This window comes from Triticum urartu, chromosome 4A (genome assembly GCF_056163025.1).
Source record: "Triticum urartu cultivar PI428250 chromosome 4A, HENAU_Tu73, whole genome shotgun sequence".
Taxonomy (NCBI): Eukaryota; Viridiplantae; Streptophyta; class Magnoliopsida; order Poales; family Poaceae; genus Triticum; species Triticum urartu.
This window is the reverse complement of record NC_141876.1, coordinates 480,028,933-480,101,021: the sequence shown is the minus strand read 5'-3', so window position 1 is coordinate 480,101,021 and position 72,089 is coordinate 480,028,933. Positions and strand designations below refer to the sequence as shown.

The 72,089-nt window shown below is 44.8% G+C and overlaps 1 pseudogene; it reads right to left on the bottom strand.

Annotated features, from left to right (window-relative positions):
* Nucleotides 1-29,166: 29,166 nt before the first annotated feature.
* LOC147976228 (uncharacterized) lies at nt 29,167-58,753 on the bottom strand (annotated as a pseudogene).
* Nucleotides 58,754-72,089: the final 13,336 nt, after the last annotated feature.

Below are 72,089 nucleotides of genomic sequence, written 5' to 3'. Positions count from 1 at the left end.
TTGCTTACTAGCTAGCTAGCGTGTCTAGTCCTCTCTATACGTATGTATAGTACGTAGCGTCGACCAAGCACGGACATAATTGAGGACACTTCTCTCTATTAATTATAGCTAGCTAACACAATATATGAAACACCTAAATTAACCCCCCAAAACACCCAACCCTCCCCCCCTTTCAAAAAAACAAAAACTCCAGCCACAGAAATGCTGACGCGTGGATGCCTATTGGTCCCGGTTGGTGCCACCAACCGGGACCAAAGGGTCTCCTGCCTGGGCTTCGCGCACAGGCCACGTGGAGGCCCATCTGTCCCGGTTCTGGATTGAACCGGAACTAAAGGGACAGGGCATTAGTACCGACCCTTTAGTCCCGGTTCAGAAACCGGGACAACAAGCCCTTTTTCTACCAGTGGGATGAACACGAGGCTTGAAGAGACCTGAACCCATGGCTACATGCAAACAAATTAAATGAATGTATGATCTTGAATATGAGGACTTACGAAGAAGTAACAATAATATATTCTTTGGAAGTTACAACAATCAGTAAGGTGCAGTGCTATATTTATAATAGAAAAGGAATGCAGATCAACCTGTTCTCAGTACGTTCAGATATTCAGGCCCTGTTTAATTCGCAAAGTTTTTCCATCGCTACAGTGACTTCGAATGTTTGGACACTAGCTAATTAGGAGTATTAAATGTGGATTACTGACAAAACCCATTCCATAACCCCCGGGTGCTTTTGCGAGACCTTTCTAACGAGCCTAATTAAGCCTAGATTAGACAATGTGGTGCTATAGTAAACAGTCTCTAATGACGAATTCATTAGGCTTGATAGAAAGGTCTCGCGATTTGCAGTCCATCCGTGTAATTTGTTTTATAATTAGATCATGTTTAGTCCTCCTAAATAGCATCCGAAAAGTGCTACAGTGTACTTTGCAAACAAAGTTTGCAATCTGAACACAGCCTCAAAGATAGGTGCATGATTGATTTGCTGCTTACTCCCTTCATTTCAAAATATAGTGCGCCTGCGTTTCCTGAGGTTCAACTTTGACCATAAATTTAACCAACGAGACCAACTGCGGCGGGAGAAAAAAATTATATAATTGAAAACTTTTTTCAAATACGAATTCACTGATATAATTTTTGCTCCCGCCGCAATCGGTCTTGATAGTTAAATTTACGGTCAAAGTTGAAGCACGAAGATAGAGGAAGCACTACATTATGGAATGGAGGGAGTACTATATAGGCGTTTAAATAAAAAAAGATATGATGTGTAGGTGTAGCTGCTCAATTTTATGGGAGCTGATACAGTGATACCGTTGTACTTCTTGCCTCCCTAAATGATGATTGTCGTTGGTTTCTGTGCCACAAGTTTGACCGACATTTGTATCTCCGAATAAATTTATTAAAAAACTAGATTCAAATATCTATCTAATGATGTTAATTTTGTACTATAAATATTAATATATTTTTATATATATTTAGTCAAAGTTGTTTATCAGGAAGCGAAAACGACAATTATTTAGGGACGGAGGGAGTAGTTCCCATTGTTGATACGGATGATTTGACCGGGCAAACTCGTTCTACATTCCTGACTTGTACATGTAAATTTGTTTATTATGCAGCGAAAATTGTTTATTATGCATGTAAAACCAATTTGTCGAGCTTAATTAAGAACATTAAACAACTTGCATACTAAGCATTTTTGCCTGCATAAAAAGACATCTAGTAACAAGCATTTTACAACTAATACAGTGCATACTAAATAAATTTGGGTGCATAATAAATATTTTGACCAAGTAAAAAAAAGGTCGATGGGAATACAACGCAACTAATACAGCGCAACTAATACAGTCCAACTAATACAGCGCAAACCACCCTGTACCCACTTGGGGACCCCTATATTATATGCATCCGCATTTATCTACCTCTTTGATGAGTTGAATGAAATCCTTTTAAAGGCTTAGTTGACTTAGGAAAAAATGGCACAATTAAAGAATAGATTAGAAAGGAGGCAACACATGCAACCTTTAGTATCTGCACATGTATAGGATCTTTGTGAAGCACTAGAGGAGCATCTTTAGTGCTCTATCAAACAGTTTGGTTAAAAATGACTCCATCTTGAAGCACTAGAGGAGCCGGAGCCGTTTTACATTGAGAAGCCAAAGCATAAAAAAGTGGCTCCTCTGAATCCTCCCATTTTAGAAGGAGCCAGAGCTCTACCAAATGGGGCCTATGACTACCTCATGAAGACCTCGACGTATATCTATAAATTAATAGGAGGAATGATGCAGGAAGCGCACATATAATGCAACACGCACATATATGACTACCTCCTCGAGACTTCGACGTATACCTATAAATTAATAGGAGGAAGGAGGCAGGAAGCACACATATAATGCAACATGCACGTGTATGACTACCTCCTCAAGACTTCGACATATACCTATAAATTAATAGGAGCATGCAAAACACACGGCGGCTGATTCATTCAGCACCAATCATTGATTAGGCTAGAACATTCAACAACCGCGCCCTCTCACAACTTTAATAATGTAAACAAATATGCATTTCAAAAGGGATAGGGCCAAACAGTTATGTGACTGTACAGTCTAAAATTAATGGTAGTGCTGGCTGCAGCAGCAAGCCGGCAGCCAGCACAATATCCATTGTCCAATAGTTGTCTCAACATGCACCGAGTGATGCTGAACCTCATGATGAGGATGACACCATAGATACACAAGATTTATACACATTTGATGAATTTCTAGCTGAGCAAGAATTATTAGAAGAACTACAACATGGAACGGTTGCAGAATTGAAGGCTGACTTTGAAGTGCTTGAACAAGGGAGGAGACACAACTGTGGACCAAGGAGATATTTGGCCAGGCCTCGTGAAGAAGCCAATCAACGTCTTATGGATGATTATTTCACGCCTAATCCTGTCTACAATTCCTACAATCTTTCGTAGAAGGTTTAGGATGAGAAGGTCTTTGTTTCTGCGCATCGTTGATGCCCTCAATGAGTGGTCTCCATTTTTTTACATTAAGATTGGATGCTACTAATCGTCCTGGGTTATCGCCAATCCAAAAGTGCACTACTGTCGTAAGGCAGTTAGCAAATGGGAGCCCTGCAGACTAGATAGATTAGTATATTAAGATTGGTGAAAGTACTGCAGTAGAGTTTGAAGTTATTCGTGGAGGGAGTGGTTGCAGTATTTTAGGCGAAGTATTTGAGGCGACCTACAGTACAAGATGTTGAACGCTTAATGGAGATCAGTGAGCGTCATGGGTACGGTTCCCTGGCATGTTAGGGAGTATTGATTGTATGCATTGGCACTGAGAACAATATCCCTATGCATGGAAGGGGATGTATACCCACGACGATCACCGTGTACCTACAGTCATTCTAGGGAAGTTGCTTCGCACCATCGTTGGATATGGCACATTTTTTTTTGGTGTTGTTGGATCCAACAACAATATCAACGTGTTCAACCAATCACATTTGTTTGTTGAGCAACTGAGAGGAGAAGCTCCTAAGGTCAACTAATCTATCAATGGAAGACAATATATAGGGTACACAATATCAAAGTGCCTTGTGCCTGCCTGGCAGTACCAGTCCGCCTAACAAAAATGAGTGGCATGAACTACCGGAAACCGGCTCTTTGTCGTGTGCATGGGGCTTTGTCGTGTGTTTTCTATCGGGCACACGACAAAGAGCCACTTTGCCGTGTGCCACGACGAAAACACATGGAAAAAATATGGCACATGGTAAAGTAATATTTTTTTTCTATTCTCACCTCGAAACTTTTTCTACTCTCCACATACAACATGTGGTACTCCATGTTAAAGTTTGGTACATTTTTGTTTTTGTGTCCCATATTTACATAATTAATTGCATTTCAAGTAGTCAACTTTGAACTACAAGTGATTCAAATAATAGAATAAAATGAGTGGAAAAATGATATCCATGTTAAAATTTGGTACATTTTAGTTTTTGTTTCCCATATTTACCTAGTTTGAGGCTTTACCCGTGAAATGAAAAGAAATTTCCAACATCTTATCTGAATGAATTTAATTTTTTCATGAGATGTGCCAATATCTCATGATATCATACGTAGAGGCTGTGGTAAAAAAAATAGTGGGTTTCGAACATTTTGTCATGTACGATGCTTACAAACGGTTAGGTTTGGAGTGAAAGTGATGGCCGAATTTGGGTTTGACTTCGAATTTTTTTTATGTGCAATACACAACATAAATTGTTTCATGTGAAATTTTAGCAATTTTTGGGAACCATGTGATTATTTTAATGAAGAGAAGAAGAAAAGGAAGAAATTTTAAAAAAACTCTGCTGTGGGCTGTTTCTTAGGCACACGGCAAACCCAAGCCGGCCGGCCTATTATGCCTGGACGGCCCATTCACTACTAGTAAAAGGGCTATAGATGTAATTGACACTAATGGCGCACCAGACATGTGGTGCGCCATTACTATATACTAATAGCGCACCATCTGTTGGTGCGCCATTAGTGTGGAAGACACTAATGACGCACCAGGCACACGGTGCGCCACTAGTAACAAAATGTTTTTTTTCAAACATACTAATGGCGCATCCGGGCAGAGTGCGCCATTAGTAGTTAGAACTACTAATGGCGCACCAGCCATAGAGTGCGCCACTACTGTATTTTTTTTTGCAAAACTACTAATGGCGCGCCGTGGCATAGTGCGCCATTACTAGTTTAAACTAGTAATGACGCACTGTGCCATGGTGCGCCATTAGTATAAAAATTATTATTTTTTACTTTTTTGCAAAACTACTAATGACGCATGTCTGTGTGGTGCGCCATTAGTATGTTGGGTTACTAATGGCGCATGTCTCTATGGTGCGCCATTAGTAACCTGGGACCAGTTAGATATTTTTGGACAGCCACACCTACACACTCACTTTCCCCACTTCATTCCCCCCACCTCCTTCTCTAAGCTTGTCGGCTGCCTCCTCCTCCTCACCTCATTTGCACCATAGATTCATCAAAATTAAGTGTTGAAATTACCTTTTTTGATAGGTAAGTAAGGGGAAAGCTATCTTCATGCTGTAGATCTACTTTTTTTCTCCCTAGCTCGATCCAACAACGTGCACATGCACTTTTTGTGGCCTAGCTAGATCTATGTATGTTTGTGGTGTTGCATATGTTTGTGGTGTTGCATATATGTTTGTGTTTGCAGGTACCGGTATTTGAAATGCGATAGTTGCCAATTTTTTGCCGGAATGTCGATTCATTTCCGTTTCGGCGATAATTTTGGGACTATGCATTCTTTTTGGTCCTATTTTTAGGGAAAGTCATGTCAAATTTTTTCTTGGTTCTAAAATATCGTTTTGCTCTACCTCGCAGGCGACCATGGTCCGCACGATGACCGAAGGCATCGTGAATAGGTTTTTGAGCTCCGCAAAGGCCGAGATGCTTCAAAAGAACGAGACGGAGATAAGATGTCCGTGTCGAAGATGCAAGCTGAAGAGCCTTATTGCGGACCCGGATTCCGGGCAGGTGCGGGACCACCTGCTCTTGCGTGGTTTCATGGATGGCTATCGATGGCAAGGTGATGAAGATGACTATGAAGTTGTCCATGGGGGCCGGGCAAGAAATGAGGAAGGGCAGCAAGACAACCACCGCGGCTCGGGCGGGCGAGAAGACGAAGAATCTCCAGGACATGATCACGACGGTGATGCTGTACGCAGTCATCATGTAGAAGATGCCGGACATGATGATGAGGAAGATGCCGGAGCAGACGAAGGGCATGATCATGAAGATCTAGATGCCAGAGGAGCAGACGACGATGGACCATCGATGGGCTGGGTGCAGGACCCTCATATTCAAGAGCTGCTTCTCAAGCAGACGGATAACGCAAGAGCTGCCGCCCGAGAGAAAGCCAAGCTGGATCAACTGGAGATAGACGCGGTTACTCCATTGTATGAAGGATGCAGACCCGAGGATACCCACCTGAAAGTAACGCTCATGGCTTTGGAGATGAAGGTAAAACACAAAATGACCGACGCATGCTTCGACGAGAACATGTCATTCTGGCACGAACGTCTTCCCAAGGGGAACAAGTGCCCGACCAGTTTCGAGGAGGCGAAGAAAGTCGTGTGTCCTCTGGATTTACCGCACGTGAAATACCATGTGTGCATGAACAATTGCATCATTTATCGGGGCGAGCACGCGGAGTCTACCATATGTCCGGTGTGCGGCGTCACTCGATACAAGAAGAGGAAGAAAGCTCCTCGAAAAGTGGTGTGGTACTTTCCGATCACTCCTCGTCTGCAGCGGTATTTCGCGGACCCTGAGGTAGCAAAGCTCCTGCGTTGGCACATGGATAGGGAGGAGAAGAAGCGAGAAGATGATGCAAATGATCTGGAGATAAATAAAAAAGACAAGATGCTGAGTCACCCTAAGGATGGGAGCCAGTGGCAAGCGTTGAATTTCGAACACCCAGAATTTGGGAAGGATCCAAGGAACATCGTGCTGGGCGCGAGCACCGATGGAGTCAATCCGTTTGGCAGCCAGAGAAGCACACATAGCACCTGGCCTGTGTTTGTGTGGATGTACAACCTTCCCCCCTGGTTGTGCATGAAGAGGAAGTACATTCACATGAGTATGCTAATTGAAGGGCCGAAACAACCAGGGAACGACATCAATCTGTATCTGGGGCTGCTGAAAGAGGAGCTAGACACGCTGTGGAAAACGCCAGCCAATACGTGGGACGCCGCAGAGAAAGAATATTTCGCTATGAGAGCCGCACTGCTCATGACGGTGCACGACTATCTCGGTTACAGATATCTCGCGGGGCAGGTGGTCCACGGATTTTCTGGATGCGTCAGGTGCATGGATGACACAACATATCGCCAGCTAGATAGAGATCCTGGGTCTTCGAAAACCGTGTTCATGGGACATCAAAGGTGGCTTCGCGACGATGACCCGTGGAGAAAACGCAAGGATCTATTCGATGGTGAAACCGAACTCCGAAGACGCCCGCATATGAGGAGCGGCGAGGAAATAGACGGGCTGTTGAAAAATTGGAAAGATTGCCCACTGCCGGGAAAGAAGCAAAAGGCGCCATAGCCGGGAAAGAAGCGAAAGGCTCGAGAGCCGCTGCTGAAGGTATGGAAAACGAGGTCTGTTTTCTGGGACTTGCCGTACTGGAAGATCCACCGTGTGCCTCACAGCCTTGATGCCATGCATATCACGAAGAACGTGTGCGAGAGTCTGCTTGGTACCCTGCTCAACATGCCAGAGAGGACCAAAGATGGGCCGAAAGCAAGGGCAGACTTGAAATCAATGGGCATCAGGCAGGAGCTTCACGCTAATGATGATGATGATGATGATGATGATGAGGCGAAGCAGGACACAGAAAGTCGTCGCAAAGGCAAAAAGGCCAAGAAGACCGGAAATGACTACCCTCCCGCGTGCTTCACTCTAAGTCAGGAGGAGATCGAGCAGTTTTTCACCTGCCTCGTAGGAGTAAAACTTCCTTACGGTTACGCGGGGAAGATAAGCAGATACCTAGACCCAGCGAAGCAGAAGTTCAGCGGGATGAAGTCTCACGACTGTCACATGCTGATGACGCAGATACTTCCAGTTGCAATCCGTGGGATCATGGACGCGCACATCCGTGAAACGCTATTTGGCCTATGCAACTTTTTCGACGTCATCTCTCGGAAGTCGGTTGGCGTGAGGCAACTCAGAAGGCTACAGGAAGAGATCGTGGTGATTATTATGCGAGCTTGAGATGTACTTCCCGCCCGCATTCTTCGACGTTATGGTGCATCTGCTGGTCCATATCGTGGAGGATATCATCCAACTCGGGCCGACGTTCCTGCACAACATGATGCCGTTCGAAAGGATGAATGGTGTCATCAAAGGATACGTTCGCAACATGTCACGTTCAGAGGGAAGTATAGCCAGGAGCTTTCTGACCGAAGAGTGCATCTCCTACTGCACGAATTATCTAGGCATCGAGAACCCCGTTGGTCTGCCCGTCAACAGGCACCTCGGCAGGCTCGCTGGATGGGGTCACCGTGAGGGTCGCCGCGAAATGCATGTCGACTTCGAGGGTCGACTCGCCGACTTTGAAAGAGCAAACCTAGTCAGGCTACAACACATAGACGTGGTCGATCCTTGGGTGGTAGAGCACAAAACCTTTATTGAGAAGACGTACAATGACCGAGGCCAACAGAGGACGGACGGAGATATAATCAAAGAGCACAACTCATGTTTCACGCGTTGGTTCAAGTAGAAGCTTCTTTCGTACCCTTTACATGAGGATTCTTCTGCGGAAGAACAACTCATATTCGCCTTGTCACAGGGCGCCGAGCACAACCTGATGACCTATGAGGTGTACGATATCAATGGCTACACATTCTACACTGACAAGGACATGAAGAGCAATGTTTATCAGAACTCCGGGGTAACGATGGATTCCTACACCGGTAACGACAAGGACAGATACTACTGAAGGATCGACGAGATCTGGGAGCTGAGCTACGCTGGAGAGAAGGTCCCGATGTTCCGTGTCAGATGGGACAAGAGCGTCCTAAAAGAAGACCGGTATTTCACCACCATGGTTATACCCGAAGCCAAATCCAAGACCGCGGGCGCAAACGTCACCGCGAAAAATGAGCCATGGGTACTGGCTTCCCAAGTGGACCAATGCTTCTTCATTACCGACCCGTCAAAGCCCAGTCGTGTTGTCGTGAGGAGAGGCAAAAGGAAGATCATCGGAATGGATGGAGTAGCCAATGAGCAAGACTTCGACAAGTACGGCAACCTGAAGATCGAATATGACGACGACGATGAAGTAGCAGCATACACCACAAGAAGAAGCAGGACCACCCTACCTAAAGGACGTTCGTTCCACAGAAGAACTCCATTTGCGAAAAAGAAGGGCAAGAAGATTATGAACAGATAGCTAGCTAAGATCGACTGTATTTAAATCGTAGTCTTCATTTCTCGGTTGTATTTCATGGGCACTTTTTGATATCATGAATATTTTTAAATTTCATGGGCACTTTTTGAATTCATGAATATTTTTTTTTCAAATTTGATGATATTTTTTCATATTCAATATGATAAAATATTGAATATTCATGAGGACACTCGATCTCGATCTCGATCCCCCTCCATCTCGATCTCGATTCCCCCTCCATCTCGATTCCCCCACCGCACCCTCCCCCGCTCCACCACCGCCGACGAGCACCCCCCGCACCCTCCCCCGCCCCACCACCGCCGACGAGCACCCCCCGCACCCTCCCCCGCTCCCCGGTGAGCTCCGCCTCCTCTCCCCTCTTCATTTTTAAAAAATAATAATAAAAAAGTGTAGACTACAATTGTTGTTAAACAACAATTATTACTCTTTTTATAAAAAATTTTACTGTTTCATATCATATTCATTTTCTAAAAAATTATTGCATGCAACAAAAAAATTTACTTATGGCGCACCTCTAGCTGGTGCGCCATTGCTATATATGAAAAAAGATTACTAATGGCGCACCTCTGCCTGGTGCGCCATTGCTATGTAAAAAAAAGATTACTAATGGCGCACCTCTGCCTGGTGCGCCATTGCTATGTAAAAAAAAGATTACTAATGGCGCACCGACCACGGGTGCGCCATTAGTAAGATTCCCCCTAGCTAATTCCCTCCCTCTCACCAGATCCCCTTCGCCCCTCTCCCTCGCCCCCTAGCTAATTCCCCCTGCTGCCCCGACCCACGCCGCCGCCGCCCCCGCGCCTCCATCTCCGTCGCCGCCCCCACGCCGCCGCCGCCCCCGCGTCTTCCTCTTCGACTACGAGGACCTGGACGAGCTCGGACGCCCTCGAGCCATCCCTTCGACGCCCGCCGATTTCCTCCGACTCGGCCACCATCGCCACCGCTCAACGCCGAATTCGCGTCGCCTCGACTAGATCCGGCTACCCCGAGTCGCCCTCGACCTCCCAGTGAGCACCCGAGCCGCTTCCCCCTCTTCCCGCTCTTGATTTCCTTCTGAGATGTGTTCTAGGGTTAGGGGTTGGAGAATTTTGGACAAGAAAAGGGGTTGGAGAATTAAGTAGCTAGGGTTGGGGAATTAAGTAGCTAAGGAGATTATGTTTAGAGCATCAATGATGGGTGTTGATATACCTCTGGATAATTTTGATTTTATTCATGTTCTCAAGGAATTGGAATTATCCAGGGAACAAATTAGTAAGAAAACTGAACACTGTTTAGATATTCATGACTCGAATGGAAATGTCGCCTCCCTGTGTCTAAGTTGGCATGATACTGTAGTGGAAGAGGAGGAGAAATTTACTATAGTTTCTAGAAGAAAGAAAAAGTCTCCTGCTAAGAGAAATGTCACTATTTCTTCTCTTACCTCCTCTTCTATACCTTGTACTAGAGGCCAACAAAAGAATATCAGTTCTACTTTGCCCCCTAGTAGATCTGGATACTATTTCTGTTAGGAGATGGTGTTATATTAAGATGCATATATTGTTATGTTACGCAAATTGTATCATCTTGCCACTTAAGTCAGCCTTCCCTTTAAGCAGAAAATTCAGTTAGGAGCTACTGTCAAAAAATTCAGTTAGGTACAGTTAGGAGCTACCGTCAAAAACTTGAGCTACTATCAAAAAAATCAGTTAGGTACAGTCAGCATCATGTAAGAAAATGGCCATAATGTGCCCTGATAATGATGTATTTTGTCATAAAAATATATAGTGGACTGCCATGATAATGACATGCTGCTAGTAGTGACTTCCACCATGAGTTTCATTAACAACAAGTCAGTTTTGTTTATAGTTGAAAGTAATGTGTGGTTTGAAATTTTGATCTGATTATGGCATCTAGAAATATGTCAGTTTTGTTTTGTAACTAGAAGACCAAAGTGTATTCTGTCCAAACTGTAGTTTTCAGTATTCTGTCCAAACTGAAAATTGTTAAAAAAACCATGTGTTTTTTGGTCAAAATCTGCATGTAAAACTGAAATAATCAGTCATAAAGAATATCCTCAAGACCATGTGTTTCTTGGATTTCTTGATTGTATTTTGTGCTTGCAGGAGTAAATTTCTTAAGCCTTTTTACTGAAAATCAAACAGAAATGTTTTCTTAACTCAGAAGCCTGTTACTGCACCTGTACTGCACATTACAAAGTCTCCTAGTACTTAACCCACCCAAGCTATGAGGCAAAAATTTCAGTTAACTGTTATGGACAATTGTCAATTTTCTGTAATGATGATGGAACATTATAAAGCATTGTACTCCAGTGTATATGAAGGATACAAAAAATTTAGCAACTTCTCTGATTTTATAAAGTTGTTCTTATATGGGTGAAACTTCACTTGTTTTTAGGCTAGTGCAGGGTGTTGCTTTATTCTGTCATCATTTGTAACTAAGTCACAAATAAATTGTTCCTTCTTCTGTATTTGAAGTAATGACTATTCATAAGCTGAGGCATGGATTAAGCTATTTCTTTGTTGTACCATTATATCTGGATGATTTTTTGTTTGGTGACCTATTATATCTGGAATGGAAGCTCACATAAGTTGAGCTGATTTTTTTCCATATGAAAGCAGAGGGCCATATGGTCTGTGGCTGGGTTTTGTCTCCGACCATTGTGTCGTGATGAATTTGCAGGTACCCCGAGAGGCCCTTGAGTTTGCCGGAATGTTGATTAACTTCCATTTCGGCAAATTCGGGTACTCCATATGTCCTATTTTCAGCAAAGGTCATGATGAAATTTTCCGTGAATTTTAGCATGACTTTGCTAAAAATAGGACATATGGGGTACTTGCGACTAATGCATGGGCCGGGGTATCTTAGTACTTAGTTAAGTAGGATCAACTGCCCTGCCATTCTTGCTGCATTAAACCATAGGTGGCAATAGAGCCAAGTGATTAGGCCCAACTTAGAATTCTCCTTAGCATCGATAAACCCTAGATGATAAACCCAACATAGGTGGCAATAGAGCCAAGTGATTAGTGCCAAGTGATTAGGCCCAACCTAGGGTGCCTCGGCATCGATAAACCCTAAATGATGAAAACTTAACTTGGCTTCTATAGGGTGCCTCGGTGTCGACGAGAACCTAAATGATGTACGCTTAGGCTTTTAGGGTGCCTCTGTAGGGGAACGTAGCAATAATTCAAAATTTTCCTACGTGTCACCAAGATCAATCTATGAAGTCATCTAGCAACGAGGGAGGAGTGGATCTACATACCCTTGTAGATCGCGCGCGGAAGCGTTCAAGAGAACGGGGTTGATGGAGTCGTACTCGTCGTGATTCAAATCACCGATGATCCTAGCGCCGAACAGACGGCACCTCCGCGTTCAACACACGTACGGAACGGAGACGTCTCCCACGCCTTGATCCAGCAAGGAGGAGGGAGAGGTTGATGGAGATCCAGCAGCACGACGGCATGGTGGAAGTAGCGGGATTCCAACAGGGCTTCGCTAAGCGCTGCGGGAGGAGGGAGATGTGTGACGGGAGGGAGAGGGAGGCGCCAGGCCTTAGGTATGGTTGCTCCTCCTTTTCCCCACTATATATAGGGCCAAGGGAGAGGGGGGAGGCGCAGCCCTTGCCCCTTCCTCCAAGGAAGGGTGCGGCCAAGGGGGGGGAGGAGTCCATCCTCCCCAAGGCACCTCGGAGGTGCCTTCCCCCTTTAGGACTCTCCCCTTTTTTCTCTCTCTTGGCGCATGGGCCTCTTGGGGCTGGTGCCCTTGGCCCATATAGGCCAAGGCACACCCCCTACAGCCCATGTGGCCCCCCCGGGGCAGGTGGCCCCACCCGGTGGACCCCCGGGACCCTTCCGGTGGTCCCGGTACAATACCGGTGACCCCGAAACTTGTCCCGATGGCCGAAATAGCAGTTCCTATATATAATTCTTTACCTCCGGACCATTCCGGAACTCCTCGTGACGTCCGGGATCTCATCCGGGACTCTGAACAACTTTCGGGTTACCGCATACTAATATCTCTATAACCCTAGCGTCACCGAACCTTAAGTGTGTAGACCCTACGGGTTCGGGAGACATGCAGACATGACCGAGACGTTCTCCGGTCAATAACCAACAGCGGGATATGGATACCCATGATGGCTCCCACATGTTCCACGATGATCTCATCGGATGAACCACGATGTCAAGGACTTAATCAATCCCGTATACAATTCCCTTTGTCTATCGGTATGTTACTTGCCCGAGATTCGATCGTCGGTATCCAATACCTAGTTCAATCTCGTTATCGGCAAGTCTCTTTACTCGTTCCGTAACACATCATCCCGTGATCAACTCTTTGGTCACATTGCGCATATGATGATGTCCTACCGAGTGGGCCCAGAGATACCTCTCCGTTTACACGGAGTGACAAATCCCAGTCTTGATTCGTGCCAACCCAACAGACACTTTCGGAGATACCTGTAATGCACCTTTATAGTCACCCAGTTACGTTGTGACATTTGATACACCCAAAGCATTCCTACGGTATCCGGGAGTTGCACAATCTCATGGTCTAAGGAAATGATACTTGACATTAGAAAAGCTATAACATATGAACTACACGATCTAGTGCTATGCTTAGGATTAGGTCTTGTCCATCACATGATTCTCCTAATGACGTGATCCCGTTATCAACGACATCCAATGTCCATGGTTAGGAAACCGTAACCATCTATTGATCAACGAGCTAGTCAACTAGAGGCTTACTAGGGACATGGTGTTGTCTATGTATCCACACATGTATCTGAGTTTCCTATCAATACAATTATAGCATGGATAATAAACGATTATCATGAACAAGGAAATATAATAATAACTAATTTATTATTGCCTCTAGGGCATATTTCCAACAGTCTCCCACTTGCACTAGAGTCAATAATCTAGTTCACATCGCCATGTGATTAACACTCACAGGTCACATCGCCATGTGACAAACATCCAAAGAGTTTACTAGTGTCACTAAACTAGTTCACATCATCATGTGATCAAGACTCAATGAGTTCTGGGTTTGATCATGTTGCTTGTGAGAGAGGTTTTAGTCAACGGGTCTGAACCTTTCAGATCTGTGTGTGCTTTACAAATCTCTATCTCATCTCCTAGATGTAGCTACCACGTTCTATTTGGAGCTATTCCAAATAACTGTTCTACTTGGAGCTATTCTAAATTGTTGCTCCATTATACGTATCCGACATCTCTACTCAGAGCTATCCGGATAGGTGTTAAGCTTGCATCGACGTAACTCTTTACGTCGAACTCTTTATCACCTCCATAATCGAGAAAATTCCTTAGTCCACTACTTACTAAGGATAACTTTGACCGTTGTCCTGTGATCCATTCTTGGATCACACTTGTACCCCTTGACTGACTCATGGCAAGGCACACTTCAGGTGCGGTACACAGCATAGCATACTGTAGAGCCTATGTCTTAAGCATAGGGGACGACCTTCGTCCTTTCTCTCTATTCTGCCGTGGTCGAGCTTTAAGTCTTAACTTCATACCTTACAACTCAGGCAAGAACTCCTTCTTTGACTGATTCATGTTTAACACCTTCAAGATCATGTCAAGGTATGTGCTCATTTGAAAGTACTTTTAAGCGTTTTGATCTATCCTTATAGATCTTGATGCTCAATGTTCAAGTAGCTTAATCCAGGCTTTCCATCGAAAAACACTTTCCAAATAACCCTATATGCTTTCCAGAAATTCTACATCATTTCTAATCCATAATATGTCAACAACATATACTCATCAGAAATTCTATAGTGGTCCACTCACTTCTTTGGAAATACAAGTTTCTCATAAACTTTGTATAAACCCAAAATCTTTGATCATCTCATCAAAGTGTACATTCCAATTCCGAGATGCTCACTCCAGTCCTTAGAAGGATTGCTGGAGCTTTGCATACTTATTAGCATCTTTCAGGATTGACAAAACCTTCCGGTTTGTATCTCATACAACCTTTCCTCAAAAACCATCGAGGAAACAATGTTTTGACATCCTATCTGCAAGATTTCATAAATAATGCAGTAATCGCTAATATAATTCTAACAGACTCTTAGCATCGCTACGAGTGAGAAAGTCTCACCGTAGTCAACTCCTTGAACTTGTCAGAAAACATCTTAACGACAAGTCGAGCTTTCTTAATGGTGACACTTACCATCATTGTCTGTCTTCCTTTTAAAATCCATCTACACTCAACAGCCTTACGACCATCAAGTAGTTCTTCCAAAGTCTACACTTTGTTTTCATACATGGATCCTCTCTTGGATTATATGGCCTCAAGCCATTTATCGGAATCCAGGCCCACCATCGCTTCTCCATAGCTCGTAGGTTCATTGTTGTCTAGCAACATGACTTCCAAGACAGGATTACGTACCACTCTGAAGTAGTACGCATCCTTGTCATCCTACGAGGTTTGGTAGTGACTTGATTGAAGTTTCATGATCACTATCATAAGCTTCCACTTCAATTGGTGTAGGTGCCACAGGAACAACTTCCTGTGCCCTGCCACACACTAGTTGAAGAGACGTTTCAATAACCTCATCAAGTCTCCACCATCCTCCCACTCAATTCTTTCGAGAGAAACTTTTCCTCGAGAAAGGACCCGATTCTAGAAACAATCCCTTATTGCTTTAGGATCTGAGACAGGAGGTATACCCAACTGTTTTGGTTGTCCTATGAAGATGCATTTATCCGCTTTAGGTTCGAGCTTATCAGCCTGAAACTTTTTCACATAAGCGTCGCAGTCCCAAACTTTTAAGAAATGACAGCTTAGGTTTCTCTAAACCATAGTTCATACGGTGTCATCTCATCGGAATTACGTGGTGCCCTATTTAAAGTGAATGTGGTTGTCTCTAATGCCTAACCCATAAACCATCGTGGTAATTCGATAAGAAACATCATGGTATGCATCATATCCAATAGGGTGCAGTTATGATGTTCGGACACACCATCACACTATGGTGTTCCAGGCTGTATTAGTTGTGAAACGATTTCCACAATGTCTTAATTTTGTGCCAAACTCGTAATTCAGATATTCATCTCTATGATCATATCATAGATCTTTTATCCTCTTGTCACGACGATCTTTCAACTTCACACTGAACTTACTTGAACCTTTCAATAATTCAGACTCGTGATTCATCAAGTAAATATACTCAACATCTACTCAAATCATCTGTGAAGTAAGAACATAACGATATCCACTACATGCCTCAGCACTCATCGGATTGCACACATCAAAATGTATTACTTCCAACAAGTTGCTTTCTAGTTCCATTTTACTGGAAATGAGGCTTTCAGTCATCTTGCCCATGTGGCATGATTTGCATGTCTCAAGTGATTCAAAAATCAAGTGAGTTCAAACGGTCCATTTGCATGGATTTTCTTCATGCATATACACCAATAGACATGGTTCGCATGTCTCAAACTTTTCAAAATTGAGTGAGCCCAAAGATCCATCAACATGGAGCTTCTTCATGCGTTTTATACCGATATGACTTAAGTGGCAGTGCCACAAGTAGGTGGTACTATCATTACTATCTTTTGGCATGAACATGTGTATCACTACGATCGAGATTCAATAAACCATTCATTTTAGGTGTAAGACCATTGAAGGTATTATTCAAATAAACAGAGTAACCATTATTCTCCTTAAATGAATAACCGTACCGCGATAGACATAATCCAATCATGACTATGCTCAACGCAAACACCAATCTCGATGGTAGAGGGAGCGTGCGATGCTTGATCAGATCAACATTGAGAACACTTCCAACACATATCGTCAGCTCACCTTTAGCTAGTCTCCGTTTATTCCGTAGCTTTTATTTCGAGTTACTAACACTTAGCAACCGAACCGATATCTAATACCCTGGTGCTACTAGGAGTACTAGTAAAGTACACATTAACATAATGTATATCCAATATACTTCTATCGACCTTGCCAGCCTTCTAATCTACCAAGTATCTAGGGTAATTCTGCTCCAGTGGCTGTTCCCTTTATTACAGAAGCACTCAGTCTCGGGTTTGGGTTCAACCTTGGGTTTCTTCACTAGATCAGCAGCTGAATTGCCGTTTCATGAAGTATCCCTTTCTTGCCCTTGCCCTTCTTGAAACTAGTGGTTTCATCAACCATCAACAATTGATGCTCCTGCTTGATTTCTACTTTCGTGGTGTCAAACATCGCGAATATCTCAAGGATCATCATATATGTCCCTGATATATTATAGTTCATCACGAAGCTCTAGCAGCTTGGTGGTAATGACTTCGGAGAAACATCACTATCTCATCTGGAAGATCCACTCCCACTTGATTCAAGTGATTGTTGTACTCAGACAATCTGAGCACAAGCTCGACAATTGAGCTTTTCTCCCTAGTTTGTAGGCTAAGAAAATCGTCGGAGGTCTTATACCTCTTGACGTGGGCACGAGCCTGAAATTCCAATTTCAGCCCTCAAAACATCTCATATGTTTCGCGACATTTCAAAAACATCTTTGGTGCCTCAACTCTATACCGTTTAACTGAACTATCATGTAGTTATCAAAACGTGTATGTCAAATGTTCGCAACATCCACAGACAACGTTCGAGGTTCAGCACACTGAGCGGTGCATTAAGGACATAAGCCTTCTAAGAAGCAATGAGGACAATCCTCAGTCTACGGACCTAGTCCGCATAATTGCTACTATCAACTTTCAACTAATTTTTCTCTAGGAACATATCTAAACAGTAGAACTAAAGCGTGAGATACGACATAATTTGCGAATTCCTTTTGACTATGTTCAGGATAATTAAGTTCATCTTATGAACTCCCACTCAGATAGACATCCCTCCGGTCATCTAAGTGATTACATGATCCGAGTCAACTAGGCCGTGTTCGATCATCACGTGAGACGAACTATTCAACGTCGGTGAACATCTTTATGTTGATCGTATCTTCTATACGACTCATGCTCGACCTTTCGGTCTTCTGTGTTCCGAGGCCATGTCTGTACATGCTAGGCTCGTCAAGTTAACCCTAAGTGTTTTTGCATGTGTAAAACTGTCTTACACCCGTTGTATGTGAACGTAAGGATCTATCACACCCGATCATCACGGCGTGCTTCGAAACGACGAACTATAGCAACGGTGCACAGTTAGGGGAGAACACTTCTTGAAATTGTTGTAAGGGATCATCTTATTTACTACTGTCGTTCTAAGCAAATAAGATGTATAAACATGATAAACATCACATGCAATCAAATAGTGACATGATATGGCCAATATCCAATAGCTCCTTTGATCTCCATCTTGGGGCTCCATGATCATCTTGTCACCGGCACGACACCATGATCTCCATCATCATGATCTCCATCATCGTGTCTTCTTGAAGTTGTCTCGTCATTGACATGCAAGTCGTGATTCCCTTGACAAGAACATGATCAATCTCATACATCACATATATCATTCATCACATCCTTTTGGCCATATCACATCACATAGCATACCCTGCAAAAACAAGTTAGACGTCCTCTAATTGTTGTTTGCATGTTTTACGTGGCTGCTATGGGTTTCTAGCAAGAACGTTTCTTACCTACGCAAAACCACAACGTGATATGCCAATTGCTATTTACCCTTCATAAGGACCCTTTTCATCGAATCCGATCCGACTAAAGTAAGAGAGACAGACACCCGCTAGCCACCTTATGCATCTAGTGCATGTCAGTCGGTGGAACCAGTCTCACGTAAGAGTACGTGTAAGGTCGGTCCGGGCCGCTTCATCCCACGATGCCGCCGAATCAAGATAAGACTAGTAACGGCAAGCATATTGAACAAAATCAACGCCCACAACTACTTTGTGTTCTACTCATGCATAGAATCTACGCAATAGACCTAGCTCATGATGCCACTGTAGGGGAACGTAGCAATAATTCAAAATTTTCCTACGTGTCACCAAGATCAATCTATGAAGTCATCTAGCAACGAGGGAGGAGTGGATCTACATACCCTTGTAGATCGCGCGCGGAAGCGTTCAAGAGAACGGGGTTGATGGAGTCGTACTCGTCGTGATTCAAATCACCGATGATCCTAGCGCCGAACGGACGGCACCTCCGCGTTCAACACACGTACGGAACGGAGACGTCTCCCACGCCTTGATCCAGCAAGGAGGAGGGAGAGGTTGATGGAGATCCAGCAGCATGACGGCATGGTGGAAGTAGCGGGATTCCAACAGGGCTTCGCTAAGCGCTGCGGGAGGAGGGAGATGTGTGACGGGAGGGAGAGGGAGGCGCCAGGCCTTAGGTATGGTTGCTCCTCCTTTTCCCCACTATATATAGGGCCAAGGGAGAGGGGGGAGGCGCAGCCCTTGCCCCGTCCTCCAAGGAAGGGTGCGGCCAAGGGGGGGAGGAGTCCATCCTCCCCAAGGCACCTCGGAGGTGCCTTCCCCCTTTAGGACTCTCCCCTTTTTTCTCTCTCTTGGCGCATGGGCCTCTTGGGGCTGGTTCCCTTGGCCCATATAGGCCAAGGCACACCCCCTACAGCCCATGTGGCCCCCCGGGGCAGGTGGCCCCACCCGGTGGACCCCCGGGACCCTTCCGGTGGTCCCGGTACAATACCGGTGACCCCGAAACTTGTCCCGATGGCCGAAATAGCACTTCCTATATATAATTCTTTACCTCCGGACCATTCCGGAACTCCTCGTGACGTCCGGGATCTCATCCAGGACTCCGAACAACTTTCGGGTTACCGCATACTAATATCTCTATGACCCTAGTGTCACCGAACCTTAAGTGTGTAGACCCTACGGGTTCGGGAGACATGCAGACATGACCGAGACGTTCTCCGGTCAATAACCAACAGCGGGATCTGGATACCCATGATGGCTCCCACATGTTCCACGATGATCTCATCGGATGAACCACGATGTCAAGGACTTAATCAATCCCGTATACAATTCCCTTTGTCTATCGGTATGTTACTTGCCCGAGATTCGATCGTCGGTATCCAATACCTAGTTCAATCTCGTTACCGGCAAGTCTCTTTACTCGTTCCGTAACACATCATCCTGTGATCAACTCTTTGGTCACATTGCGCATATGATGATGTCCTACCGAGTGGGCCCAGAGATACCTCTCCGTTTACACGGAGTGACAAATCCCAGTCTCGATTCGTGCCAACCCAACAGACACTTTCTGAGATACCTGTAATGCACCTTTATAGTCACCCAGTTACATTGTGACGTTTGATACACCCAAAGCATTCCTACGGTATCCGGGAGTTGCACAATCTCATGGTCTAAGGAAATGATACTTGACATTAGAAAAGCTATAGCATATGAACTACACGATCTAGTGCTATGCTTAGGATTAGGTCTTGTCCATCACATCATTCTCCTAATGACATGATCCCATTATCAACGACATCCAATGTCCATGGTTAGGAAACCGTAACCATCTATTGATCAACGAGCTAGTCAACTAGAGGCTTACTAGGGACATGGTGTTGTCTATGTATCCACACATGTATCTGAGTTTCCTATCAATACAATTATAGCATGGATAATAAACGATTATCATGAACAAGGAAATATAATAATAACTAATTTATTATTGCCTCTAGGGCATATTTCCAACAGCCTCGGCATCGACAAACCCTAAATGATAAAAGCTTAGCTTTTAGGATGCCTCGGTGTCGACAAACCCTAAATGATGAGACCATGATCTTGTTCCTTGACAATAACCAACTTTTTGACCAATTTTTTTTTCCTATTTAGAGCGAAACATGGCCCACAACGATGAGGCCGGCGGTTCGGGCGGCAAGCAATTCTGGGAGCTGTCCCAGGAGTTGGAGGAAGAACCTCACCGCTATGAGGACGCCTCGTAAGACACTGATCTTGACTACACAACCCCTAGTGGCGTCGGGGATGACACCACTAATGATGGCGCCGCGGATGCCACCATTGATGATGGCGGCGCACGCACAGATGGCAGCCAACGAAGAGGCAACGGAAGGACCGGCACCCGAACGTGCTCGGCACCGTCAGGGAGGAATTTACTGAAGTGAACTCTGACGGGCATCCGACGACGCCCAAACACATAGTCAAGGGGTACTCGATTCAGCTCAGGTGCATTCTCCGGAGCACCGCCTCAATCAACACCGAGAACCTAAGGCATAAGGACGAGGGAATTTGCGCAGCCTCCTCTTCACGAAGCTGCATGAACGATACAAGTTCCCTGCTGAGTTCGCAAACACACGCCTCTCGGGTAATATAGTGAATGGTGCCACCCTCATGACGATGAGCACGGCCCTGTCTACTTGGAAAAGCACGGTGAAGGCAATGATTGACAAAGGTGATAGTTATGAGAAGATCAAGGCGAAATATCCTTTGATTAGCGAAGATGACTACAAGGAGTTCAAGATCAAGTGCAATAGCCCCGCAACCTCCGAATCAAGTCAGTGGGGGAAAGAAATGCGGCAGTTGAACATAGGGGTCCACCAACTCGGTCCCGACGGTTACAGAGTGCTGGAGCCTGTATGGGACAAGGAGGATGCGGAGCGTGCCGAGCAAGGCCTACCGCACCGCTTCGAGAAATACAGTGACAAGCAGACCAGGAACTTTCTCAGGGCCCGGTACAAGGAGGACCCGGTAACAAAGGAGCTTACCACGGATCCGGAGACCAAGGAGCTTGAGCTTGTTCTTGTAAGGAATACACCCCCGCGTAATTAGCTCCATATGGTTGCATTCTAATTAATCCCCAATATTTCTAAATGGTTCACATTCCTTCCGCAGGACAAAGAAAGCAGTAGCGCGGGGTCGTCTGAGAGCTCCCCTTTCGACACCCCTTTGAATAGGGCGTTGAACGTAATGAAAAATAGGAATAAGCTTAATAAGCCGACGTCAGCTGGTCGTGTGGCCGGCAAAGGCTTGTCCACAAAATGGTCGTCATACTATGCCACTGGTGGGCGAAAGGAGAAAAAGACCAGCTCGGAAAGCCAGTCGTGCGAGGTTGAAGCACTCAAGGCGCACGTGGCGCAGATTCCGGAGATGGTCCAAGAGCAAGTGCAACAACAACTGGGATCGACGCTCACCGGCATTATGCCTACCTTGATTCATGGGATAACGACGTGGATTGCGGGTGGCCAACAGGGGCCGCCCCCGATTCCCAGCTTCACGGCCAGCAACTCGCACAACGCGCAGGCGGCGCCATTGGTGTCTCCGGCGGCGGCTGTATTGGTGTCTCCGGCGGCGGCGCCATTGGTGTCTCCGGCGGCAGCAGTATTGGTGTCTCCGACACCGGCATTGGAGCTTAATGCACCCGGGTTTACGCCGGCCGGCACCTCGCCAGCAAGCAGCCCCTCCATCAGTTGCACGCCCGCCGTTGGCGGTGCCTCGACATTAGCCGAGCTCGACGGCATCACGATAACTAAGCCTCTCGGCCGAGGATTTCATCTCCTTGCCTTTGACTGGGCATCCCTGACGCCCTACATGTTTTCGCAGGGCGTCGCCGACGTTCCTTGCACTCTCCTGCACTTCATGGGCGGCGAGTTGGTCGATGTCGCCAATGGCAGAATCGTTCAACTGGGCAACCCAGTGTTCCACGGTAATCCGATGCCACCCACAACGTATAGGGTTGAAGTGGTTCGGGTGCTGCCAGGCTGCGACGAGCTGTTACCTCCGATTCGACCCGCTGGGGCCGACGAAGAAGATGAGATGACCCTCAGCGCCTGCGTAAGCTGGCCCCTGCTTTGGCCGAAGAGCCAGATTCGTTTGGGGGCAGGGGACACCACCCCACAGACAAGACCGCCAATCGTGCCAGCGCCAAGCCATGGAAAGAACGCCGCAACGCTACCGGACATGCCGGACATCCCTATGGCACAGGATCCGGACATGCATATGGCATAGGATCCGGACGACGACGACAACGACGATGGTACATTTACCAACGTTGATAAGTACTTTGCCGAACATGGGTGCGGTGACGAGTTCTGCGGGCCTCCTTCTCAAGAACCCAAACAAGACGACCGCGATCTAGCTGGTACGGCGGAGAAACCCAATTGCAACAGGCGTCGTCTGGCGTTCAGTTCTCAGGAGACGCCTCCAGCTGCCGCCTTCACCGAGCCTCAGATAGCGGAGGTGCCAAATATTATCAGCCCCAACACGCTCAAGAAGGCGGTCTGTGAGCAGAACTCGGTCCCATTACAGCAGATCAAGAAGAAGGGACGGAAACGACAGATTAAAAAGGGCGCCGGTGCGAGCCAGCCGGCACCGAGTACGACCCGTGCTCAGGACGGGCCACCTTCACCTAAGGATATCTCGAGGAGGGTGCATGTGACGGGTAGGGCGATGCTACCGACAAATATGCTCAATGCTGCAACCGGTGCTATGCGGAGTCTGCACGACAGTGTTCTTTCTTTGGAGAAGCGGCGTCTCAGAGAGAATGATGTGGCATACCCGGTTTTCGTGGCCAAGGTGCCAGAGAGCAAGGGCTTTGTGGAGGGCGCCATCGGGGGTATGATCGTCCTGCGGTTTGATGACATCTTTGCTATGTTCAACCTTCATCCGCTGCACTACACCTTCGTTTGGCTGTTTTCGCTGAGTATGGAGATGCAGATCATTAGAGACAAGACCCCGGACATCGTGATCGTCGACCCCTTCTACATGCGTGCCAAGCTCTTGAGCAGCGCTGGGGATCGCCAAGTCGCGAGTTCACACCTCGAAGACGTCATTCTGGCAAACCCAGATAAGGATAACTTCCTTGTGGCTTAATTTCCCGAGTAAGTCATCCCTTAACCGCCCTGTAACATATGATTTCTTAGATTTCGATCGTTCTTTTTTTTTTTCTAACATTCCGTGTTCTGTGCAGTGACACACATTGCACACTCATCCTCTTAAGCCCGAAATATTCCATGGCCATGTATTTCGACCCGAACCGTAACTCCAAGATAGACTACACAAATATCAAGAAAGTTCTTGATGATGTTCTCCCCGGCTATGCCAAATCTGGAGGCACCTTCACCAGGGCAGTTCGTAAGTACGGCAAGCACGTGTTCGCCCACAATACGACGTTCTGCTGCGTCAAGCAGCCGCCTGGCGGTCAGAAGGATGCCTACTACGCCCTCCATCACATGCGGGCGATCGTAAGGGACCATCATCACCTTCTGCTACCAAATAATCTCAAAGATTGGGCCGCGAGCTTGTCGGCAATCCAGGACGCGGACATCAGACAAGAATTCTTTCGCATCCAGTCGGAGTTTGCAGACATCATCCATCAAGATGTCCTTCATACCTCGGGGCAGTTCTTCCTCAGATATCAACCGTCCAACATTGAGATAGATGGAATGCTACAAATGCAGGCTGACAACGCTCGCGATTTCATGACCATCACGACAGACGGCGGCTTCATCCACTCTCCTGTCCATGAGTCGAGTCAAAAGTAGTGATGTGTAGTTCTGAAACATTGATTGGCTCATGTTGTAATTAAACTTTAATGAATTGTATGTCTCTTTGGTTTGGACAGTCGTTCAACATAGATATAATCGATGCTATTTATTAGTAGGACCATGAATCGTGCTATTAATGTCTTGCTTTTCTCTTCCGATCCTTTTGTTGCATACTTATATATTGCTTATGTATGTATTGTCTGTTGTTTGGCTTGTGCATAGAGATGCCGTCGTATGTCGTGTACAAGAGTAAGGTTCCCGGAGTCTACGACGACTGGGAGGAGTGTCGGAGACAGGTTCACCGTTTCAGCGGTAACAGTTACAAAGGGTACACCACTAGGGCGGAGGCGGAATCTAGATACGCCCGCTATCTAGCGGGAGAGAGGAGGGAGTGTAGGAGGAACCGGATGAAGACCAGTTTCATCGCGATGATGCTCATCATGATGACCACAACTCTCTTCTATGTGATGGTAGTTTAGATGGTCGATATCGACTTGTAATGTGAAGACAAACTCGATACTCGCGGTCTCGAGACTTGTAATGTTTTATCTTTGTTCGGTCTTTTGAATTCGTAGACTAATATGATGAATCGTATTTGGAGACTAATCTTCTATTGTATTCGATGAATCTGCTGTTGCTGTGTGCTACTGTCTATATTCTGTCAAATAATATATTTTGTAACCTGTGCAAAAATCAGAAAAGTAAAAAAAATAAAACCTAATATTCATACTAATGGCGCATCACTACAGAGTGCGCCATTAGTATGCCAAAGTATACTAATGGCGCATCACCAAAGAGTGCGCCATTAGTATGCCAAGTATACTAATGGCGCATCCATCCGCAGTGCGCCATTAGTGTGCCAAAGCACATGGTTAAATATGGCCCCTGGGAGGCATACTAATGGTGCATGGTGTTATATACTAATGGCGCACTGGGTGGTGCGCCATTAGTATACCAGATACTAATGGCGCACCGGTGGTGCGCCACTAGGAATAAATACTAGTGGCGTGATACTAATGGCGCACTAGTGATGCGCCATTAGTAGGCAAAACTGGTGCGCCATTAGTAGGCCTTTTCCTAGTAGTGATTCAGCCCATCGTCCCCTCACCCCCTCCAAACCCTAATATATAATCCCCCACCCCCTCTCCATCCCTTCTCACGGTTGTCGGACGCCCGTCCGTAGTGGGGGTGGCAGATCTGGAGTTTGATGGCGTGTCCGGGGTGTTGCCCCGGTTTGATTCGTTCAACGATAATGGTTTCGCCTTTGACGAGCCACTTTGGAGGTCCGTAAAGCTGCATATCAGTGATGGAGCCACGTCGAACTGAGGTGTGGTGGTGACCAGTCATTTTTTTTCTTTCTTTGGTGGCTGTTGTGGTGGTGCTAAGAGGTTTCCTCGGTCCTGTTTATAATTTTACTTCTTGGCTGGTGTTCCTTTGTGTAAAGGCTAGCGTTTTGCTATGTATTCAGTTTTGCCAGGTCGATGTGTACATGACTTGTACTATGATTCTTATAATATAAATGAGACATGTATTACCATAAAAAAATAGTTAAGGTGGGACCTGGCGCCGGATTCCTGAACGAGATGTTTTGCCCTGCCTCAACTGGAAGTAAGGCCAACTCCAGCGCACGACCCCAAATGGACGTCCGTTTTGCCCGGATTATGTCCGTTTGGGTAGGGCAATGGAGTCCTGTTCGGGCAATTTCTGGGATGCGGTGGTTGTGCGCCCAATGCGCGGTCGCATCCCGGCCACATCCTGTTCGCATACAATTTTCTTTGCAAGCCCATATATTTTTTCATCATTGATTTTTGATACATGGGAATACATCACCAAATTTTGACTAGAAAAATAAGACCAAAGAAAAGAAGAACCATAAGAATACATTTTAGAAGATATCATCTTCCAAAACTGCTCCTGTAAGTTGGATTAGTGCCTTCTCCACGCATTCATTGTTGATCTATGGAGGCTTGATCTTGCGTGCTTCTTTCTTCTTCAAGTGTAAAGAAGTAGACGTTGCTTCCTCACATCTAGTCTCATGTCTAGCTTCTATTCTAGCAACAAGTGCACTAGTCTCGTCTTTAACCTCTATACTAGCTAAAAGTGCACGAACATCTACTAAATTACGCTCTATCAATATATCGATGTACTCTTCTTTTCAATACCAAAACTTGCATCCATTCTACACAATAAAATTTTAAGTTAGCACAATTAGTAAAATCCGAGAGCACAACCGAAGCTAAAGTAGCACATACCCCATTGGTTGAGCACTTGATGAACACCCATCCGGGATGTTCTGGCGTTGTAGATATGCGGCGCAAGACCTTTTTTGGGTAGTCGTCGCACTTAATGAGTGGCAACGGTGCATCGAGCTTTTGGGCCAGCACCAAGCCCGGCCGACCGCCATTCATGTATCTGCTGGCGGACCACCGATGGTGTAGATCCGAGAGGCTAGAGGAGGAGCCAGTACCTGCATGCGGCCTTGTGGCCTTGCCGGGACCTTCCGGCCCGGTGCCCAGCCAACCCATGGCACGGTGCAGCCTCCCACAGTCGGGCGAGCTCAAGCTTGACCGGGTCCGCTCCTGGCTGCCCGGTGCGCAAATCAGGTGACCGTGGTTGGGTAGCTCGGGGGCGTCGAGGGAAAGGAGGCTGTGTGAGCGCGCGTCCGAGCTGCACAGCTGCAATGGCAGCATGCGGCGGCGGCGGCGGGGAGGGGCAAGAGTGGAGAAAAATGGAGGATGTGCGGCTCGAGGGGGGCAGGAGCGGATGGAAAAATGGACCCATGTGCCACCGACGGGCGGGTCAGGGGAGGACAAGCGCACACGACCCGCCCGTCCGCGCACTATCCATTTCACCCAAAAACGATCCAAATTTGAATCGGGGATGGGTCGAAAGTGGACAAAAGTCCCACTACGTCCGTGCATTGGGTCATCTGATATGTCTGTTTTCCTCCAAACGAACACATCCAGAGAAGATAAGGTCATGCGCTAGAGATGGCCTAACACGCATGCGGGCAGCGCAATGTCCACAGCGCCACACGATCTGCTGCTACTGTGCTACTTGGCGCCGCCCGCTATAAAGCATCATCATCTTCACATTTTTTTTCGACATCAATCATCATCTTCACATGTTTCAGCGAATAGTCCTGCGAAGGCGAAGGGCCGACGGTATCTGGACCATAAGTTCTCGATTTTTCGATGATGAAAGTGATATTGGCGCTCCTCTTTTTGTTCAGTTTCAACACGAGGATCTCGTTCCCTTCGCATCCGTTTTTCCATCACGTTCCCACGTCAGAAGAAATCCATCTAGAAGTTTTTCCTTCTGGCGAGGCCATTTGGAAGTTCTTAACGATGAAGCAGCCGGGTCGCTCTCACCCGGCCACCCCCACAAAAAATTTAATAGCTTGCCAAGGCCATCTGTCAGTTGACATTGCATTTGCATCGATATTGTTTCTTTAATGATGAGACTGGCCTGTCGTGCTCGGGTAGTAATCAAACCGGTAGATAGATCTATGAAAAATGACCATGTGAGAATCCCTGATCCATGCGCCCCCACAAAATATAGAAATTGTAAAGCATTTTGATTGCATATATCAATAGTATCGGGATTTGTGATGGCTAACTGGGCCAGCCTTTCGGTTTTAAAGCAATTTAAAATTGTGTAAAGTATATTTTCAGCCTCTCAACACTCCTATTGCCGGCACCTAAGTTGGTCTCTAAACTCCCGCGCAGGACATTCTTAGAGCATCTCCACCCGCACCCCGAGCAGACCTTTCCCGGACGTTTTTTCCGTGCCGATACCGAAAAATCGATCCAGTCGCGTTCTCAGAAGCCCGTTTTCGCCAGTTTGGACCGAAACCGGCGCCGACGGACCCAGACCGAACCCGGCGCGCTGGGGGCGTCCGGGGGTGTCGGGGCGAGTGGTTTTGACGCGAAAGCGGATGGCCCCGTCGAGTCAGCGAGACGCCGCTTCGTCGCCCTCATCGCCTCAGTTCCCGCGGGAATCAATGCGAAGGCTGCCGCGCTGCCGCGCCGGTCAGCCTCCATTGATGCCTCTCACGGGGGGCGCAGTGAACGCGCCGCGACGCGCGTCCAACCATGTGTCGCCCGACATGCAGCCCGTCACCGCGCCGCTTCGGCTATAAAAGACGACCTCCCCGCCGGTGGACGCCACAGCTCTCATTTTCCCCCTCTCCGGCGTAGATAGCAACACTCCTCTCTTCCCGCCGACGAGAAACATGGCCAAGAGCTACCCAGGCGACGGCGCGGCGGCGAACGGCTTCGGCCGCCGCCACCTCCAAGAGTAGGAGGCGCGCCTGCTCTACGAGGCCGACTACCCGGCGCCCCCGGACATGCGGGTGTCGCAGACGTGGCGGTTGAGCGCCGACGGCGTACCGGTGCCACCAGTGCCCGAAGGAACGGCGCGGCGTGCCGAGATCGCCCGCATCCGCTCTTCCCTGACGCAAGCGCAGAGGGACGAGCCACGCTACACCGCTGACAGCCACACCCTCTGGACCATGTACTTCCAGCGTCGCCACGAGGAGCAGATCGCCGCCACCAACGGCGTCATCCCCCGCGGCCGCTTCAACGCCGACGGTCGACGCGAGTGGTGGGGCGTGCGAGGCCGCACCCTCAAGGCCGTCCTCGACCACATCGAGACCGACAACGTGCCGTGCCTCGAATACCCGCAACGGCCGTCCTTCTCTCGCCGCCGTGGTAGCTCTTGGACGCCGCGACAGATGGAGCCGGGGTCATCCTCGTTGTCGGGTTCCGGCTCACCGGCCGCGCTCCGCCCCGTCAAGCCCGAGCCGGTGGAGACGCCGCTCGGGCGCCACACCCGCAGCGGTGCCCTCGTCATCAACGAGGGTGCCCGGCCCTCCCCGCCTGGCCCGCCTCCGGGGAGGCGCTCCCTCCGCCTGGTCCGGCTGAAGCCCGAGCCGGGGCTGCTCCCGGTGAAGCCGCAGCACGTCGAGATGGCAGCCCCCGACGATGAGTCCGCTCTCAAATGGACGAAGGAGGACTATGTCTGTGAGAAGATCCGCCGCCAGCGCCGGGCGTACGTGGAGCTCCAGACCCGGCGCCGCGGGCGCGAGGAGGGCAGCGTCATCGTCCTCGACAGCGACGACGAGGACGAGGCCGGGCCGTCCAGCGCGCCACCGCGCCTCACCGACCCTGGCCAGGGCTGCAGCAGTGACGTGGCCGGCCCAAGCCAGCCGCGCAACGATGACGATGACGATGACGATGACGATGACGATGACGGCGACGACGGCGACTACATCCGCTTCTACAGGCTTCTCGGCATGTAGACGCGGCGGTGGCGGCGGACAGTGGCGGCTAGGCGTAGTTCAGTCGTAGTTTGCATGTTTTCATGTTTTATGTACAAATTTGAATGAAGTTTCGCCGAGTTCGTGCAAATGTCGCCGAGTTTGCATATATTTTGTACACGACATCGCCGCACCCGGGGCGATTGGTGGGCCGACGACTGGGAGCTAGGTCGCCCCCACGCGCCAATCTAGCGCGGGCTTGCCCCCAGGGGGCTCTTTTTCGGTGCCTGGGCCAAACGGCTGGAGATGCTCTTAGTCCTCAAATGTCAAAGCTGTCCATATTTCCATGCAAAGGAAAATTATCTATACCCACTCTTGCCGCATCAATGATGTTTTAATGATGATGCAATGATGGTTTCACGCACACATGATAGAGCAAATTAAACTGAAACCAAATGAGTAAAATTAATAAGAAAATCAAAAGGAAAAAATAAAACAAACTGAGATTTTCTTTTCCAACTTAACTGGTCTGACAAAAAAGCCAAAAAATATTAAAATACGAAACTAGAAAAGAAACATGAGTAAGAAAATTTTAAAACATAAAATGTATCGAAACATTTATTAAATTATTATGATTTACACGTAGGAATTTAAGGCAAATAAAAATTACAAGAATTCGAGAAATTAATGAGAACTATGGCGAAAATGCATGAGTGCACATGGTGCCACGCAAGGTTGGTATCACCCCCGTCGGTTACCACGTGATTCGTGCAGTTTGTATACAATGAGCCCCATATATGGATTTCTTGGCACCGTATCAGTGTCACATAGTTCATGTATTCCACAATCAATAAGTGTGTATGCCCCACCAGACAATAAGTGCACTGATCCAATGTTATTGTTTAGAAGAGTTAATTGGCAACCTGTACCACCTGCATTTTCTCCCAATCCTTTTTCCATGCAGTAGCTCCTCTCTCACTTATCCTTCTCTAGTTCATGCACGCTGTTCATCCTTCTTCTCTAGTTCACGCACACTGTTGACATGCATAGCTAGCTAGAACTCATCCATGGAGATATATAGAGCTCCTCTTGAAGAAAAATGGAGATGTAGAGTCGTAGCTACATTGCAGTCGATATTCCTCGTCCCCCCCCCCCCCCCCCCCCCCCCCCCCCGCTCCCTCTCTCTCTCCGTCAAAGCACCAGCTTCTCCATCACTTGTATTTTATGTTCATGTTATCATTCATGTGTTCATTAATGTCTCAGAGCAATTCTTTAGCTCATCCAGTGACGCCCATGGCGATGAGGTCACTCTACTGCCACTAGTCATCACAAGTTGAGGTTCATGTTGTGGAGTCAAACGTGCAGATGTATCTAGGGCGACATAGTATAGTTTACCATTCTTGATTCTGTCGAGCGCTAATGTTCTAACCGCCTAAATGAAATATTTCCCTTTAATTTAATTATAAATATTCTTATACATATTTGATGCCAGTGTCGTGTGAGTTACTGTTTATGCATAGAAAAATAATACTACCCATCTCTCAGTTTACAGGGCGTGCGCGTGCCTCTAGATCGTCAATTTGACCAACCTAATACAAGTTGTATATTACAAAAAATATACCAATATAAACTTCAGATGTTCTATTTTCAAACCTTATAATTTTTGTGTTATATAGTTTATATTAAGGTGATAAAATTGGCAACCTAGGTATACGTGTAGGACTTATAAACTGAAACGGAGGTAGTATTATATTTCTTCCAGAAATTGTAAGCAAAACATGTGAGCACTCTAATCTATATTGTCGTCCACACAGCCACACTTGGGATGGAGCATTACTACATTCTTAACATGCACAATCAATGACTGGCGGAATCCAAATGGCACCATTAAGTGAACAGGCCCCATATAGTATTCTGTCCCAACATTGTCAACAGCAAGAAACAGTAGAGTGCATGCTATATGGATAGCAAATGATAGCCTAGAGTGAGTGCATGCCATATGGACAGCACGAAACAGTAGAGTGAGTAGTAATAATGCAGCATTAATATGAACACATGACTCTGATGAATTGATACTACTGACACAAAAATGAACTTGGAAAAACAAAACACAACAAAAATGGCAAGCTCACACACTTGTTAATTGTCATTCAAGGCGTACAGGTTCGAGACACACGTTTAAACGTCAACCATTGTTTTAAATGGCCTGAGTCGCATTACCACAACACCATTAAAATAGATGTATAGCCCACCAACCCATTTAAGATGAGGTCCCTCAACCCACGTACTTCGCGTACCATAGACGAGTATTCTGCAAATTAACCCATCGTATGACTTTCGTATTCATTAATTTGTTATATTAAGTGCTAATCTCATAGCACAGATGGACAGCTCAGATACCATCCTCGCGTGCCACCATGTCCCAAAAATCCGCGTCCGAACTATAGTGATTTTAAAATATAAAATTAGCAAGAAACCTTTATTAAATTAACTGATTTTTTTTCAAACTTACCAATTGTTAGGCATTTTAAAGTTCTCAAAATATTTAGTTTCTCTACTGAAACATATGGTAACAACATTACTACGCTTGAGCGTGGGATATTGTGATAGTCTTTAGCAGGACTTACAAAAAATCTTGTAAAATGTTGTACAAATATAATAAATTTGAAACAATGTAATAAATTAGTGATCTGGTTATCAATACATTATAAAAAATAATCCCTTCCATAATTTTTTTGCATAGTTTTATTAAGGGTGTAGAATAAATTTGTACTCTCTAGATTTGAACAACGTAGTAGTTTTACTTTGTACACTAATATATTATATGTTATGCACTTTGCACTGGGAGCATAGGGAAAAAAATTCTATAGTCACACTGTAGCTTTGAAATTACATTGCCTCGCCTACCTTCCCCATTTCACTCAAATCCTATCTACCTAAGAGAGTCATCCCCCACTAACCTATCTATTTCAACATGCAAGCAGGCCACCTCACCATGCAATTATAATGGGACAAGTCTCACCTCAACATGCAATCATGCAAGGGAAAAAGCCCACCACATCATTCAACCATGCATGAGAAAATTTAGTCCATTCAATTGTTCCACTTATATTCAATATTGTTTTTACAACTATACATAATCAAATATAATAAGTCATATGTATTTTAAATTTTGGTTCTCGTGTCATCAACCCAAATTTTCATCAACCAATTCCCACAACAATGCGTGAGTATTCTCTAGTTTCTTTACTGGGTTGCCACATGTGTGAAACCGCCACCACATATTCATCCACAACCTCCTATCAGTCGGATGATTAAGCCCCTCCACTGATGGATTTTTTTGTGAAGTATCCATGTCTATTAAAAAGGTTCATAAGAAGTGCAAAGCATCCTAAACATAATAAAAATTACATCAAGGATCTTGCACCATCAAAAGCTCTCGTCACCCCCTACTGGAGCCGGCATGACCTTGTTGACGACAACCAATAAGTCTTCGTGCACGTGCCCCTCAGGACTAGTGACCTAGAGCAGCAGTCGTCGTCATTGAACCTTTGAATTGATCTGAAGTGCTTGATAACAAATCTCGCGGGGGCACACACATGACGAGAAACCCTAACCTCGCTTCCTAGTGAGATAGTAAGAATCTACGCTACAACTCCATCGACTCGATCCTAAAGGACAAAATCGAGGATGATAGGAGCCCGGAAGAGCAACTCGAAGATGAGGCTTCGCCATCCGCCAAAAAGCCGCCCCATGCGAAAGAAAAAAAACCTAACCTGAAATACTAGCCGGAGCCGAGGCACCGGGATCCTCCTCTCCGCCACCGTCTGCCTAAGCGATATGCAAAAGGAAGGTGGATCCACAGGCTCGCTGATGAAGCTTGGAGGGGATGAGTTCCCTAGCCGCTGGAGACGAGAGGGAGAGAGAAACCCTAACTTCGGGTCAGTTTACATGTGATATACCCAAAAACCCTCCATCGATGGATTTCACATGACAAAAAAATAAGTGGTGACTCTGGGTTGTTTAGTTTGTGACTAAGGTTATTCTACATTGCCACAGATAAGATTAGGCATGACTGTCTATATCCGACAGTGGGTGGTGGCGTAGACTCAAGAGGACGGACAAGATAGCCCGGTGAGCACTTTAGAGCACCCATAGTGTATTGTTTTTGCTACCTCTAAGACTTCTCTCTCCTCTTTGAGGTAGCCTCCAGACACTGCAACCCCAACATCTAGTCCAAAATAGCATCACCCCTTAGCATGGAGACAACCTCTAAGGAATAAATAAATTGAGTGACCCTATATCTATGTCAATTCTAGGGAGAAGCAGTGGTAGAATAAAATATCTTGAGAAACTTGTTTTCTAAACCTATTGCTAGGGTCCACTAAGAGGTTACCATAGCCTCTATACATTACGTGTTTTTCTCTGTAACTTAGAGGTGACATGTGGGACCTAGGATAGAGGCAATGCTACCTCAGACATTGTGGATGCCCTATCACCCCTGTTGCACTCCAAGTAAATATCATTCAATTCACTAATCCACGATTACACAGTTTGAGACTCCATTGAAGAAGCTGACTTGCAAGGCAAGTAGGAGTAGGAATTAAGAACTTCTAGAGCCAGTTCCATTTTAGAAGCTTATGCATCACCGGATGCTGACTACTAGAAGGATTGGATCCGTAGCGAGATGTATTCTATCTTGGCCAATGGGACATGGAAGATCACTGATCGTCCTTATGGTCGCAAACCATTGGGATGTAAGTGGGCGTTCAAAGGAAGATTAGGTCCGATGGGCCAAGGGTTATACCCAGAAAGAAGAATATATCTTCGATACTTACTCACCCGTGCCTAGGCTGGCAACCATTCGAGTGTTACTCTCATTAGTTGCCTCACATGGTCTTCTTGTCCATCAAATGGACATTAAGGCAACTTTTCTAAATGGAGAGCTAGATGAGGAAGCTTGCTTGCAGCAGCCAGATGGCTTTGCAATAAATGGTTAGGAAAGGAAGGTGTGCAAGTTATTGAAATCATTGTATCGCTCGAAACAAGCGCCTAAGCAATATCATGAGAAGTTTAACAAAACTTTAACATTTATCGGCTTTGTTGTTAATTAAGCTGACAAGTGTGTATTATCGCCATGGTGGGGGCGAAGGAGTTATACTGCATCTATATGTTGATGACATACTGATATTTGCCACCCACATCAAAGTCATTGAGGAGGTTAAGGCCTTTTTATCTCATAAATTTGAGATGAAAGATCTGGGTGCGGCTGATGTTATCTTGAACAAGCTACTGAGAGATAATGAGGGTGGAATTACACTTCTGCAGTCCCACTATGTTGAGAAGATTCTAAGTCTCTCTGGGTGTTCAGATTGCAAACCTTATCCAACATCATATGATCCTAGCATGCGAATTCAAAAATTTGAAGGCATGGATGTAAATCAAATGAGACACTCTCAAGTGATAGGTTCACTCATGTACCTACACTACTAGGGAAAACCCTAGCAGTAGCGCTAGTTTTGTGCTCACTAGTAGCGCGGGTAGGTGCTCTACTAATAAGGGGCTACAGCTATTGCTTAGCAGTAAGGCGTGCCCGCATGCGCTACTGCTAGGACAAATAGCTGCAGCGTTTGTTCACTCCCACGCTACTGCTAATGTAACTACTGGCAGCGTGTTTTCTCTCCATCGCTACTAGTATTCTTTTTTATTTTTTATTTTTAGTGTATTTATGCACCATCATACAAATATTGGTACAATACCAGTTATGAGGTTTACATCATTATGTCCATAACAGTGTGTCAAATGAAGGTGGATTAGGTTCAAGTGGAGGCAATATGTGGTGCATGTCAAAAGTATCCTACTAATCCAAACTTGATCTAGTTTGGACTAGTAGTACTTTTGATGTGCACCACATGTTGCCTCCACTTGAATCTATTCCGCCAGCACAAGCTATTTAATCATCATCATAGTCATTACCACCAACAGTATTTATTTAATCACCACTAACACTAGCTAATAATCATCATCATAGTCATTACCACCAACACTAGCTATTTTATCATCATAGTAATAGTGTAGCACATCATCATCCTCAAACTCATTTCTAGCTAGCTAATCACTCCTGATGCTCTCTCTTAGGTAAAATAACATAAAACATGTGTAGCTCTCCTCCTTGATCAAGTTGGAGCATGCAGATGAATCTGTCTCCTAATCATGGGTAGCGCATCTGTTTGCTGCCCCTAGTACTTCTCTGCGCTTCTCCATCACACATTTGGTCCAGTCTTGCACTATTAAGCATCCATCGCTAATCTTGAATGCACTAAAGTAATCTGTAGGATATCTTGGCTGTAAGCTAATAATACTCATGGTACCTTTAATCTCGATCCCATAAGGCACAACATTCATCGGGAGTCCCTGTTGAAGAACATCGTATCGTAACATACTTAGCAATGAAGTTTAGCTTCAAAAATAATGTATGGAAAAGATGCACTGAGGACAAATAGTAAAAATCTTACCATCCTTCCTAAATAGATGTGACCGTAGTTCATTACAAACACTATTGGTCGCACGTTTTCAATACTAACATTTCTAAGTGTAGGAAGAAAATTTGTCTTGACAGTATCAAGATCCTCAAGCCATGAAACATAATGACTTAGCTCCTCGCAGTTTAGTTCAGCCCCGGGACAGTAGTAGGTCCTGTCTACCAAGCGCTGGACATGTTTGCTTGCACCGAAATAAGCTAACAATACAAATTAGTTGTCAACTATTTTTGAATAAACAATATCGAAGACATAAATATGGTTGAGAAACTTACATAATGGTATAACTGGAGGCGTCTGCAGATCGACCCAGATGTCGATATTACCTTCAATATCATCTTCCGGACGAATATCAAAAGTGATAACCATATCAGGCTCAAATGCATAAGTCTTGTATAGTGCTCGCCATGTTTTGCATCCAAAATAGGTGTAGTCGTCTGAATTGTATAATTTTGCGTGGAAAATATAACCATGCTCGGTCTTCAAGTAAACTTTCTTTTCCTCCATAGTACGACTGAAACCTATCTTATCCAATACAAAAACTCTTGCATGGCAGGGGATATGCTAGTAGAATAGTAAAAAAAGACTTGCCATGCTTAATGTCATGCTTAAATTATAAGTTGAAGCAAATGAAGCAAATGTCATGCTTAATTACGAAAAAAGACTTGTCGTTGTGACTTACTGTATCCACTTCAAAGTTCTCGTCCAGCTTGATGCTGAAGCGCCTATCATCATCTAGGAAGATTCTGTCGCACAGGCCGCACTCGTCTTCGCAGTATTTGCAAATACCGAAATCCTTTTCCTTGTCAGACATTTCCTATGTTCATAGTTAAAACATTAATTGAAAATCGATCAAAGAGAACTACCAGGATACTCAACACACAAATCCGGGGCACTCGATATTTCCTACATATTCTGGCATAAGTCATGCCAAAATTCACGGAAAAATCCGGCATGACCTTTGCTAAAATAGGACATATCGAGCGCCTGAAATTTGCTGGAATGGAAATGAATCAACACTTCGGCAAAACATAGGCCACTCGGAGGTGTAACCTGCAAACATGACCGACCACTTGGGCAAGCACATATCCTATTTGAGCAACACAAGATATACATTTCAAAATATCTTATAGGACTCAAATTAGCATGCATTCAATAAGCAAAAGTAAATCATCTCATGCGTCCGTACATCGTCGAATATTATCACTAATACATCTCGAATAGTGTCATACATATAACATCACTAATACAACTAAAACCCTAGCACACGACGGGTATCGGCGCGGGCGGTGGACACCCACAGAGAAGGAACCATCATGGGATCATAGCTCCATTGAGATCCCTGGAGAACCTGCCAGGTATTGGAGAACCTGTGCTCCAACGCAAACAAGTAGCGACAGACGTGCGCGTCCTCCTCACTGACACGGTGACGCACCACCTCCGCGGGGTCCTCGAGCCTCTGGACCGTCACTGGCCCATGCGACCACCACCAAAGAAGGTTCGGGTCAACGACATGCTGGCTCCTCACCAACCTGCGCCCCCGGTAGGTAGCGCCTCCCAGTACCACCCCGGCGGAGCCCAGTCCCTGACATGGCCCATCTGGTCAAGCAGGTGTCGTCCTCCGCCGACTCGATGACGAGGATGCGGGATAGGCATCGTCCCCGTCGATGCGGGAAATATTGCTTTAACTAAAAAAATAGCAACAAGTTCTTACTAACTAGTTCTATTAATTCAACTAGTTCTTATTAAAAATAAACTTACTATAAATAAAAATAAACTAGTACCTAATTAGTACCTAGTTCTTACTAACTAATTAGTACCTAGGAACTTGTCGGAGTAAATGACCACGGGTAGCCTAGCCGGCTCCCCCTGGCCCTTCTGAAAAAATTACGAGCCGATCCGGCCCTCAAGAATCCAAGACGTGGGGCTGCCTTCCCCTTGCTGGCTGTCTACCAGGCCGACTAACGGAGGGCGGCCCGACTTTAGCCCTCATGAAGAAAGCCGTGGGAGGGCCAGCTCCAAGAAGCCGGTCGCGAGAAGGCCGACTCCAAGAAGCCGGCTCCCACAAAGCGGTCAAGATCGTACCCTCGAAGTCTGCATCCACATAACGGCGATGTGACGGGGCGTGGCTACAGTAAAGCCTGCCACCCCCGAATCCCGGGGCACGCCTGGCACAGTGCGCCGTACGGGTGGCCATGACCCGTCCGGCGCGGCATTGTTGCCATGTTGACCCTGATGTCATCCACGACGGGCTGCCAGTGCGGCCCACGGGCGGTGGGCCCCTTCGGGCAGAGAGACACCCGAAGGCGGCCAGGCCTCCCCCAGTCGACCCAAGACAGAGCCGGCTCCCCACAGCCGGCTTGCCACCTCCCTCAAAGGAGACGCCCCAATAAGGAGACAAGATGCGGTGAGGCTACAGCGAACACCCGCCGGACGGCGGCACTGTAGCCACGCCCACCTCGGCGAAGCCCTCGTCACCAGGATTGAGCAATAGTAACCAGCCACCGACAAGGCTCATGACAGTGGGGCCTGCCTGTCGACCAAGGAGCCGGCAGCCGGCGGGACCCACCAGCCGGCGGGCCCTAGCAGCCGGCGCAGAAGCCGGCGAGTGTAGACACAGACGGCTGGGCCCCACGCCCAGCCGGATTACCATTGTACCCCCGGAGGGGAGGCCTATATAAACCCCCCGGGGCACCCATGCAAAGGGTGGATCCAAGCTAGTTCTAGACACCATATAGAGAGGGGAGGGGAGCTAGCCGTGCCCTTCTTCTTCTTCTTCTCACCAAACAACTCAAGGAGCATCGTGTAGCTACTTGTTCATCTAGTGATCATGCGGAGACCCCGCAGAGCAGCAGTAGGGGTGTTATCTCCATGGAGACCCTCGAAGCTGGGTAAGATTCGCCGGCGTGCATGTCTTCGCCTCATCCCGTTTCCAGGCACCGGCGACGTCTTACTGGCTCCCACAATGATAAGCCACCCGTTGGCATATGTCGCACCTACCACCCGACAGAACTACTGCCCTAATTACCATCTAATTTGATGAAGCTAGGGGTGGAAAGTGGTAGCGGATATTCCAATTATCCAACTATAAAGTGAAATAAGTGGTCAAATTTTACTCGTTTTATGATTCATCTTAGAAATTTGATTCGTTTCCACCCTTACATGAACCCTAACTCATTTGAGCCGCATCCGCATCCGATTCATTTCCACCCTTATGATGCAACTAAAATATAAAGAAACCCTAGGCAGAGGTAGGTGAGAGGGAGGAGCAGGCGTGCTCACCTCGGGTGCCTGCGACGAGGGAGGGGCAGGCGGCGTCGAGGTCGGGGTCGGGCCTCGGGCGCGCGGCGGATGGCGGCGTCGAGGTCGGGGTCGGGGGCGGCGTTCGGGGCGGCGTTGAGGTCGGGGGCGGGGGCGGCGTTGAATCTGTGGTCGGGGACGGCGTAGAGGGTGTGCGGAGAGCGCGCGGCGGCCGACGGGTGACAGCGGCGGTGAGAGTGGAGAGCTGGATTTGGGGGAAGTGGCCATGGGGAAGGACGAACACCGTGGTTAAGTCAGAAGTAGCAGTAGCGCATTCCAGAAAGCGCGCTACTGCTACGTTAGCTACAACGCGTTATGGGATACACGCTACTGCTACTCCTTTCTCTTTCCCCCCTTTTTCATTTAGTTTTCTTCACATTTTATTTTTTTCCTTCCACCTTATTCTATTTCTTTCATTTTCAATTACCTTTCTATTTGCTTTCCATTTAATTTTATATCCTTTAGCAGTAGCGAGTTTAGATTAAAACACGCTGCTACAAAGAAAGTAGCGGTAGCGCGGTTCGATATAGGTCGCTACTACTATGTGTAGCCTATCGGCTAAGCCGTGGGAATTTTAGTAGTAACGTGTTTAGAACAAGACGCGCTACTGCTAAAACTTTATCTGCAGCGCGGTTTGCACAGGCGTGCTACTGCTACTTAGCACCAGCGTGCTTTTTTGACCCGCGCTACTGCTAAAGTTCTGTGTATAATGTTTTCCCTAGTAGTGCTAGCTTGTGCTACTCGGCCTGACATCTCGTTTGCTGTGTGCAAACTAAGACGGTTTGTTTTCAATTCAGGAGATGTGCATTGGCATGATGTTGAGCGAGTCATGCGCTATTTGCAAGGCACCATGAGCCACGAAATTCACTATACCGGGTACCCAATGGTACTCGAGGGGTATAATGATTCAAATTGAATATCTGATGCTGATGAGATGAAAGCCATAAGTGGATATGTGTTCACACTTGATGGTGGTGTTCTTTCCTGAAAGTCTTGCATGCAAACGAACTTAACGAGCTCGACTATGAAAGCAAAACTCATAATTCATGTGTGGATGTAGGATGGTTTCGAGAGCTTTTGATGGATTTGCCATTGGTTGACAAGCCAGCCCCGACTATCCTTATGAAATGTGACAATTAGAAAGTAATTGTCAAGACACGGAGTTCGAAGGACAACATGCAATCCATAAAGCGTATAAGAAGAAGATTGAAATCTATCATGCATTCAAGAAACTTCGGAGTAATAGTCTTGGATTATATCCAGTCGGCTAGGAATCTGGCAGATCCCTTTATGAAAGGGCTATCGCGGATTGTGATAGAAAATGCATCGAGGGAGAAGGACACGAGACCCAGGTGAGTTGCTGTGGGGGTAACCCAACCTGTGTGATCGGAGATCCCGTGAATTAGGACATGATAACACAATTCAACAGTCAACTAAGGAGAGTATCCTTACTAACCCACTCCGTTGTAGATGTAATACTCTCGTAATCTGTACGACATGTTGTCTTTTGTCTTAATGTGTTCCAAAGCTTATGTAAGCAAGATGCTATCCTACAAAGCGATTTTTGGAGGAACACACCTATGTGAGCCCGACTGCTGGTCACACAGTCTATGAGATAGGTGATACATCTCCAACATATCTATAATGTTTTATTGTTTCGTGCTATTATATTATCCATCTTGGATGTTTTATATGCATTATTATGCTATTTTATATATATTTTGGGACTAACCTATTAACCTAGTGTCCAGTGCCAGTTGCTGTTTTTTCCTTGTTTTTGCACTTTACAGAAAATCAATACCAAACGGAGTCCAAACGAAACGAAACTTTTTGATATTTTTTCTTGGACCAGAAGACATATAGGAAGCTTCGGGAGGAGGCCAGAAGAGCCCAGATGGGCCACAAGCTCATCAGTCGCGCCCCCGAGCTTGTGGGCCCACCATGGAACCTCTAACCCTAATCTCATCTCTATGAATACCCAAATATTCCCTGTATACCAGAGGGCATACCAAAAGTACTTTTCCACCGCCGCAAGTTTCTATCCTCGTGATATCCCATCTGGAGACCTGTTCCGGTACTCCGCCTGAGGGGGATTAGATCACGGAGGGCCTCTACATCAACCTTGTTGCCATTCCAATGATGTCTCAGTAGTTTACCACAGACCTACGGTTCCACACCTAGTAGCTAGATGGCTTGTTCTCGCTTTGATCTTCAATACAATGTTCTCCTCGATGTTCTTGGAGATCTATTCGATGTAATCTTCTTTTGCGGTGCATTTGTTGAGATCTGATGAATCATGGATTTATGATCAGATTATCTATGAATATTATTTGAGTCTTCTCTGAACTCTTTTATGCATGATAAGATAGCTTTGTATTTCTCTTTGATCTATTGATTTGGTTTGGACAACTAGATTAATTTTTCTTGCAATGGGAGAGGTGCTTAGTAATGGGTTCAATCTTGCGGTGTCCTCACCTAGTGACAGGAGGGGTAGCAAGGCACATATTTGTATTGTTGCCATTAAGGGTAGAAATATGGTAGTTGAACAGAGATGGGAGGAGGGATCCCCCTCTAGTCAATGGTCTCCATGGCGGCGGAGGGGCGAGAGCCCCTCCAATATTGGATCTGTCCCTCTGTTCTCTTCTATTCCGCGTTCCTGTTTTCTGGCCCTTCACCATTTCTTAAATTCCTAGAGATCCGTTCCGATTGCGCTGAAATTTTTACACGTTTTTTTCATAAATTATCTTTCTTGCGCCCGAAGAGGGGCCCCAACCGACTAACAAGGAGGGCATAAGACACCTGGGTGCGCCAGGGGGGCCCGACGTTCCCTAATGGGTTGTGGAGGCCGCGGGCCTCCGTTTGCGTTGATTCCACCTCCTACAAATCACAAAAATTCCAAAATAATTCTCTGTAAATTTTTATCTTGTTTGGACTTCGTTTGATATTGGTATTCCATGAAACAAAAAACATGCAAGTAATAGGAACTGGCACTAGGCACTGGATCAATATGTTAGTCCAATAAATCATATAAAATGTTGCCAAAAGTATGTGAAAGTTGTATAATATTGGCATGAAATAATCAAAAATTATAGATACGATGGATACGTATCAACGATATCCAAGGCAATGATCATGTATATAGGCATCACGTCCAAGATTAGAGACTGACTCATGCCCGCATCTACTACTATTACTCCACACATCGACCGCTATCCAACATGCATCTAGTGTATTAAGTTCATGGAGAAACAGAGTAATGCAATAAGAACGATGACATGATGTAGACAAGATCTATTCATGTAGGAATAGACCCCATCTTTTTATCCTTAATAGCAATGATACATGCGAGCCTCGCTACCCCTTCTGTCACTGGGTGAGGACACCGCAAGATAGAACCCATCACAAAGCACCTCGTCACATTGCAGGAAAAATCAATCTAGTTGGCCAAACCAAACCAAAGTTTCGGAGAAGAAATACGAGGCTATAATAATCATTCATATAAGATATCAAAGAAGACTCAAATAATATTCATAGATAGAACTGACCATAAACTCGCAATTCATCGGATCCCAACAAACATACCGCAAAAATTCATTACATCAAATAGATCTCCAAGAACATCGAGGATATCATTGTATTGAGAATCAAAAATAGAGAAGACGCATCTAGCTACTGCCTACGGACCCGTAGTACTGTGGTGAACTACTCACGCATCATTGGAGAAGGACCAATGAGGATGATGAACCCCTCCGTGATTGTGCCCCTTCCGGAAAGGTGCCGGAATTGGGCTATAGATTGGATCTCGTGGTTCTGGAACTTGCGGCGGCTGGAATTGTTTCTCGTCGACTGCTCTAGGGTTTCTAGAATATTTGGGTATTTATAGAGATGGGAGGCGGTGGAAAGGACTCCTGTGGGCCCCACTACCCACCTAGGCGTGCCCTGGTGTCTTGTGTGCCCCATGGGCCTCCCCTCGTGGACTCCCTTGGCTCCCAAGTTGTTTTCTAGAGAAAAAAATCTCCAAAAAGTTTCGTTGCATTTGGAATCCATTTGATATGGATATTCTGTGAAGTAAAAAACAAGCAAAAAACGGCAACTGGCACTGGGCACTATGTCAATAGGTTAGTCCAAAAAATGATATAAAGTTGCTATAAAATGAATGTAAAACATCCAAGAATGATAATATAACAGCATGGAACAATCAAAAATTATAGATACGTTGGAGACGTATCAGCATCCCCAAGCTTAATTCCTGCTCGCCCTTGAGTAGGTAAATGATAAAAACCGAATTTTTGATGTGGAATGCTACCTAACATGTTCATCACATATTATTTTCTTTTGTAGCATGGACAATTGGACTTTTAGATGATTCAAAGTAATAGTCTATATTTGACATGAAGACTTCAATACTCAAGCATATCAACAAGCAACCATGTCTTTCAAAATATCAACACTAAAGAAAGTTATCCCTAGCCCATCATGCTCAATCATTGGTCCATTCATGAAACACACTCGCATATTAGCTACATCCAATGCTCAAGTATGATCATAGTGCGCCCTAGTTGGTACTTTAAAAGAGAAGATGGAGACTGAAATAAAAACAAAAAAATTGCATAAAGTAAATTTATAGGCCCTTCGCAGAGGGAAGCAGCAATTTGTAGAGGCGCCAGAGCTCAATGGTTAAATTGAGAGATAAAAATATTTTGAGAGGCATACTTTTCACGTCAGCGAAAATGACCGAGTAATTCCAAATACTTTCCATGCTAGATACATCATAGGCGGTTCCCAAACATAAAATAAAGTTTATTCCTTTTGCACCATTCTTTCACAATCCATGGCTAGCCGTATCCACAGGTGCCTTTCATACCAACACTTTCCAAGGAATTTATTATTTGACAACACAAAGTAAATTTCTTTTTCATTTTGGGACTGGGCATCCCTTTTACCGACACACTCTCGTGCAATGACAAGTGAATAAACACTAACCTTCAGAATAACACATCTAGCATGGAAAAATATTGGCCACCCCCTGCCGCTTCATGAGCGGTACAGGCACACAAAAAAGGAAATTCATTTTGAAAATTCGAGTTGGCACATACAAATTTACTTGGAATGGCGCGGAAATATCGCATATAGGTAGATATGGTGGATTCATGTGGCAAAACTGGGTTTAAGCATTTTGGATGCACAAGTAGTATTCCTACTTAGTAGAAGGAAAGGCTAGCAAAAATATTGAGAAGTAACCAACCAAGAAACGAAAATTATCATAAACGGGCATTAAACATAACTAACACCGAATAATGCACCACAAGTAGGATGTAATTTTATTGCATAACTATTGACTTTCGTGCTTGCATAGGGAATCACAATCCTTAACACCAATATTCTTACTAAAGCATAATTACTTGCCAACATGACTCACATATTACTATCATCATATCTCAAAAACTATTACAAAGAATCAAGTTTATAATGTACAATGATCTTCATGAAAGTTTTTATTATATCCCTCTTGGATATCTATCACTTCGGGACTAATTTCATATATTACAATTGCTTATAAAAAGCTCTCAAACAAATTTAAGTGAAGAACATGAGCTTCAAAATTTCCATCTCTCAAAATAATATAAGTGAAGCATGAGAGAATTTCTTCAAAAATTTACTAACTCTCAAGTTAATCTAAGTGAAGCATGAGATTATTTCTTCAAATATTAAAGCACCACCATGCTCAAAAAGATATAAGTGAAGCACTAGAGCAATTCCATAGCTCAAAAAATTTAAGTGACGCAAATAGAGAAATTCTAACAAATCATAACATCATTATGGCTTTCTCAAATAGGTGTGTCCATCAAGGATTATTTTGACAAACTAAAAATCAAAACAAGCAAAGATTTTATATAATTCAAGATGCTCCAAGCAAAACTCATGATATGTGACGGATAAAAATATAGCTCCAAGTAAAATTACCGATGGTTGTTAGAAGAAAGAGGGGATGCCTTCCGGGGCATCCCCAAGCTTAGTTGCTTGGTTCTCCTTGAATATTACCTTGGGGTGCCATGGGCACCCCCAAGCTTAGGCTCTTTTCACTCCTTATTCCTTCATCCATCGTGATCTCACCCAAAACTTGAACACTTCAATCACACAAAACTCAACAAAAACCTTTGTGAGATCTGTTAGTATAATAAAGCAAATCACCACTTTAAGTACTGCTGCAAACCCATTCATATTTTATTATTGCATTATACCTACTGTATTCTAACTTTACCATGGCTTATATCCCCCGACACAATCCATAGATTCATCAAAATAAGCCCACAATGCATCGAAAATAGATTTTTCCAAAAACAGAACAGTCTGTAGTAATCTAGACATTAACCATACTTCTGTAACTCCAACAATTTTGAAATATTAGGGAAACATAGGCAATTTGTGTATCAATATTTTTGTAAAAAAATCAGAATTTTATCATGCTTCTGTGATTTTTAACAATTCTGCTAATGGGCGCAAAAGTTTATGTTTTCCAACAAGATCAAATCAACTAGAGAGAATTCCTTATTTAACACTGTCTTAAATTTTCTTTCCCTATTTGACAACGACAAATATTTTCTTCCTTATATAACACCGAGTCTAAATTTTATGCCCTTTATAACACTTTCATCCATTTTGAGCCTTAACGGTGTTAAACGGCACCTGAAAAGACCTCTTTGCCCCTATATGGTATGTGACCAAAAATCTAATAGATGCTAATAATGAAAAGGAAGACATGTCCAGCCAGCTTGTTTGTTGTATGCTACCTAGCTGACTAGCTGCATGTGTTTATCCCAACCGGTTCGGCTGCTAGGTGCGTGAGCCAACTTTAAAAGAAAATCAATCAAGTGATCACATGTTGTTAGCTCTTGTGTACGGCGTGTACAAGTGCTGCCTTGCTATTGTGGCGAGGACGTGCATGATGCAGGCTCAGGTTGCCGCGCTGGCGATGCAGGACATGCGACCAAGGATGCCCGCCATGCCCTTCTACCGTGCCGCACCATGGCCCCGTTGGCCTTTGTGTAGAGCATGCATCAAATTGGCCCGGATGAGCCGGTTTCTCCGACCGCAGACCACAAGTCGGACGCAAGCCGGTGACTCTGTTGGCCATCGCGCGCCCTCTCGATTGCCAAACGTTTTTTCCCGGCCGTTCCGTGCCTCTAACATCTTTGGCCCCGCACGCCTCGTTGTTCACAGCTCCGCTGGTTGTATGTCACCGGTTGCACACCACGCACGCGAGCTGCCCAAGATATGCGTCCTGCCAGTACACCAAATGTGCGAGCCGTCGCCACACAAGCTCCATGCACAAACTTTGCTCACATACCACATAAGGGGTGAAATGGTCTTTTCAGATGACATTTAACACCGTTAAGGCTCAAAACAGATGAAAGTGTCATAAAGGGCAAAAAAAATTAGAGTCGATGTTAGATAGGGAAGAAAAAGTTTTCGGTGTCAAATAGGGAAACAACATTTAAGATAGTGTCAAATAAGGAATTCTTTCAATCAACTATCACCCAACATGATCACTTGTAACGCCCTCGATGCAGCTATATCTCCCACGTGTCGAAGCACGACTTAGAGGCATAACCGCATTGAAAGCAATGTCGCAAGTGAGGTAATCTTCACACAACCCATGTAATACATAAGGGAAAGAGATACATAGTTGGCTTACAATCGCCACTTCACACAATTACATAAATAAAGCATTACAACATCCAAATACAATCAAGGTCCGACTACGGAACCAGAATAAAAGAAGAACCCCAAATGCGACAAGGTCCCCGATCGACCCCAACTGGGCTCCACTACTGATCAGCTAGAACGAAACAATACAAAGGGAAAGATCTTCATCGAGCTCCTCCTTGAGCTTGGTTGCGTCATCTGGACGGTTCAACGGCACCTGCAAGCTGGTTTTGGAAGTATCTGTGAGTCACGGGGACTCGGCAATCTCACACCCTCGCAATCAAGACTATTTAAGATTATAGGTAGGGTAAAAGGCATGAGGTGGAGCTGCAGCAAGCGACTAGCATATATGGTGACTAACATACGCAAATGAGAGCGAGAAGAGAAGGCAATGCACGGTCGATAAAACTATGATCAAGAAGTGATCCTAGAACAACCTACGTCAAGCTTAACTCCAACACCATGTTCACTTCCCGGACTCCGCCGGAAAGAGACCATCATGGTTGCACACGCGGTTGGTGCATTTTAATTAAGGTCAACTTCAGGTTTTCTACAACCAGACATTAACAAATTCCCATCTGCCCATAACCGCGGGCACAGCTTTCGAAAGTTCAAATCTGTGCAGGGGTGTCCCAACTTAGCCCATAACAAGCTCTCACGGTCAACGAATGATATTCCTTCTAGCGGGAAGACCCGATTAGACTCGGAATCCCGGTTACAAGACATTTCGACAAGGTAAAACTAAACCAGCAACACCGCCCGAATGTGCTGACAAATCCTGATAGGAGCTGCACATATCTATTTCTCAGGGCACACTCAGATTGTCTTATGTACGAGTAGGCCAGCCCAGAGTTGCCCCTGGTGGCCACCGGCAGCTGACAGGTTGGACCAACACTCAGAGGAGCACTGGCCCGGGGGGGGTTAAAATAAAGATGACCCTTGAGTCTGCAGAACCCAAGGGAAAGAAAAGGCCAGGTGGCGAATGGTAAAACCAATGTTGGGCATTGCTGGAGGAGTTTTATTCAAGGTGAACTGTCAAGGGGTTCCCATTATTACCCAACCAGGTAAGGAACGCAAAATCCGGGAACATAACACCGATATGACGGAAACTAGGGCGACAAGAGTGGAACAAAACACCATGCATAAGGCCGAGCCTTCCACCCTTTACCAAGTATATAGATGCATTAATTTAATAAGATATATTGTGATATCCCAACAAGTAAACATGTTCCAACAAGGAACAACATCTCCATGTTCCAACAAGGAACAAACTTCAATATTCACCTGCAACAAACAACGCTATAAGAGGGGCTGAGCAAAGCGGTAACATAACCAAACAACGGTTTGCCAGGACAAGGTGGGTTAGAGGCTTGGTTGAACAATATAGGAGGCATGATAAGCAAGTGGTAGGTATCGCAGCATAGGCATAGCAAAAGAGCGAGCAACTAGCAAGCAAAGATAGAAGTGATTTCGAGGGTATGGTCATCTTGCCTGAAAACCCGCAAGAAAGAAGAACGAGTCCATGATGAAGACAAACGGATGTAGATGAATGGGTCCTCACAAACGCGACGTTATTGAATCCAACCTGAAGAAGCAAACACCGGAAAGAAGCACACAACATAGTAAACAACCAACACATGAACATGGTATGATATGCGGGATGCGGTATGTGATGCATATGCATGATTTGACAAGGAATGATTGAACCTGGCGTCAACTTGGAATTCCAAGAGTGCCACTGTAAAGGTGAGGTGATTTCGGTTGAAATCGATATAAAGATCACCGGAATCGGATGCACGGTTTGGAAATGGCAAGCAAAACAAATATGGCACCGGTTTGCGATAAACAGCAAGTAGCCATCTAAATGCATCAAGATAATTAAGCTACAACACTCAAACATGGCAGGGATCCACTCATGATTCTTAACAAAAGATGAACACTGAGCTACGGCCAATTCATCCAGTAACCGGTTCAAACAAGCATGGCAAAAAGCAATTGGTAAACATGTTTCAGACTTAGTGAAATTAACACTTGTCTGGAATTTAAGATCCGGTAGCACACTTTGGAGCATGAAAACTATATGCTACAGGGCCTGAACATGGAAAAGCAAAGCATGGCATGGAGATACTCAAAGAGCTTAACAAAAGTCCCTTAGTGACCTTGAGCCAAAATGGATCAGAAAATATAATTACAAGCATGTGAACATAGCAAAAACATAATCAGATCTCAGACTTAGAGAAAAACTGGAACATGCAAAACTGATATCAAGTAGGCATGTTCACGAGCTCGATGCACTCGCTAAAGAGCAAGGAATGACAATCTAAGCACACACCCATCAAGAATCCACATTATACAAGCTAGAAATGGCAAGAACAACAACATAGCATGCACGGATCAACTACAACATCTTCGGCAAAATCGCTAACAAGTAGACAATCTGCCTAGATTAACGAAATGACAAAAGTAGAGCTCAATTGACTCAAGATAGGGTGCTCCATAATTGCAAACAAATACATGGATGGATAGAGCACCACAGTATTAACAAATCATCCTTACTGATCATCCTCAAAAGAGGCACGGATCACTAGGAAACAACATGAACATATGGCATAATGATAAGAACAGATCAAGGACTTAGTGAAATTCTAAGTTCCTGAAATCAGCATTAACGAATGCACTACTTTGCAAGCTTGTGCTAGTCACCACACATATCACAAAAATACATGGCTGACACCTCTGGAAAGATGGCAAAGCATATAACAAACCTCATGTAGAGCTCAGGAGCATATCATGCACATAATAATCATGGCAAAAATGACAAATAGCTATTTGGTGCAGCAGATCTGACAATTAACTCAAATAGCTCTCTTCCAACAGTATTTCGGGCATCTAGATTAACCCAAATGAAAATGATGCAATGATATGAAATGATGTACTCTCTGAGACGAACATTTTGATATGCTACACGCCCAAAACGGATCTACGGATGCAAGGTTACGACATGATGAACATGGGCATATGAATCTAGGAATTTCGGGGACTTAGTGAAATTATACCTCTGCGAAAAGTCAACGCGGGATGAGGATATCCGAGACATGGGGAAGGAGCCGTTTGGTTGGAGGGATGGGTGGATCTGATCCACCCTCACTAGATCTGGCCGGAGTTGACTCCGGTGAGGGCGAGGGTGAACTCCGGCGAGGAGCGCGGAAGCCGAGGAGGCGGCGCACGGCACCCGAGGCAGCGGCGCGCGGCGAGCGAGTCGGCGGGGCACGACGAGCGAGGCGGCGGCGAGCACGGTGCATGGCGCGCGGCGGCGCAACTCGCCAGGTGGCGGCGCGGGAGGCATGGCGGCGGCCGCCGGCGGCGATGCGCGGGCGGCGCGGCGAGCGAGAAGGGCAGCGGAAGGTGACCTGGCGGCGGGGACGGGTGGCACTGCGATCCGGATGCGATTGGCGGCGGCGGGCGGCCGACCGGGCCGGGTGGGCCGCGGCTGGTCCCGGTGGGCCTGGCGGGTGGTGCGGCAAAGTGGGAAGGCCGGGCGGACACGTGGCGCCTGAGTGGGTGCGGGAGGCGGCGGCACTGACGTGTCGCACTCCCATTGGTCGGAGCGATGTGGTGGCGGTGGCGGACACGTCCAGCGGCGGGACGGACATGTCCGGTGGCGCGAGGAGGAAGACGCTAGGGTTTGGACTCCGCGAAAAATTCAGAGGAGAGCACATATATATATAGGTAGAGGGAGCTAGGAGAGTCCAAATGAGGCGCGGTTTGCGGCCATGCAATCGTGATCGAACAACCGAGATGATGGAGAGGGTTTAGGTGGGTTTTGGGCCACTTTGGAGGGGTGTTGGGCTGCAACACACACGAGGCCTTTTCGGTCCCTCGGTTAACCGTTGGAGTATCAAACGATGTTCAAATGGTATGAAACTTGATAGGCGGTGTACTGGTAGTAAACCAAGGCCGCTTGGCAAGTCTCGGTCCAATCCGGAAATGTTTAACCCCCACACACGAAAGAAAGGTAGAAAGGACCACCGGAGGTGATAGGAGCGCCGGAATGCAAAACGAACAACGGGGAAAATGCTCGGATGCATGAGACGAACATGTATGCAAATGAAATGCACATGATGACATGATATGCAATGCATGACACGCAAGCAATGACAAAGCAACAACAGTGAAAAACTGGAGGACACCTGGCACATCGGTCTTGGGGCGTTACAACACTCTAGCACTACAAGAGGATCTCGTCCCGAGATCTAGAATGGCACCAGAGGGACAACGGAAAAAAAGAGAGGAGGTAAAACTAAGTTGCTTCATGGACAAACAAGTGAAAACACGAACCTTGAAGAGGTTAAGCAAATGAAAGAAAGAAAGCAACAGAGATGAACAAAGTTGAAAGCACTCCGTAAAGAAAGAGGAATAAGAAAGAACCGATTCGGGTAGCATTTCGGTTGAAAGGAGATGAATGACTTGAAAAATGAAAGAGCTTGAGCAAAAATGACACAACACTCCGGTTAAGTGGATAGGCATGAAAAGAATAAGGTCCTGACAAAAATAAGAAGAAAGGTTGAAAAGAGCAACATCACAATGCCTCCGGAATGAAAGAATAGAAGTTGGATCGTCGGAACATAAGAACGGAGAAGAAAACAACATCTTCTACCTCCGATGAGCTTGAAAAGCATTTTAAGGAGAAGGTTCATACGGAGTTGTTGGAAAAGCCAACAACGAAAAGAATAAGCTTGATATGGTCTTATGGAATACATCTCAAATTATGAGGTGACAACCTGCCACTCACGAGAAAAAGAATTGGATTGGTATGACCAAGGAGACGAGAACGTATATCACCGGGAGGATAAAGAAGAACTTGGGTCCTTTATAAGCACCATAAATAGCAACAATCCTTAGGGAAGGTTTTAGGTGAAATATAACCCAAGATAACTCCAACGAAGAGGTTGATGGATTTAAAATATCCCATTCTTAACAACCTGTGAATTATGAAACATGAACTCAACTTATCAAGAATGACATAATACCATCTCAAGAAGATAAGAGAGAACAAATGCACTCCAGATTGCAAGAAGAAGAAAGCTTGAGCTTCTTAGAAGAGAATCTCGATGAAAAACTTGGAGAAGGAATTAAATCCTTGATGAACCATCATGTAGAACCTTCATGAAGAACTTCGGTAAACAAAGGAATGATCAAACGAAAAGAGAGAGAAGTTGGAAACACAAGGTGAAACCTTGTAATGGTTTAGATGGATCTTCGCGATGAAATAAATTGAGAGAGCTTGGAACTCCGGAAAAGAAAAGATGAAAACAATTGAAACCAAGAATTTTGATGAGGCTCCGGAATAAGGAATTAATCACTTGGATGAAACAAGAATAAGAATTACATTATGCTTATCCTTCACCAATTAAATTGATGACAATCAACGGATTTGACATATTACTTATTCTTGTAGAAAGGATTAAGATAGATATAGCGTCAACTTGAGAAAGGTCTTCAACGAACCACCGGTCGGGTTGAAACAACGAATAAATTGATATGATAACGAAAGAAGAGGAATCTTGCATGAACCACCGTAAGAATTAAAATGACCGAAAGGAAGATAAAGGAACACCAGTTAGAATTATGAAATGAACGAGGATACTTGAGAGAATTTAGCTACAAGTGAACGAAGAGATTCCGAGATGATTAGAGAACACCTGAATGAAGCACCGATAAGATTTAGAGAAAGAGATCCGAAAGATGAGAATGAATAATTATGAGATGATGGGCTCCGAAGAATCAGACTGAAAAGACTCCTGAATTGCTCCGGATGGGTGAAAAGAATTATCACGAATGACAACAGTTATGAGAGGACGGCATAAGGCTAGCACCATGAATCTTGAAGATAATGGAGCAACATTAAAGAGAAACTCTTCTTCGGTCTTCAAATGCAGAGAATGACGACGAGAAACACCACCTAGAATTGTTTAGACGCTCTGGAAGAATCAAAAGCGAAAAGGCTGAGCCAACGATGAGAAGATTTTTAAAGATCTTGGAGAAAGGCATTTGACTGATGAAAATTCATACTTACGTCAAACTTCAAAAGAATTTAGGATAGCTTCGGGAAAATAAGAAGAGTCAGTTAGATCCTGGGAAAGACCTGTGGGTTAGGGCCCACTCAAAAGAAACACCGTAGAACAATTGCTTGGAAGAGAGATTGCACCGGTTTAATTAAATGACTTGAATGAGATAACAACCTTGAAGGATCTTGAACGAATGTAGAGTGGAAAACACAAATCTTCGAGATATCTTGAGCACTCCGGAACAATTGAGTAGCAAGAGGTGAATGATTAAGAATTGCACCGGCATGAGAAAGTATTAGAAATACAGAAAAGAATATGATTACACCAAAAGCTTGAATTGAATCCACCGGAGAAGAAAATGAGTGATGAGAGATGAACTTGAAGCTTCGTTAGCATCTTCTGAGAATCAACGGATAATAATATTGACGGAAAAGAATGGAGATATTTCCCATCAATAAAAGGATACTTGAATACGAAATCTGAGTCGTTGAAGAAAATAAGGGAGGGAGGGCGGGAAAACAAAGGCAACTTGGGAAGGATGAAACAAACACCGTTGAGAGAGCTGATACTTGATCTTAAAGATGTTGAAATGATTGGATCCACTTGAGGAGAGACACACCGGTGAAAAGGATGGACATGACAATCTTGATTATCAAGAAGGATTTGTATCCACATCGGAGTATGAGAACACCATTTGGGGAAGGTATGGAATCAACATTAGACATTGAAGCAACTCGAATACCACAACTCAAAAACAAAACAAAGGATTGGCTTGCAGAATAAGCCAAAACAAACATATGATAGAGATTTCGTCCGAAGTTTTCGTGGTGGGGCCTACACGGGCTCGATCGTACAACACCATCATGTACAAGGCAGTGCACATGACATACGAAGCGTCCCCGATTCGGCACAGCCAAGGACTCTTTAAGACACAACGAGACCACTGTAAAACCGATCGTGGATAGGCGGACCACTAGACGTCGAACCCTAATTTCATATCATACATCCGTCGGAAAGATATCCTAAGAGCTACTTGAATTCCCACTTATAAACTCCCGAAACTTTCCGGTTATGCAATCAGGTGTTGGGGATACAGGGGTAGCATAATATCTCACCCAAAACTAGCAATCCTACATCCAGCTGTATCCATCCTTCAACACATAACCAAGAAACCTTCGGAAATCGTCTACCTCAACCTTCGAAAAGCATCCGTTATACGAGTTATGGCAATACTCCCGAACTCCCGCCCCAGTACTGGGTGGCGTCGAGGTTATCTCACCAACAACTGCATAAAAGATATTTTCGATGTCGGCGTACTAAACTCAGGTATTCCAGAACTGCAACGACAAAATTGTGACGACAACACCTCGGAGCTCAACTCCCGGGACACTGCCACAACCCCTAAATGACACGAGGCACCAAGAACAATGTTCTCGTCACAAAACCATCGGAACGATTCCAAGATACCCGCGTGATCCTAATTTTTTTTTGAAATTTGAGAAGAGAAGAGTCAAAACTCTACGTCAGGATGCCTTACCAGAGCGATGAAGGGACTAGGGAGTAAAAAGAATTCCTAAACTCTCTGATATTTAATTTCTAAATGACTCAAAACATTTTTCTAGACTCAACTCGTCCGCTAATTCGATCAAGCAGTGGGGGCTCCTAAGGTCGGGGAAGGCTCTGATACCAACTTGTAACGCCCTCGATGCAGCTATATCTCCCACGTGTCAAAGCACGACATAGAGGCATAACCGCATTGAAAGCAATGTCGCAAGTGAGGTAATATTCACACAACCCATGTAATACATAAGGGAAAGAGATACATAGTGGGCTTACAATCGCCACTTCACACAATTACATAAATAAAGCATTACAACATGCAAATACAATCAAGGTCCGACTACAGAACCAGAATAAAAGAAGAACCCCAAATGCGACAAGGTCCCCGATCGACCCCAACTGGGCTCCACTACTGATCAGCTAGAACGAAACAAGACAAAGGGCAAGATCTTCATCGAGCTCCTCCTTGAGCTTGGTTGCGTCATCTGCATGGTTCAACGGCACCTGCAAGCTGGTTTTGGAAGTATCTGTGAGTCACGAGGACTCAGCAATCTCACACCCTCGTGATCAAGACTATTTAAGCTTATAGGTAGGGTAAAAGGTATGAGGTGGAGCTGCAGCAAGCGACTAGCATATATGGTGACTAACATACGCAAATGAGAGCGAGAAGAGAAGGCAATGCACGGTCGATAAAACTATGATCAAGAAGTGATCCTAGAACAACCTACGTCAAGCATAACTCCAACACCGTGTTCACTTCCCGGACTCCGCCGGAAAGAGACCATCACGGTTACACACGCGGTTGGTGCATTTTAATTAAGGTCAACTTCAGGTTTTCTACAACCGGACATTAACAAATTCCCATCTACCCATAACCGTGGGCATGGCTTTCGAAAGTTCAAATCCCTGCAGGGGTGTCCCAACTTAGCCCATAACAAGCTCTCACGGTCAATGAATGATATTCCTTCTAGCGGGAAGACCCGATCAGACTCGGAATCCCGGTTACAAGACATTTCGACAAGGTAAAACTAAACCAGCAACACCGCCCGAATGTGCCGACAAATCCCGATAGGAGCTGCACATATCTCTTTCTCAGGGCACACTCAGATTGTCTTAGGTACGGGTAGGCTAGCCCAGAGTTGCCCCTGGTGGCCACCGGCAGCTGACAGGTTGGACCAACACTCAGCGGAGCACTGGCCCGGGGGGGTTAAAATAAAGATGACCCTTGAGTCTGCAGAACCCAAGGGAAAGAAAAGGCTAGGTGGCGAATGGTAAAACCAATGTTGGGCATTGCTGGAGGAGTTTTATTCAAGGCGAACTGTCAAGGGGTTCCCATTATTACCCAACCGCGCAAGGAACGAATAATCTGGGAACATAACACCGATATGACGGAAACTAGGGCGACAAGAGTGGAACAAAACACCAGGCATAAGGCCGAGCCTTCCACCCTTTACCAAGTATATAGATGCATTAATTTAATAAGATATATTGTGATATCCCAACAAGTAAACATGTTCCAACAAGGAACAACATCTCCATGTTCCAACAAGGAACAAACTTCAATCTTCACCTGCAGCTAACAACGCTATAAGAGGGGCTGAGCAAAGCGGTAACATAACCAAACAACGGTTTGCTAGGACAATGTGGGTTAGAGGCTTGGTTAAACAATATAGGAGGCATGATAAGAAAGTGGTAGGTATCGCAGCATAGGCATAGCAAAAGACGAGCAACTAGCAAGCAAAGATAGAAGTGATTTCAAGGGTATGGTCATCTTGCCTGAAAACCCGCAAGGAAGAAGAACGAGTCCATGATAAAGACAAACGAGCATAGACAAACGGGTCCTCACAAACGAGCGACGTTATCGAATCCAACCCGAAGAAGCAAACACCGGAAAGAAGCACACAACATAGTAAACAACCAACACATGAACATGGTATGATATGCGGGATGCAGTATGTGATGCATATGCATGATTTGACAAGGAATGTTTGAACCTGGCCTCACCTTGGAATTCCAAGAGTGCCACTGTAAAGGTGAGGTGATTTCGGTTGAAATCGATATAAAGATCACCGGAATCGGATGCACGGTTTGGAAATGGCAAGCAAAACAAATATGGCACCGGTCTGTGATAAACAGCAAGTAGCCATCTAAATGCATCAAGATAATTAAGCTACAGCACTCAAACATGGCAGCGATCCACTCATGATTCTTCAAAAAAGGTGAACACTGAGCTACGGCCAATTCATCCAGTAACAGGTTCAAACAAGCATGGCAAAAAGCAATTGGTAAACATGTTTCAGACTTAGTGAAATTAACACTTGTCTGGAATTTCAGATCCGGTAGCACACTTTGGAGCTTGAAAACTATATGCTACAGGGCCTGAACATGGCAAAGCAAAGCATGGCATAGAGATACTCAAAGAGCTTAACAAAAGTCCCTAAGTGACCTTGAGCCAAAAGGGATCAGAAAATACAATTACAAGCATGTGAACATAGCAAAAACATAATCAGATCTCAGATTTAGAGAAAAACTGGAACATGCAAAACTGATATCAAGTAGGCATGTTCACGAGCTCGATGCACTCGCTACAGAGCAAGGCATGACAATCTAAGCACACACCCATCAAGAATCCATATTATACAAGCTAGAAATGGCAAGAACAACAACATAGCATGCACGGATCAACTACAACATCTTCGGCAAAATCGCTAACAAGTAGACAATCTGCCCAGATTAATGAAATGACAAAAGTAGAGCTCGATCTCAAGCTAGGGTGCTCGATAATTGCAAACAAAGACATGGATGGATAGAGCACCACAGTATTAACAAATCATCCTTACTGATCATCCTCAAAAGAGGCACGAATCACTAGAAAACAACATGAACATATGGCATAATGATAAGAACAGATCAAGGACTTAGTGAAATTCTAAGTCCCTGAAATCAGCATTAACGAATGCACTACTTTGCAAGCTTTTGCTAGTCACCACACATATCACAAAAATACATGGCTGACACCTCTGGAAAGATGGCAAAGCATATAACAAAACTCATGTAGAGCTCAGGAGTATATCATGCACACAATAATCATGGCAAAAAAGACAAATAGCTAATTGGTGCAGCAGATCTGACAATTAACTCAAATAGCTCTCTTACAACAGCATTTCGGGCATCAAGATGAACTCAAATGAAAATGATGCAATGATATGAAATGATGTACTCTCTGAGACGAACATTTTGATATGCTACACGCCCAAAACGGATCTACGGATGCAAGGTTACGACATGATGAACATGGGCATATGAATCTGGGAATTTCGGGGACTTAGTGAAATTATACCTCTGCGAAAAGTCAACGCGGGATGAGGATATCCGGGACGTGGGGAAGGAGCCGTTTGGTTGGAGGGATGGGTGGATCTGATCCACCCTCACCAGATCTGGCCGGAGTTGACTCCGGTGAGGGCGAGGGTGAACTCCAGCGAGGAGCGCGGAAGCCGAGGAGGCGGTGCACGGCACCCGAGGCAGCGATGCGCGGCGAGCGAGGCGGCGGGGCACGACGAGCGAGGCGGCGGCGAGCGCGGCGTACGGCGCATGGCGGCGGCCGGCGGCGGTGATGCGCGGGCGGCGCGGTGAGCGAGAAGGGCGGCGGAAGGTGACCTGGCGGCGGGGACGGGTGGCGCTGCGATCCGGACGTGATTGGCGGCGGCGGGCGGCCGACCGGGCCGGGAGGGCCGCGGCTGGGCCCGGCGGGCCTGGCGGGTGGTGCGGCGAAGTGGGGAGGCCGGGCGGACACGTGGCGGCGGCTGAGTGGGTGCGGGAGGCGGCGGCGCTGACATGTCGCGCTCCCATTGGTCGGAGCGATGTGGCGGCGGCGGACACGTCCAGCGGCGGGACGGACATGTTCGGTGGTGCGAGGAGGAAGACGCTAGGGTTTGGACTGCGTGAAAAATTCGGAGGAGAGCACATATATATAGGTAGAGGGAGCTAGGAGAGTCCTAATGAGGTGCGGTTTGCGGCCACGCGATCGTGATCGAACGACCGAGATGACGGAGAGGGTTTAGGTGGGTTTTGGGCCACTTTGGAGGGGTGTTGGGCTGCAACACACACGAGGCCTTTTTGGTCCCTCGGTTAACCGTTGGAGTATCAAACGAAGTCCAAATGGTATGAAACTTGACAGGCGGTCTGCCGGTAGTAAACCAAGGCCGCTTGGCAAGTCTCGGTCCAATCCGGAAATGTTTAACCCCCACACACGAAAGAAAGGTAGAAAGGACCACCAGAGGAGATAGGAGCGCCGGAATGCAAAACGGACAACGGGGAAAATGCTCGGATGCATGAGACCAACATGTATGCAAATGAAATGCACATGATGACATGATATGCAATGCATGACACGCAAGCAATGACAAAGCAACAACAGCGAAAAACTGGAGGACACCTGGCACATCGGTCTCGGGGCGTTACTATCCTAAAGGCTGTACATGGCACAAACACTAACTAAAACATAAAAACACAATCATAACAGTAGCATAGTTGTGTGAGCACACAAAAATAGAAAGAAAAAGAGAAAAACATATTTTATTCATTGGGTTGCCTCCCAACAAGCGCTATCGTTTTATGCCCCTAGCTAGGCATAATGCATAGATTCAAGTATTGTCATCTTTAGTTTTTGCTCCATAGGTTGCCCTCATGATTGATTAATATTGTGGCTCAGTTCTTGTTCTAGGGAAGTGTTCCATACCCTTTCTTATTGGAAATTGAAATTTAGTATTCGCTTCTTTCATATCAATCACGACACCTATAGTTCATAAAACGGTCTACCAAGTATAATTGGAAAAGATGGATTGCAATCAATATCAAGAACAGTAAAATCTATGGGCACATAGTTCCTATTTGCAAGAATAAGAACATCATTAATCCTTCCCAAAGGTTTTTTTAATAGTAGAATCTTCCAAGTGCAAATTAATAGAACATTCTTCAATATTGGTAAGACCAAGCACATCACAAAGAGATTACGGAATTGTGGAAACATTAGCACCTAAATCACATAAAGCAAATCACTCATAATTTTTAATCTTGACTTTAACGGTAGGTTCCCACTCATCATATAATTTCCTAGGAATTGAAATCTCTAATTCCAACTTTTCTTCTAAAGCTTTCATCATCGCTTCTACAATATAATTAGTAAAAGCTTTATTTTGTTCATAGGAATTGGGTGAATTTAGCATGGATTGCAACAAACAAATACATTCAATCAAAGAGAAATTATCATAATTAAAGTCTTTGTAATCCAAGAGAGTCGGAACATCACTAGTTAAAGTTTTGACCTCTCCAAACCCACTTTTATCAAAATTTTCAACAAGATTTTCACCCCCGAATTATGAGGGCGCTTTCTAGCTAAAGTTGACTCTTCTTCAGTCCTATTTTCATCAATTTAAATATTACTAAACAAATAACCAATAGAATAAACACCAATCATTTTAAGATCTTCATTATTATTATGAAACCAATCGGTAGAAAACGCTCTTTCTAAAAAATTCTCTTTTAGCTCTAAGCATAGTGCTTCTTAATTTCATCCATAGAAACATACATAGCTTTAATTGACTCGTTAACATCAACCTTTGGTGGAAATTTTTTAATATTGACATTTTCTACATCATGTGAAATTCTATCAATGCTTCTAGACATATCAAGTTTACTCAATTTTCTTCTATTGTAGTATTGAAAACTTTTTGTGCATTGATAGATTCTTTAATATTACTCTCAAGATAGAGCGGTTCCTATTATTATTGTAAGAACAATTTTCATAGGAATTGCCATAATTATTAGCGGAATTTCTAGGAAAAGGCCTAGGATTAAAATTACCTAAGCATTGTTATTAAAATTGTTTTACGAGACACAATTCACACTACGGGATCACTGTTTTGCTCAATCAAAGTACACGAAGGCACATCATTAAGATCAATAGGAGCATTTTTACTAGCAACCAATTTCATAAGAGCATCAACTTTTTCACTCAAAGTACTAATTTCTTCAACCGAGTTAACTTTTTTCATAGTAGGTGCTCTTTCGGTATGCCATTGTGAATAATTCTCCATAATTTTATCTCACAATTTAGTGGCTTGACCAAAGTAATTTCCATAAAAGTACCACCCGTGGCGGAATCTAAAAGAGGCGGTGGAAAGGACTCCCATGGGCCCCACTATCCTGCTGGGCGCGCTAATGGCCTCTGGCGTGCCCTGGTGTCTTGTGGGCCCCACATGCCTCCACTAGTGCACTTCCTTGGCTCCCAAGTTGTCTTGTGGGCAGAAAAAATTCTCCGAAAAGTTTCACTGTGTTTGGACTCCATTTGATATCAATATTCGGCGAAGTAAAAAGCAACAACTGACACTGGGCACTATGTCAATAGATTAGTCCCAAACAAATTATATAAAGTTGCTATAAAATGAATGTAAAACATACAAGAATGATAATATAACAACATGGAACAATAAAAAATTATAGATACATTGGATACGTATCAACACCTTTTGAGAGGGACACACATTAATCGTGAATTTATTTGAATACTCTATGTGCTTCACTTATATCTTTTGAGCTAGGTAGTTGCTCTAGTGCTTCACTTATATCTTTTTAAGAGCACGATGGTGGTTTTATTTTGAAGAAACTGATGAACTCTCATGCTTCACTTATATTACTTTGAGAGTCTTATAAATAGTATGGCAATTTGCTTGGGTCATCAATTTAGACCTAATATGATGGGCATTCAAGAGGGATATAATAAAAACTTTCATGGAGATCTTTGAATATATGAGAAGTTTGACTCTGTGCATTTGTTTTGAGATATAAAGATGGTCATATTAGAGTCATGCTAGTGAGTAGTTGTGCTTTAGTAAGAATATTTGTGTTAAGGTTTCTGATTCCCGAAGCATGCACGTATGGTGATGACCCACAAGTATAGGGGATCAACTGTAGCTCTTTTTGATAAGAGTGTCGAACCAAACAAGGAGCAGAAGGAAATGACAAGTGGTTTTCAGCAAGGTAATGTCTGCAAGTGCTGAAATTGTAAGTAGCAGAGTAGTTTGATAGCAATGTAATTTGTAACAAGAAAGTAACGATAGTAGTAACAAAAGTGCAACAAGGTAGCCCAATCCTTTTGAGGCAAAGGACGGGCCAAAACGGTCTCTTATGATAAGCAACGCGTTCTTGAGGGTACACGGGAATTTCATCTAGTCACTTTCATCATGTTGGCTTAATTCGTGTTCGGTACTTTGATAATTTGATATGTGGGTGGACCGGTGTTTAGGTGCTATTCTTACTTGAACAAACCTCCTACTTATGATTAACCCCCCCACAAGCATCCACAACTACGAGAAAAGTACTAAGAATAAATTCTAACCATAGCATTAAACTTTTGGATCCAATCGGTCCCTTACGGAACTGCGCATAAACTGGGGTTTAAGCTTCTATCACTCTCGCAACCCATCATCTAATTGTTACTCCACAATTCATTCCCTTAGGCCCAAATATGGTGAAGTGTCATGTATTCGACGTTCACATGACACCACTAAGTGAATCACAACAAACATACTATCAAAATATCAAACACATATCAAATTCACATGATTACTTGCAACATGATTTCTCTCGTGACCTCAAGAACAAAAGTAACTACTCACAAACGATAATCATGCTCAAGATCATAGGGGTATTAAATAGCATATTGGATCTGAACATATAATCTTCCACCAAATAAACCATATAGTAATGAGCTTGTCATGACCGGTTTTCCAATAAAAATGTTTATTGAGAAACCAATCTTTTGAGTCCAGTATGAGAAAAATCCTCCTTACTGGTAGACAAATTCTTGATACAATAAGCCAGTAGCATAAAATATATTACAGGGTCGAGCTACAGTTGCTCAACCAAATTATTACAAGCACGCCAATAATTATACATAATGGTGGATATGACACAGTGGTGTGGAGGCATACTACTGACTCGAGGATAGGGCGGTGGTGGAAAATCACAGCGGGGAGTGAGATACATGACTCTAAAACTGGCATCTCATCGAGCGTCGAGGTGAGGCTCAATGAATTTATTTGGTAGCGGAAGCGGATATAATACAGTGACCAAATCCAGGGTCGCACGAGACTGACTGGGATTCCTCTAGGCGTTGGACTCGCTATCAAATTCTTCATCCATGAGATCGCCTTCGTCAGCATCTGGCCAAATCAACAAGCCAGGTGAGTACTTTGAAAGTACTCGCAAGACAGTTCGGACGTAAGATATAACAAATGCATGCATGGATGCGTCATGATTAATTTACCAATGCACATTCAAAATTTAGCAAGCAAGGTAAGTAAAAAGGGAATCGGCGGTAGTCCGCCTGAAAACCCAACAAAAAGAAATAATAGGAAACCGATCGGGTGTCTGAAGCGACACCTCGAAGGGTGAACAAATAAATAAAGATCATGCCGCAGTCGGGCGTCTAAGCGACACCACGTAAAGGGCTTAAACTGAAAATAAAATACATGCATTCCACAGTCGGACGTCGGGGCGACATCACAGAAAGGGCTTATATTGAAAGTAAATAATAACAATGCGACAGTCGGACGTCTGAGCGACATCGCAGAAAGGGCTTTTATTGAAAGTAAATAATAACAATGCCACAGTCGGACGTCTGAGCGACATCGCAGAAAGGGCTTTTATTCACAAGTAAATAATACTCATAATAAATATTCAATTCATGATAATAAACGGGTTAGTCCATCCACAGGAATAAAGATTTAACTGGACTTAGCACTCATGTGATTCACCGAAGTCTCTGTCATCAAAACTGACATTTTGTCAGGATAAGATAATATCGAACTTGGACATGGAATAGATGATTCAAAGGAATATATGACTCTGCAGAGTTTGTACGAAATTTTTTCCCACAGCCAATGGATTTTCCGTAGTCACGAAGGACTAGTTCCGTTTACGGTATTTCGGAAGAAAACACAGCTAACCAGTACACACCCATCCTACCTCTCGATGCCAGGAATCACCCTAGACATCGTCCAAGAAAAACTTTTGAGACGGGGAGATCACAATCTCGAATAGCATGGGATCAAATTTATATACGCGCGCTCTAAGGGGTGCCCCCCTCTTGGTCCCAACCGGAAACACCCATGCCCCCTGACCGGATGACTAGCTTTAATCCAGGGCCATGGAACCATCATCACGGCCTCTCCTTTTGGTGTGTACCAAGAAAGCGGTTTGCAACTTACTAAGCCATATTCCTTGCGGAAAACATGTGGTAGTACAGGGAAGGAAAAATGGAAGGAACTGGACCGATACGGGTTGACACTGAAGTCATATAGTCTGGCATAAGACTGGCATGCTACAACACTGCCATCTTACCCATCCTCATGCCAACACATGGCCATGCATACTCACATCCATCCACTTATGGATTTTCGAAACTCACTTGCCTCAACGTTGCATGTAACATGACATTCGTCGGTATGCTCATCAACATGCCATGAAACTACTTAATGCAAACATGTCAAAACAATCATCATATCAAAAGTTCAAACATGCTTGCCTGGTTCAGAGTAGTCGGAGCCTAGCTCGGTGAAGTTCGCGGTCCCGTCACCTCCTTCGGTGTCTACGGTATAAAGAAACATACGCGCTAACGTAAATACTGTGAGGTGCACAAAATTATTCCAAATATTTTTCAAATAAATCTGATAAAAAGCTAGAGAAAATTCTAAGGAGGACAGAAAAAGAATCAATCAAAAATACTTTTTTGTTTAAAAGTTATAAGGGTTTTAGTCCAGGTACTCATCTGTAATGAAACAGAAAGTTCCCAGGGGCTAACTTATAAAAACAGAAAACGCTTCGATTGAGAATACGCCGGCCCAGAGGGGAGACGCATTTTGGCAGAAGACGTTTTCAGAAAACGGTTCGTTTAAAAGATCAGAGAGGCTGACAGGCGGGTCCCGCCCGTCAGGTTTGAAATTTCAAAAGAGGCGGCAGAGCTCGACGGTGCCTGAGAGCCGCGGTGGTCACCGGCGGCGATCCACGGCGAGACAGGGGGATCGGAGGTTACCAACGTGTTCACCGTGTCCTTCCGCGTCGATGGGTGGTGGTGGTCGCCGGCGAGCACCACGTCGACGGCGGCCCTTGCTCCGGCGGACGATGGTTCGGGCGTTGATGGAGCTCACCGAGGAGGGCTGCAAGGATCGAATTGAAGTGGGGGTTAGCTCTCTGGTTGCTCGAGGAGGTTACTGACAAAGTTTGGGCGCCGGGGATGGTCTCACCGGAGTGAATCAAGACGGAGGCCGAGGCGGAACGAGGCGGCCGGAGTCGAGGAAGAAGGTCCCCTCGAGGCTCTTCTAGTTGCTGGGCGGGGTCCAGTGTGGTGGTGGAGGTGTGTGGGGGCGAGAGTGAGCTTGGGGGCGCTATATATAGCCGGCCCGAGGCGGTTGCCGTGAACGGGATAAGTCCGGCGAGTGATTACGGCGGCGCTGTGGTTGGGCAGTTGGATTAGGGGCTTGGGCATCGACTAGATGAAGTAACGAGCCCATCCCGGTGCGTAACTCAGCAAGGGGGGAGGAGGTTACAGCCTGTCCCAACAGAACGGCCGTGCGGCACGTCGGCGGCAGGGAGCGCGCCCTGCGCGTGCCAGGCCACAGCGACGGTGCTGCATGCGTGCGCTGGCAAGGGAGACGGCCACGCGGAGCTCCCAGGTGGCTTGGGCGGTGCAGAACGGCGTTGTGCCATAGGGTGCCTTCTGTCGGCCGCCACGGGAGGTCCCGACGCTGCAGAAGACGCCGGCGAGGGCGGGCCAGCGTGCCACCGACGCCAGGAACCGGCCAAGCGTGCGTGCGGTGCTCCGGACAGGGAGGAGGGGCTGTGCGCAACGCGCCAGGCGCACTGTCGACGCGTGACTGAACTCTGATGAAGGAAAAACGACACTGAACTCTAAAACCCTGAACTTTTCTGAAAATGCAGGGAAACAGTGCCGGCCAGGTGTTCGACAGAATGATTTTGGTATGTAGGGGTTTCTCCTTGAGCTGAAACTTGGTGGGGTGGCCTCTCATTGCACCAGGAGGCTGCCTGAATTTTGGTAGAATTTTTGGAGAAGAGGAGATATGAATTTCACCAAATTTGGCAAATCTGGTCCAAACTTGCAGAGACTGAAATTTGAAAAATTTGAAAAGAGGGAGAGTGGATCAAGATGGTTCTGGGTTGTGGATGGTAAGGACAATCCAGAGGAGTTGGTTTGAGATAAAAACTCAAAGGCAATGAGGTACTTGCTTTGAAAATTACTTAGGCTCATAATGAAAGACAGAATTGTTTTGGGAGATAAAATAAATGAAATAAAATTCAAAAATGGTTTGGACTTGATGGGACAGAGAATTTAGATTGTTCCAAAGTGGAGGGAGGGGTTTTGGGAGGTCTTTCCACATGAGGCAAAATAAAATCATGGGTGGTTCCAAAATGAGAGAAGCCCCAAAAACTCCTAGGGTTTTCCTTTTAAATGAAAATAATCAAATTCAAAAAAATACATTTGAGAGGAGAAGAATTTAGAAGAAAAGTTTCCATAATTCAAACACCCAATTTGAAAAGGATGTAAATGAAAATCCTTGCCAAAGGTGAAAGTTTTTTAAGAGAGAGGTTTTCTAAAAAAAAATTAAATGGCCTCTCTTCAAAAACCAACAACGTTTTTGCTAAAAACCAAAAGAAAATTTTGGAGTGTCACAGAACTGCAATATGTAATTGATACGTCTCCAACATATCTATAATTTATGAAGTATTCATGCTACTATATTATATGTTTTGGATGTTTATGGGCTTTATTATACACTTTTATATTATTTTTGGGACTAACCTATTAACCGGAGGCCCAGCCCAAACTGTTGTTTGCTTGCCTATTTCAGTGTTTCGAAGAAAAGGAATATCAAACGGAGTCTTGGAGTTATTTTTGGAATGGAAGCAATCCAGGAGACTTGGAGTAGATGTAAGGGAAGCTTCGAGGAAGCCACGAGGCAGGGAGGCTATATATGTCCATATACCCTAAAAACATCAGAGGAGCGGAATAGATCGGGAGTTCCACCGCCAGAAGCCTTCATAGCCACCGAAACCAATCTAGACCCATTCCGGCACCCTGCCGGAGGGGGGAATCCCTCTTCGGTGGCCATCTTCATCATCCCGGCGCTGTCCATGACGAGGAGGGAGTAGTTCACCCTCGGGGCTGAGGGTATGTACCAGTAGCTATGTGTTCGATCTCTCTCTCTCTCTCTCTCTCTCTCTCTCTCGTGTTCTTGAGGTGATACGATCTTGATGTATCACGACATTTGCTTTTATAGTTGGATCTTATGATGTTTCTCCCCCTCTACTCTCTTGTAATGGATTGAGTTTTCCCTTTGAAGTTATCTTGTCGGATTGAGTATTTAAGGATTTGAGAACACTTGATGTATGTCTTGCATGTGCTTATCTGTGGTGACAATGGGATATCACGTGATCCACTTGATGTATGTTTTGGTGATCAACTTGCGAGTTCCGTGACCTCGTGAACTTATGCATAGGGTTTGGCACACGTTTTCTTCTTGACTCTCTGGTAGAAACTTTGGGGCACTCTTTGAAATTCTTTGTGTTGGTTGAATAGATGAATCTGAGATTGTGCGATGCATATCGTATAATCATACCCGCGGATACTTGAGGTGACATTGGAGTATCTTGGTGACATTAGGGTTTTGGTTGATTTGTGTCTTAAGGTGTTATTTTACTATGAACTCTAGGGTTGTTTGTGACACTTATAGGAATAGCCCAATGGATTGATCGGAAAGAATAACTTTGAGGTGGTTTTGTACCCTACCATAATCTCTTCGTTTGTTCTCCACTATTAGTGAATTTGGAGTGACTCTTTGTTGCATGTTGAGGGGTAGTTATATGATCCAATTATGTTATTAATGTTGAGAGAACTTGCACTAGTGAAAGTATGAACTCTAGGCCTTGTTTCAACACATTGCAATACCGTTTGTGCTCATTTTTATCATTAGTTATGTTGCTGTTTTTATATTTTCAGATAACAAAAACCTATATCTACCATCCATATTGCACTTGTATCACCATCTCTTCACCGAACTAGTGCACCTATACAATTTACCATTGTATTGGGTGTGTTGGGGACACAAGAGACTCTTTGTTATTTGGTTGCAGGGTTGCTTGAGAGAGACCATCTTCAACCTACACGCTCCCACAGATTGATAAACCTTAGGTCATCCACTTGAGGTAAATTTGCTACTTTCCTACAAACCTCTGCACTTGGAGGCTCAACAACGTCTACAAGAAGAAGGTTGCATAGTAGACATCAGTAATCAACACTACTAGTCACCCATAAGCACCAATCTATAGTTCCGGTAACAAGATTGAACACAATAGATGAACTAGGGTTTGAGAGGAGATGGTGTTGTTGAAGATGTTGATGGAGATTGCCCTCCGCAAGATGGTAGAGTTGTTGGTGATGATGATGATGATGGTTTCCCCCTCCGGGAGGGAAGTTCCCCCGGCAAAAGTGCTCTTGCCCAAGTTCCGCCTCGAGGTGGCGGCGCTTCGTCCCGAAAGTACTCTCCTTATTTTTTCTATGTCAAAATGACCTATATACCAGAAGGTGGGCACCGGAGGTGGGCCTGGGTGAGCACAACAAACCAGGGTGCGCCTGGGATCCCTGGTGTGCCCAGGTGGGTTGTGCCCACCTGGTGGGACCCATCTAGTAGTTATTTGCTCCAATAATTCTCAAATATTCCATAAAAAATCCTCGTGAAGTTTTAGCTCATTTGGAGTTCTGCAGAATTGGTAGCCTGACATAGATTTTTCAGGTCCAGATTTCCAGCTGCCAGAACTCTCCCTCTTTGTGTATACCTTTCATATTATGAGAGAAAAGGCATTAGAATTACTCCAAAAAGCATTATTATGGATAAAAACATTATAAATAACGGTAAGAAAACATGATGCAAAATGGACGTATCAACTCCCCCAAGCTTAGAACTCGCTTGTCCTCAAGCGAAAACCAAAATCGAAAAACATGTCCACATGCTTTGAGAGAGAGGTGTCGATAAAAACAAAATACAGACATAGAAGCATCATGTAGATTATTATAACAACTACAAAATTAAACACAAGACTTTTATCATATACTTCTCATGAATAAGTAACAATTCATCACACAATCGAAGTATAAAGCAAAAACTCTATTAAAAACCAACAAACTATATTCCCAGTTACTTTGCACTACAATTCATCATCTTTTCAGGAAGGGTCATGTATCGGAGCCTTTAGGCAAGTTCACATACTCAACCATCATATAGTCTTCTATGATTCCTAACACTCATCGCGTACACATGAGCAAATGTTTCAACCGGACACATAGGAAGATAGGGGCTTATAGTTTCACCTCCCAACGTACTCACCTCAAGGGTGATGTCAACAATAATAACTAATCCTATCTATATTCAGCTGGACATGTGTGCCTAGATCTTTCCTCACCACATGATACTTGCCAAAGGAGAAAAATAAAAAGGAATAGAAGGAAAACTTTCACTCTTTGCATAAAAGTTAATACATAAAAATAAAAGACAGGGCCCTCACAAAGGGAAGCAGAGTTTGCCATGCGCTTATTTGTTTGTATGCTCAACCCCTTAGTGCAAAAGAACATCATGTTACATTGCCCCTTGTGATAGCAACCTTTATTATGCAGTTTGTCGCTTTTATTCTTCACCATCACAAGTTCGTGCAATGCTCAATTTTATATTACACTAAATGATCTCACACATTTAGAAGCAATTTTTATTGCCTTTTTGCACCGATGACAACTTACTTGAGGGATCTTGCTCAATCCCTAGGTAGGTATGGTGGAACTTGAAGATAAGATTTGGGTTTAAGGGTTTTTGGATGCACAAGTAGTATCTCTACTTAGTGCGGAATTTTTGGCTAGGAAAGATAGGGGGCAAGCACCACATGTTGAAGGATCTATAACAATATGACTTCTATGTGAATATAAACAAACATAAACCATTAAGTTGTGTTCCTTGTCCAACGTCAACAATTTTGGCATATAATATTTTGATGAGGGCTCACAATCACCAAAGATTTCTAGGATAGTATATTTGTATGTGAATCTTCTCTTCCCTTATTAATTCTTTCATGAGTTGCATCATTGACTAATGCTATGTTTGTCAACTCTCTAATAAAATTTTCTACTTATACTTTTCCTTATAGGATTAGTATATTATTTTTTTCATTATTTCTTTCCTTTTATTTGTTTCCTTTCTCTTTGTCTTTCTTATTTCTTTTCTTTAATTGTGACATGAAAGTAAAGAAAGCAAAAACTCAAACACACTTTATTATATAACTTGCACACGATTACAAGGATAGATAACTAAGCAAACTCTCAAGCAAGAAAGGATCGAACTAACTTTTATTCATCTAAAGCAAAAAATATCGAACTAAATAAGTAAAAGCAAAAAGATAGTGGGATGATACGATACAGGGGCACCTCCCCCAAGCTTGGTGGAAACCAAGGGGAGTGCCCATACCCGATACTCAATTCTCCCTTGGTGGTGAAGAAGATGGTGATGGTGGTGACAATTGTGCCTTCAACTTTTTCATATTGTAGTTGAGGAGAGCAACTTCCTCCTTTAATCATCGACCTCCAACTCCAGCTTCAAGATCTTGTCACATAAATCCCCTTTGCATTTCTACCGAAAACAAGAGGGAATAGATTGATGTTTAGACCGATTAACTCTCTTAGGGAGACTTGACTTCTTGAACTCCACGTGCATATCCCCTGGTTGAGGTAGAGGAACATCCTCATCCTCCAAGCTTGAATCATCGATCCTCATCAAGTGAGCATCCTCCTCATCATCCATAGTTCGACCATAAGGAGATAGGTCCCCATAGGTCTTTAGGTCAGCAATGAGATGTGAGACATAGCTCTCTCCGTCGGAGTCTTGGGACGACATACTTTCAAAACTACGCAGAAAACAGCAAGAAAAGAGAATGGAGAATTTCTTCGCGATACGGTGATCAACAGGTTCGAGAAGTACATATAGATTTTTTTATCTTGGAGGACAAGCATACGGAAGAAAACGGAGTCCGGAAGGTGTCCCAGGTGGGCACAACCCACCTGGGCGCGCCAGGTAAGCCTGGCGTGCCCTGGTGTCTTGTTCCCACTAGTGTACGCTTCCTGGAAGTTTCTTTATTTCCTAAATTTTTAAATATTCCATAACTGATAAAAATATTTTTGCAGATTTTTCGGTGTCCGTTTACTTACCGTATCACGTACCTCCTTATTTTCACGATTCTGGAGTGTTCCAGAAGGACTCTTTTATGTGTTCTTCCGGTGTCAAAGTTTGGATAATATTACTTTCAACATTAATGGCATACCTGAGATATAATGTTTTATCTGTTTCCCATTGACAACCTTCGTATTAGTACCTTCGAAATTATTTATTTTGATGGCTCCAGACCGATAAACCTCCTCGATGACATATGGACCTTCCCATTTTGAGAGGAGTTTTCCTGCAAAGAATCTTAAATGAGAGTTGTACAAAAGAACATATTCTCTGACTTTAAACTCACTCTTTTGGATTCTTTTGTCATGCCATCATTTAACTTTTTCTTTGAATAATTTTGCATTTTCATAAGCTTGGGTTCTCCATTGATCTAATGAGCTAATATCAAATAACCTCTTTTCACCGGCAAGTTTGAAATCATAATTGAGTTCTTTGATTGCCCAATATGCTTTATGTTCTAACTCAAGAGGCAAATGACAAGCTTTTCCATAAACCATTTTATAAGGAGACATACCCATAGGATTTTTATATGTTGTTATATAAGCCCAAAGTGCATCATCTAATTTCTTAGACCAATTCTTCCTGGACCTATTGACAGTCTTTTGCAAAATTAATTTTATTTCTCTATTGCTAAGTTCAACTTGACCACTAGACTGAGGATGATAAGGTGATGCAATTCTATGGTTAACATCATACTTGGCAAGCATTTTACGGAAAAGCACCATGAATAAAGTGTGAACCACCATCAATCATTAAATATATAGGGACTCCAAACCTTGGGAAAATAACTTCCTTAAGCATTTTAATAGAGGTGTTATGATCAGCACTACTGGTTGGAATAGCTTCTACCCATTTAGTAACATAATCAACAACAACCAAAATATGTGTATACC